The sequence below is a fragment of the Amblyomma maculatum genome, chromosome 10 (genome assembly GCF_055883805.1).
Source record: "Amblyomma maculatum isolate TAMU_Amacu chromosome 10, ASM5588380v1, whole genome shotgun sequence".
NCBI classification, from domain to species: Eukaryota; Metazoa; Arthropoda; class Arachnida; order Ixodida; family Ixodidae; genus Amblyomma; species Amblyomma maculatum.
The window spans coordinates 86,029,287-86,101,375 of NC_139353.1; the positions used below are offsets into that span (position 1 = coordinate 86,029,287).

At 45.9% G+C, this 72,089-nt stretch overlaps 1 protein-coding gene and 2 pseudogenes across 2 annotated transcripts; 2 read left to right on the plus strand and 1 right to left on the minus strand.

Annotated features, from left to right (window-relative positions):
* The first annotated feature begins 26,862 nt into the window (after positions 1–26,862).
* On the plus strand, positions 26,863–28,004 carry LOC146176941 (uncharacterized; annotated as a pseudogene).
* Positions 28,005–28,053: 49 nt separating this feature from the next.
* Positions 28,054–39,564, plus strand: LOC146176942 (uncharacterized; annotated as a pseudogene).
* Positions 39,565–39,833: 269 nt separating this feature from the next.
* LOC146176943 (uncharacterized) lies at positions 39,834–47,383 on the minus strand. Of its 2 annotated transcripts, XM_084583045.1 has the most exons (5): positions 47,065–47,383; positions 46,828–46,959; positions 45,736–45,870; positions 45,397–45,524; positions 43,122–43,260 (listed from the first exon to the last, which is right to left on the minus strand). In XM_084583045.1, the coding sequence occupies exons 1-4, from the start codon at positions 47,240–47,242 to the stop codon at positions 45,418–45,420; spliced, it is 552 nt and encodes a 183-aa protein (XP_084439171.1). In that variant the 5' UTR covers positions 47,243–47,383; the 3' UTR covers positions 43,122–43,260; positions 45,397–45,417. The 2 variants fall into 2 exon arrangements, with proteins under 2 accessions (XP_084439170.1, XP_084439171.1); XM_084583044.1 differs by lacking the exon at positions 45,397–45,524 and having other exon boundaries at positions 39,834–43,260.
* Positions 47,384–72,089: the final 24,706 nt, after the last annotated feature.

Genomic DNA, 72,089 nt, shown 5'->3' on the forward strand with positions numbered 1-72,089 from the left:
ATGGCAACCCACTCCAGTATTTCCTGCCAAGAAAACCCTATGGCCAGTCACAATACCATTATCGATATGGCGCCGGAAGATGAGCCCCCCAGGTTGGAAGGCGTCCCACATGTTACTGGGGATGAACAAAGGGCGATTCCTAGTAGCTCCAGGACGAATGAAGCGGCTGGGCTAAAGCCAAAAGGTCGCTCAGTTGTGGATGTGTCGGGAAGCGACCGGAAAGTCTGATGTTGCAAGGAGATATATCACATAGCAACATGGAATGTAAGATCTATGACGCAAGGTAAACTGGATATCGTCAAGCGAGAAATGGACAGATTGAACATTGATATTTTGGGTATCAGCGAGCTCAAGTGGACCGGAATGGGAGAATTTAACTCCGGCGACCATTATGTCTTTTATTGTGGGCACGAATCCAAGAGAAGGAATGGGGTCGCTCTCATAGTAAACAGAAGAATGGGCAAAGCAGTGCTAGGGTACAACCCCAAAAACGACCGAATGATTTCACTTCGGATCCAAGGTCACCCTTTCAACATAACAGTTATCGAAGTCTATGCACCGACCACTGCTGCTGAAGAAGCTGACGTTGAGAGATTTTATGCGGACCTACAATGCCTTTTAGACAGCACCCCATCATCAGACGTTGTTTTTCTCATAGGAGACTGGAATGCTAAGGTCGGGAGCGAAGAAATATCCGGAATTACAGGCAAGTTCGGTCTTGGTGAGCCAAATGAAGCTGGGCAGAGGCTAGTAGAGTTCTGTCAAGAAAACAACCTGACCATAGCGAATACTCATTTTCAACAGCACAAGAGGCGCCTGTACACATGGATTTCACCGGACGGTCTGTACAGGAATCAGATCGATTACATTATTTGCCGGCAGAGATGGAGAAGCGCTATACAAGCAGTAAAAACAAGGCCTGGGGCCGATTGTGGCACCGATCATCAGCTTCTTGTTGCCAAAATTAAGCTTCGATTGAGGAAAACGCAGAAAACTAGAAGGCCTTTCAGGTATGATCTGGACCAGATTCCATTAGAATATGCTGTGGAAGTGAGGAATCGATTTCAAGAATTAGATCTAGAAGACAAAGAGCCCGAAGAGATGTGGACTGATGTTCGTGATATAATACAAGAAGTTGCTACTAAGGTAGTTCCAAAGCAAAAGAAATGCAAAAAAGCAAACTGGCTATCTGAAGAGGCTTTGCAAATAGCTGAGGAAAGGAGGATGGCAAAAGGTATGGGGGAAAGAGAAAGATACAAGGTTCTCAATGCGGATTTTCAGAAAATAGCAAGGAGAGATAAGAATGCCTTCCTGAACATACAGTGTCAAGCAGTTGAGGACAACAGCCAATTAAGGAACACAAGAGCTCTGTATAAGACAATCAATGATATCAAAGGAAGCTTCTGTGCTAAGCTGGGCGTGATAAAGGACAAACGAGGCAAGGACCTCACTGAAGCCTCAGAGATAAAGAAGAGGTGGCAGGAATACACAGAAGAACTGTATAAGAAGGACCCGGATGTGCAAACCCAACATAGGGCGGTTGTGATTACTGGTCTCGAGCCGGGCATCCTGAAGAGTGAAGTTGAATGGGCCTTAGCCAGCCTTGCTAAGAACAAAGCTAGCGGAATTGATGGTATTCCAGCTGAGTTGCTTCAAAACCTCAACCACGACGCTGTTAACACACTGCATACATTATGTCAAAAGATTTGGACAACCCTGCAGTGGCCACAGGATTGGAGGAGGTCAGTTTATATCCGCATTCCAAAGAAAGGCAGTGCCAAAGATTGTTCCAACTACCGCACGATCGCGCTTATTTCGCATGCTAGCAAGGTGATGTTAAAAATCCTGCAAGGTAGGCTGCAGCAGTATGTGGATCGGGAGCTTCCGGACGTGCAAGTTGGGTTTCGCAAGGGCAGAGGAACTAGAGACCAAATTGCCAACCTTCGCTGGATCATGGAAAAAGCAAGAGAGTTCCAGAAACCCATTTACTTCTGCTTTATTGATTATGCGAAAGCGTTTGACTGCGTAGATCACAGCAGATTGTGGCAAGCTCTCCAAGAGATGGGAGTTCCAATTCACCTCATCTGCCTCCTCAGGAACCTTTATGAAGGGCAAGAGGCCACAGTCAGAACTGGGCATGGTCTTACTGATTGGTTTCCGATTGAGAAAGGGGTGAGGCAAGGCTGCATACTGTCGCCCTGCCTATTTAACCTATATGCAGAGTGCATCATGAGGAAGGCCGGTCTGGACGAGTCTTCAGCTGGGGTGAAGATTGCTGGAAAACGTATCAACAACCTTAGATATGCGGATGATACCACTTTAATGGCAGAAAGTGAAGTGGAACTCAAGAGACTTCTGATGCGCGTACAAGAAGAGAGTGAGAAGTTTGGGCTTAAACTGAACATTAAAAAGACGAAGGTCATGGCGTCTTGCCCTATCAAGTCCTGGAGCATCAATGGACAAGAAGTGGAAGCTGTGACAGATTTTCTGTTCTTGGGCGCCAAGATTACCTCGGAAGGAGACTGCAGCCATGAAATTAGGAGACGCCTGCTTCTGGGAAAGAGAGCAATGGTTAGCCTTGACCGAGTAGTAAAGAGCAGAGACATTAGTCTGCCAACCAAGATCCGTATAACCCGTGCTATGGTCTTTCCAGTTGTGATGTATGGATGCGAGAGTTGGACTGTGAAAAAGGCTGACCGCCGAAGAATTGACGCGTTTGAATTGTGGTGCTGGCGAAGACTCTTGAGAGTTCCTTGGACTGCCAGAAGATCAAATCAGTCGATATTGTCGACCATAAACCCTGACTGCTCATTGGAGGGTCAAATTCTAAAGTTAAAGCTCAGCTACTTTGGTCATCTGATGAGAAGAGAGGAGTCGCTGGAGAAAGATTTGGTGTTGGGAAAGGTTGAGGGTCGCCGGAGAAGGGGTAGGCAGCGTACGCGATGGTTAGATGGCATTCTCGAGGCATTGCAGATGAAGCTATGTGATGTTAAGAAGATAGTGAGAGACCGGAAAGCGTGGCGTGACATGGTCCATAGGGTCACGAAGAGTCGGACACGACTGAACGCCTGAACTGAACTGAAGTGTATGACACAGTCTCGACTATTGGAGGTGTGGCCAAAGTTGAGGTCACGAACACAATGATGCAAATGGTCCGCAGTGCCAATGCCCGATGGAAGAAAGACCTGCAAAGAAGCAAGAGAGGTTGGCCACATTGGATGCCGAAAGGAAGAAGAGAGTGGCTGCTCTTGTAAAAGAGCTTAAACAAAAGAGGCAAAAGGGCATCGACGATGCACAGTTGCAGGCTGCTTGTCTTGAGGAAGAAATTAATTCTCTAAAACAAGGTCCCTAAAACAGCTGACCAATGTTTTTTTTCTCTCTTTGACAGCAGATCAGTTGTTTTGTACATATGAATAAAATATTTTGCATTGTGCATAATGTCTACCTATGCAATATATTCGTTTTAATGGCATTAGTCGAAACTATTTTTCAGGACTTCGGTCAGGGAATTTAATGGAAATAGTCAGGGAAAACCTGGAAAAGTCAGGGAATTTAAAAAAAAAACACTTTGGTAGACACCATGCATGGGATTAAATGCCCCTTTTTGTGTTTATATGCTGCAATTTTTCTGACCTACAATTTGTTTAAAATATTTGCTCCTTTACAAAGTACATGACAAGTTGACAAAGGCCTTTTCACATAACACCTGCGCAGGATGAAAAGGAATGTGTTCATAATAAAGTGTGTAAAACGTCTGATTGCTTCGAGTTTTCTACACGAGTATGAGATGGCTCACAGTGAGGTCGTCTCCAAATGTCACACAGGGGATTGTTTTGTTCTGTTAGTATGAAGCTATGGGTAGGGCTTGTGTGTCATATGCAAAGATGGCATAAAGTTAACAATAGCCTACAGCACTAAACAGGAAGGAAAGTCAATGAAAGAGGTACATTTCTAGCAATGTTTGCAAATATTTGCAAAAAGCCTTAGGTGCGAGTGAGTGTGATACACACCTTTTCAATAATTGGTCGCTGGGTGTCGCCAGTGCTCGCTGGACTGCATTTTGCGCTAGTCGTTAGCACTGTGGAAGGAGCAGCGGAACGGGTTTTCCTGCAGTCCAGACCGGAGACTTTCCGACACCTCCCCACCCGATGAAAAGGTCTATAACAGCTCAACAAGTAACCACTAAAAAGCTGAGGGGCATTCAAAGTTGTACCCGACTAGCAACCCTCTCTAAGGTGCGATACGAGAAAACAGCTTGCATATGTACAGGGTCATCCACTTCTAGCTATAACACGGTCACTGCTTTCAAAGCAACACTGCGTCCGACGCAGCCACATATCGATGCAAACCGATGAAAGCATAGATGGATCCGGACGTGCTGATTTACATGGCATATCACTTAACTTTGTTGCATGGCTGGGTCAGACACATAGAGGCTTTGAAAGCAGTGACCGTGTTATAGATAGAAGTGGACGAGGCTGTACATTTAGTATACTGTACTAGTTTGCACGGTATCATTCATGTGGCCGACAACATCATGTTTGCTTGCGTGAATTACATAGAGGATAAACAGTGGGAAATTCTACCTGTGTCATTGATAAGAAATTTTAAACCAGCGAACAGTGAGGACATTGACAAGCCTCTCGCCGATGCCTTTGACAGAGTGGAAGGACATGAAGTAAACTATGCTGTTTTCTCTTCTGATGCTTCTTACACAACACAATAATTATTCTGAGTGACGCCTCCAAGAGTGTCATGACCATCGTTGTAAAGTGGAACAAAAAATCAGTCAATCAGTCTGCAACCAGGAGAATTCAGTCAGGGAAGACTCCAGACCCTTTGAACCTATTGAAGCCTGTTGCTGATGCAATTGACAGACTACAAGGGCATGACGTAAACTATGCTGTTTTCTTCCGATTCTGCTTACACAACACAATAATTTCTCAGAGTCACGCCTTCAACTGCGTCATGACAGTTGGAAAGTAGAGCAAAAATCAGTATGCCACCACCTGAGTTCAGTCAGGGAACACTACAGACCCTTTTGAACCTACTGAAGCCTCTCGCCAACACCATTGACAAAGTCCAAGGGCGTGAAGTAAACTACGCAGTTTTCTATTTTTCTGATGCTTCTTACACACAATTTTTCAGAGTGACGCCTTCGACTGTCATGACCATCATTGCAAAGTGGAACAAAAATCAGTCTGCTACGATGAGAACTCAGTCAGGGAAGATTGCAGACCCTTCTGAACCTATTGAAGCCTCTTGCCGACGCCACTGACAGACTGCAAAGAGATGACGTAAGATACGCTCAGTTTCCTCTCCCAATATTGCGTACACAATTTTCACAATTGTTTCATTTTTCAAAGTGACGCTTTAAACTGTCATGACCATAATTGTAATGTAGACGTCAGTCTGCCACCATGACAATTCCCTCTAGGAAGATTGCAGATCCAGCGAACCTATTGACGACTGTCGCCGAAGCCACTGGCAAATTGCAAGATAACGTAAACTACGCAGTTTTCTTTTTTCGGATGAATCTTCCACAACACAATTTATCATTTTTCAGAGTGATGCCTTGGGATGTGTCACGAGTCGTAAGGTAGAACCAAAATCAGTCTGCCACCACGTGAATTCAATCAGGGAAGAATGAAGACACTTCAATCTACTGAAGCCTGTCGCCGACACCACTGACAGACTGCAAGGACATGAAGTAAACTACACTGTTTTCTCTTCTAATAATTCTTACACAACACAATAATTTTTCAGAGTGATGCCTTCAACTGTGTCATGACAGCTGTAATATGGAACAAGAATAAGTCTGCCAACACAAGAATTCAATCAGGGAAGACTACAGATCCTTTTGAACCTAGTGAAGCCTCTTGCAGACTGCACTGACAGACTGCAAGGACATGAAGTAAACTACGCTGTTTTCTCTTCATCTGATGCTTCTTAAGCCGCATTCAGACTATGTGCACAATGTACGTATCGTTCGTAAGCATCATAAGCATAAGCGCAAAAAACGTAACGTGTTTTCTCACTACTGTCGCACCGAGCGTAATATGCGCAACGTCCACAACCAGCATGGTCGTAAATGTCGGAAGACCCGTGACTTTTACGACTAGCAGAGATGCATCTGTTACCGTGCGACCAATGAGCACAGCCGTTTCGTTTTTCCTTTCCCAGTCACAGGGCTTCCGATCCTCTCAGGCTTCGCGCGCGGACGGATAGCAGGCGGCACCATTTGACTTTCCAGCACTGCTGCTGTTTCGGCTCGCCAGCATTCGTGTTGTTTCTGCCCGCAGCTTGACAATATGCAGTGCAGAAGTGTCTTCGCTGTGCAATGACGAGCTGCTCATCGAAGAAGTACGGAAGAGGCCGGTTCTTTATGATCAGTGGCTGAAGTCGCACCGTGACAAGCAACTGCAAAATGATGCATGGATGCAAGTAGCCATTGCTTTAAATCAAACCAGTAAGTGGGTTTTTATTTTGAATCAAACCAGTAGGTGATTTTCGATTTTTCATCTGAGGACAAACTGCCAACAAAATGCTCCCCCTCGTCTAGAAAATTGAGGTTACGGCAAAGTGCGAGTGCTGATAGCGTTGACGGTAATGCGCTGCCCGTTTTGTTTCAGTGCATTTTCGCAGCCCATCGGATAAACCTGCGTACCATTAATTACTGACATGTCTGTAATACTGCTTTTATGTGGTAGGATAACGACCCCACCAAGGTGTTTTTCGGGCGTTGTTGTTGTGTCGCTATCACACTGTTAAGCGGTGATGTCTGGTGCAGAGGTGGGCTCCGGAAATCTCGCACGAGTGCATCACTGATTTGGTTTAATGAGCATGAGATCTAGCACACAAGTGCTATTCGCTACATGTGACAACCATCGATGTAGAGTCGAATTGTAAACCAACACATTCAAGGCTGTCTATGGGAACGGTTAGTAGTAAGAGTCTGCAGGAGTGTCTATGCATGAGGACCGACTATGTTATCACTTTGTCACACATATTCAGCCATTACCCTCCGATTCTGTCGTCACCCTTCAGAACTCAGACTGGCAGGCCGTAACAAACGTTCATATAGCTCGCTTCTATGTCGACGTACATAAACATCATGCTCGGCTAGAAATACTGCAGCAGCCAGCTTTCTTTAGGCGTACGCCGTATCCAATGCTTTATTTGCATTGTGTAAACACATTCTTTTTCTATGCTCAATGCAGCGGCAGTGTTACAGCACCACTGAAACTATCTGCGACAGCAGTTCCTCAGACTACGAAAGATGTACGTAAAGTCTGGAAGTGGCGCAGCGGACGTGGAGAAAGCATGATCCTTATGCCAAACCTTCTTGGTCGACGCTATACAATGCTGAAGATAAGAGCGAATTATTAGCTTTATTGCTACTCAGTAGCTGTGAAATTTTGCTGCTAAGCCTGGGTTGATAATTTTAGAAGCGGCTGCAGTGGCCGTATTTTGACGAAGAAATGCAAGCATTTAAGTGCTGGGCTGCTGCGCAGGAGGAAACCACATTGAAGCAACTGTCACACTTCCGCTGTTCCTTTTTGGTTTTAGATTTTTTTTTGCTGCTTTGCGACCGGACGCGTCCAGGTGTTTGTAGGACATTCTTCGTTGACAAGTGAGGGAACAGTATTGCCCTGCAGCAAAAGGCCGATGATTGGCAAGGTTGTGGTCAGGACGCAAAACCGAGTTGACGCGGACCCACTGGTGTTTGAAAGAAGACCGCCGTAAAAAAGGAAAAGAAAAGAGCATCTGCCGAAGGGGGGGGGGGGAGTTAATGGGACGCATTCCGCGGACGTTTGTGCCTATTGCGCACCCCGACTCATTGTTTGGAGACAGCTGCACGACCTTTTCAGTCGCCGCACCGAAACTTCTCGAAGATCCCTCTTCGACATTGGATCTCGTGGGAAGGGCTACTGAAGGACTGCGTGCCAGAAGTACGTGCGAACGGGGGTTGTGGAAAAAAAAAAGGGTGTACCGACTGAGACAGGACCTTAGCCTCGAAACAAAAAGACTCACCCCACGGACATCACGCACCACCTTGCTCCTTTGACCGAATGTTGGGGAACTCTTATGAGTGGCAGCATCAAACATTTGCCGACAGAGTATTGGGGAAGCGTGAGGACGGAAGCTGGCATGCAAGGCCACTGTCATACTGCCTGCAGTGGACAAGCATGCGCTCAAACCCAATTCCTTCATATTTCTAATTTCTTGCCCTGCTGTAGTTTACATTAGAATTTTATTGAAGAAAAAAAACTGTACAGTCACATGTAGAGCTGAAGAATTTTTCTTTGTTTCACTGGAGCCTAATTCATTCAAGAGATAATTGCTAGCATTTATGCTCAGTTGTACTGCAACAAGGGACGACCAGGAGTGGAATATTTACAAGCTAAAACCAGCCTGTACAATTGAGCACATTGGCTTATCAATGTTAACAGGAAGTTTAACGATAGCCCCATGCAATACAGATTTGTGTTGCACTGTTCTCTTGGTAATTTTAATCATCCCAGAGTGTGTGAATACAGGCGTCTAATGTGTTTTTGTTTTGGTTATTACTGTACGCAGCCTGACAAGAAAAGACGAAACTGTAGCTGCAGTTCCTCTCGCCGTTTTCCTAAAGTTTAGCGTCTGCAGAAAGCCCACCCACTCAGGAAGGTACCTCGACTTCAAATCGGTGCACCCATTAGCTCACAAACGCTCAGTAGTAGCATCACCCGTAAACCGGGCAGTACGCACGTGTTCCGATGAGCATATGCTCAAACAGGAATTGGAAGTTATAACAACGGACCTGCAAAAGAACGGATATCCGAAAAAGTTTATTCAAAGCATAACCAAACGACAGATCGAAAAGCATTCGCAGCCGGAGCCCATACAAAATTCCACGTCGTCATCTCGACCAAAACACGCACCCATCCCGTACATCCCAGGTATAAGTGAAGCCTTGGCACGTGTTTTCAAGAAGCACAATCTACATATTGCCCACGTGCCAACCAGCAAACTAAGCGGCGATCTTGTCAATGTAAAAGACGCTTTGCCCCGTTCAAAGTTCCCGGGTATCATATATAAGATACCGTGTGACGATTGCAGCTCTGTCTACAACGGCGAGACTGGAAATATGCCCAGGCGACTAAAAGAGCACCGCAATGATGTCGCCAAGAGCCGGACAGCGTCAGCCGCTGTGGCAGAGCATGTGCAAAAGGAAGGCCACGAAATTGCTTGGGATGACGTGGAAATCATCGTTACCGAAAGAAACCTGTCAGCACGACTGCACCTGGAATCTTTGATTATCCAGTCAACGGCAAACACTATCAACAGAACAAAGGGAAACCTTCCTCCGGCTTACGCAAAATCATTAAATCGCCTTTTTAAAGCTATTTAAACGCCTCTTCTATCGCCCGGTTCTTCATTGTGAACAAGGAACCCGTAGGGGTTCAGAAACGTCAACCATATACTTTGACAAGTGGTCAGTGACCCTACAGATTTTTCAATCCTCTGACTCAGCAGCCACTTGAGCTAGTCAATGACAAGTTGCATCTGTTGAAGGACTATGCCGCAAATTTTATGTTGACAGTACTCAGCAGGAGACTTCACTTCCCAACGATATTATGCAAGTGTCGTCCCCTCCAGAAGCGTCGAGAGAGCCAAGTAACGAGGGAGATAGTAGGTCTACCGCAAGTGTACCTTCTTGTTCAGGATAAACGGTTGCATCGGCTAAACACAAGCGTACAAAAAGAAAGAAGAGTGACTTGGATGATTTAATGTTGTCGACGCTCCACGCGGATCGCCACAGGCTAAATGACCTAAAAGCAGCTGCCGTGTCAGTAGATGAGGACGAACACTTCCTATTGAGATTGAAAGGCCTCCTCAGTAAGGTGGATGAGCGTACAAAAGAGCATCTAGAACTCAAAATCCACACACTATTGCTTGAAGAAGCATTCCAGCTGAACGATACAGATGCTTAAAGCAGTAGAAGCCCTAAAATTTTGGAATGTGTTCTTTTGCTCTGTGTGATGCAATAGACTCCGGCTCGGAGGCGGTTTGCAGCACTGCCAAAGGCAGGGGAAACCTGGCCCAATGAGGGTCATATGCACTACAAAAGATAATTACAGCTTCTGAGACAGACTCAATATGCTGGGAAGACTTCTTTTTTGCATATAGAGGTAATAGTTCCCATCGAACCTAGATTAAATGGGTGCATTTGTGTTAGTTTTTTTTTTTCAAGGTAGGGAGACAACAGAAAAATCAAGCACGTCGCCAGATAATGTATGAAATTGAAATTGTCGAACACCTCATGCCCCATCAATTAACTGCAACTTTTGCTTTATTTTCTGATTTACATGTTGTTATATCTTGTTTGCTATTATATCACTTAACTTTATCGCGCTGTAATTTTGCTATTGCCTGTTCGCGCTGTTTTTCGCTCTTTTTTCCTAGCACATCACACAAATGTCCCATATGTTAACTCTACCTCTCTATCTGTACAGAATGCCCTCGGGACCTTAAGATCAAGAAAATAATTGAAGTGAAAATTTTCTGTTTATTATTATTGCACCTAAATTACCGAACAATCTTGTTACAAATATTTTATGCAGTGCAAATGCCCTCTGCAAACGAAATAAACATTATCAAAATGACGCTAGTGTTCGCAAAGCATTTATTTCATTATTAGCGACACATCAACACTTACGCAATACAGTCACAGCAAAAGTACAGCGCACAATTAGGGCAAATCATGATGTTGTCAAACGTATGTCACTTGAACAGGATGCCACAGAAAAAAAGCAGCTCAACTTGCATTTAACCCCATTGCCAGCTCACGGAACCCTCACCATGAAAATAAGTAGTGAAGAAGTCACTCACTTGAGACGCTTTCTTAGAATAAGCATTACAGCTTTGTCTAGTTATTTGTGGCAGGGGTTCAGTGCTGCAGTATCTCCAAACTGCAGTGGACAATAGCCACCTGGCAGCCTCCCTTCCTGCATCAGGTCCTGCATCAGGTAATTGTGCAGACAACAGCAAGCAGCTGAGACTGCAACCGCATTCTTCGGCAGCAGACTCATGTGGTTCCGGAGCACCCTCCATCGTGTACACGAAATTCCGAAAGCATTTTCGATGCACCGCCGTGCTCAAGAAAGCCTGTAGTTGTACACCTTTTTTGATGTGTTTGGTGGTTGGACACCAGGGTACGGCTTCATTAGGTTGTGTTCTAAGGTTTTAAGGGATATGCGTTGTCTGCTACCATTACAAAAGGGAGCTCAGGGCCATTAATGGACAAAGCAGCGGGGGATGGGAACATTTGGGGCGCATTTTCAACGATTTCGCCAAGCTCGCACACTAGTCATAAAGAACGTATCTTACTGAACGGCCCAGTGTGAACATGCGCGGTCGTAAGCTATGTAAATGAAAGTTCCGGCGGCTACGTGCATTGTGATAAATACGACACTTACGGCAGATGCGACTGTAGTCTGAACGCGGCTTTACACAACAAAATATTTTTGAGAGCGACACCTTCAACTGTGTCATGGCCATCGTTGTAAAGTGGAACAAAAATCAGTCTGCCACCATATGAATTCAGTAAGGGCAGACTACAGACCCTTTTGAACCTATTGAAGCCTCAACGCCACTGACAGACTGCAAGGACATGAAGTAAACTACGCTGTTTTCACTTCTTCTGATGCTTTTTACACAATGCAATTTATCATTTTTCAGAGTGATGCCTTGGAATGTGTCATGACAGTTGTAAAGTAGAAAAAAATCAGTATGCCACCCCAAAATTCAGTCAGGGAAAACTGCGAACCCTTTTGAACCTTCTGAAGTCTGCCTCCCATGCCACTGATAGACTGCAAGGACAAAGTAAACTATGCTGTTTTCACTTCTGATGATTCTTACACAATGCAATTTAACATTTTTCAGGGTGATGCCTGAAACAAGGAAGTAGAATCAGTCTGCCACCACAAAATTCAATCAGGGAAAACTGTGACTTGGGAGACAAATGTGCCAGTATGCCATCAGTGGTTTCGTTGAAGAAGGAAGTAGAATTTTTGCGCAAACCGGCAGAGTGGTGCTTTGGAATGTGTCAAGACAGCTGTAAAGTAGAAAAAAGTCAGACTGCCACCACGGGAATTCAATAAGAGCAGACCCTTTTGAACCTATTGAAGCCTCAACGCCACTGACAGACTGCAAGGACATGAAGTAAACTACACTGTTTTCGCATCCTCTGATGCTTCTTACACAATGCATTTTATCATTTTTCAGAGCGATGCCTTGGAATGTGTCATGACAGTCTAAAGTAGAACAAAAATCAGTCTGCCACCCCAAAATTCAGTCAGGAAAAACTGCGAAACCTTTTGAGCCTTCTGAAGTCTGCCTCCGATGCCACTGACAGACTGCAAGAATATGACGTAAACTGATGCAAATTTTTTCTTCTGATGCTTCTTACATAACACAATGTAACCTTTTTCAGAGTGACACCTTCAACTGTGTCATGATCATCATTGTCAACTAGAATGAAAATCAGTCTACCACGAAGTAAATTCAGTCAAGGAAGTATGCAGGCACTTTTAAGTTACTGAAGCCTGCCACCAACCCCACTGACAGACTGCAGAGATAAACTTAAGCTCAGTTTTTTTATGATGCTTCTTACACAACACAATTTATCATTTTTTAGAGTGATGCCTTCAACTGTGTCATGACCATTGTTGTCAAGTAGAATGAAAATCAGTCTGCCACCATGTGAATTCAGTCAGAGAACACTACAGACTCTTCTGAACTTGCTGAAGCCTGCCGCCGAATCCACTGACAGACTGCAAGGAGATGGTATGACGTCATGAGTGCTGCATCTATGCCTGAGCACCTGCTATGCTCAAGCGAGAGGCTGGTCTGCTGTCAATAAATTTATATCCCGTTAACATTTGTGGGGGCCGCGCCAGCCACATTCAAAGTTCCCACGGCTACCGATGTGGCACCGCTTTTCCCTTCCCTTTCCCCGCTCGTTCCCCGTAACCGGTCCCACGCGAGGGCTATAAAGGAAGGCACGCGCTATCGCCTCACTCTCTTCACTCCCTAGTCGACCCGCGGATCGCTGCCTGCCCGTCGAGACGACGACCCCGATGACCTCACGCACCACCATGGACTTCCGGACATGACATTAAAGATGTTTATTACACGGCCCGCTGTGTATTTGTCTTGCGTATCCCTCGGGCAGCGGAATCGCCCACAACTGGCGCCCAACGTGGGGCTGAATTAACACCCATGTGGACGATTTCTCTGCCGATGTGGGAGCGCACGGCAAGGCTCACGACGGGCCGGTCTTTTGTACGATAGGCGCGACGCCATTTTGAATTTAGGGTTAGCGTGTGTGTTGTGGGGCCCCACAGCCCCTTTTAGCATTTCGAACCGCGCGCGCTTTTTTCTGTTTGTGTTGGTGTCAGTCCGGGCAGCGCGAGTACGCATGAGCGAGCTGCCCGGAACGGGGGCGGCATGTTATCGGCGCGAGACAGAGGGTAGATAAGCACGTCGGAAGCAGGGCTCGGGGCTTTTTCGCCGGGAGGCCGGCCACAGAAGGGCGGCGTGGCAGCGTCCCAAGCCGGCGGGATGTACATGGACGACGGAGTGGAGTCCTGCGAGGCAAAGACGGAAGCGGCGCCTACAAGAAAGCCTTAGGAGTGTTAGCGTGAGTGCTGCCACCCGAGTAGCAATGCTTTTGTACCGTAATCAACGCTTTGTACTCGCCCTATCCGTGCCGCAGTGTATTTTGTGTTGTCGCGGTGAAGCCCTGACCAATGTTCCGTTTTATTCTGCATAGTCCATTGTCGCGCACTTCGACGGCATGTTTCCAGCGCAGTTTTGACCAATGCTGTTTCTTTTCTACTTTATACTTTTCTGTTGATCCGGAGCAAACCGGTGTTTTTAAGAAAGACTTGGTTTTCACTCGTCGGGCGAGATCATCGCTCGCGGACCCGTATTCTAGAAGGCGGAGCCTTCAGTGTATATGAGGCGGAGTGTAGTGTAGTGGTATTTGTGCAGAGTTTTAATTTTGTTTTGGGTTATGTGTGTGTTTTTTAGTGTCGGCAGGTTTGTGTTTGAATTTTTACTTTTTGCATATGTTAGTTTTACGAAGTGCTGTTGCCGCAATCAGCCTTTGTGACTAGCCTCCTGATGCGGGCTAGGTGGTAGTCATGCGTGTGCAGTTGTTTTGCGGCTCCTGCACTGACCAGCTGAGATGGCATCTCGCCAGAGCCAGGCGAAAAGCCTCCATATTGCACGCCGACCCGGGCTTGGACATGGACATAACCCGGCTGTTGCTGGACCCCGGGTCGGACGCTGACGGGAGATGCGGGGACCTCACCAGCCACAATCAAAGTTAGTTCCTGCGGCTACTGATGCGCCGCCGCTTTATCCCTTCCCTCTCCCCGCTCTTTCCCGAAGTAACCGGTCCCGCGCGAAGGCTATAAAGGAAGGCACGCTCCATCGCCTCGCTCTCTTCACTCCCGAGTCGACCTGCGGATCGCTGCCCGGCCATCCAGACGACGACCCTGATGACCTCCCGCACCACCATGGACTTCCGGACGTGAGATTAAAGATGTTACAAGGTCCGCTGTGTATTTGTCTTGCGTATCCCTCGGGCAGAGGAATTGCCCACGCATTTCAATAAAATCTATGGCAAATGATTGGTATACTCTTAAGTTATGACAGGAGCATATTAGCAAGCAATTTTAATTTCAGCAGCGCACTAGGAAGAGATGCTTACGTTCAACTACTTAAATTAGTATGTAGACTACTTTCATATGCAATGGAAAGAACATTTTTGCATACTAATGACGCCGTGCCTGCGTCTACTGACTCGTAAATCTTGTAGTGCATGCATATGATGTATGCAAGGAAGCTCAGGATGCCTTTCTTCCCTCTTTTTACCACTGGTAGCATACCTAAAATGATGTTTTCAAACTGGTTTCAGCTTCTCCAAACTGAAGCAGGCGCTCCTCAAATAGAAGAATAAACATGTGCAAGATGTTCTTGCCGATGACCTGTTCATAGCAGCCAGCATCCTTCAACCCCGAAAAAAGTTGTGGGTCTTTCATCAATTTAGGACTGGGGCCCTTGCCCCAGGCCTAAAGAAGCCTACAGCACAGGAGGCACTGGAGGCGACGAAAAGACTCGTCGAAAGGCAGGCACAGGTATTCTATCCAATTGACTTACTGTAAACCAGGGAAGGAATGTTGTTTCAAGTTATTCGCTTCAGGTGATGTCCGCTAAATCTCTTCTCTTGCTTTACTTTACCTTCAGCTATATAGAAATGATCCCATCAGCCTCATTTTCTTGCAATTCCCGCACAATGACATTGAACCTAATTCTGCCTTGAAGATACATGCAAGCCCCGCATTAAGTAATGACTCGCACACATCTGCTAGCATGCCCCGCCTCAAAAAACACCTTATAGGAGACCTAGCCTAGTCATCCCATCTGGTGTGTTTAGCTACCTGCGATGTCCGACTAGGTGGTGAATAGTGATGTTATCGAACACAGGTGGATACAGGTGGCTGCATTCAGTTGGAGCCTTCAGCAACTGATCGCATTCAGCCAATGGGGGAAACGAGCATTGAGTGCACACAAGATCCATATTTGGTTCTGGACCTTTTGTGTTCACTTCGAAAGGAAAACATTCCCAAATTGGAGTCTCATTTATCCAGTTTTGCTACAGCAGAAACTGTGCTGCGATCCTGCAAGCAGAATGAGAGCGTGCAGCCCTATATAGGAAATATTTCCCACATATGCTACGGAATGCCATCATCAGGTGCTGTTGTGAGGCTATTTTCTACTGCAGGGGCTCTGCAGAGAACACGTAGAGCCTTTTTTGCCTTCAACTGTACAAAAACTCATTCTCGTTAGAAATATTAAGACTATAGAGCTGATAAACTTTCTCTCACTAGACTTTATAGTAGGTTTATGGATGCCTGACGTCACAAAGCAACTCGGTATGAGTGACGACGTTGCAGATGGCTTCGATTTCTGTGAGTCGATAAAATGTCGAAGTTGCCACCAATTATAAATCAAGTTGCTTTCACTTCAAGGTACGGCAACCATCATCACCCAAGCGGAAAGGAGAAAGAATGCATTGCAGTGGTCTTCTGCATCGCACAGAGTTCACCGTCGATGATTTTGAAAAGTAAGGACAGCGTAAGCAAGGCACTTGTGTCGGGAATGCCGGCCAGACATAAAAAAGTGAGGAACCCAACATATGATGAGCTAGATAAGGCTGTACACACGTGGTTTGCCCACACTCAAGCAAAAATATCCCGTTCATTTCAAGGCCAGTGCAGGGTGGCTAAATCGCTTTGAAGCTAGGCACAATGTCGTCAGAAAGGGTTTATGCGGTAAATCTGCTTCAGTGAACACGGAAGCTGCTTCAGCATGGGCTGCGAACCTTCCTGACATCATGAGTCGCTACACTCCAATTGTTCGGCCCACCGTACTGACAATGTGAAATTATCAGTTATGTAGTTGAGCTATTTCCCGCCCAACTGCACTTCTGCAATTCAACTGCTGGACCAGGGAATTATACGATGTGTAAAGTGTGTCTACTGTGAGAGGCTTGCGGCTTCTCATCGACGGGAAGGGAAACGGAAGTCGACCTGTTCATGGCACTGCAGACGATAGCTGCTTCGTGGAGCGTCACACGAAGTACAGTTATCAGCGACTGCTTCAAGCACGCCAGTTTTCTTTTTTCAGCACGGCAACCAGCACCACCGCAGCACCAGAAGACGGCTACCATAGACATTGACCCCAGTGATTGATGCAGCATGGAGTTTGCTTCAAAAGACCGGGAGCATCTGATGACATACAGCTGGAAGGTTTCCTTAGTGTTAGCGTGGAAATGGTTGTCCAGAAGAAACTGAAGGATTAGTGCATTACAAAACGTGTCCGTGAAGTAGGACTGTCCGATGATGACGACTCTGTCTAGGATAATTGCTCAGCGACCAAGTGCCAGGTAATGGACGCCTTAAATGTGATCCAACAGTTCCTTGGCACTCAGGATGATGACATTGCATTGGCTGTTATTGGTGCGAAACTCGCGTGATGCTGCTGCTGCTACTGCTGGTGGAACCAAAGCAAAAAGTGCTAAGAGATTTCTGGAAGTAAAATAGTGCGGTGTCCCGAGTCACTTTTTGTCCTTTTAGATTTCTCGACAACGAAATTCTTAGCGCGCCCCATGAATTTCGTTATGGCAGGAGTCAAATGTCAACATTCTCAATAAAGCAATGCAAAGAGAGAGAGTTGACACTGCTAAAGAAAGCATCAAATTCAGCAATACACACACATACAAGCATAGCATAAAACATCCAGAAAGCTTCCTTACCTCTGTAAATATCAGACTTGTTGTACTGGTGTCTTTCCTAGGAAATGTATTTAACAGTTAAGAATCATAAAGCATAGCCTATGTTTTCCATGATTTTTCCTACTGAAAGGTACAGCCCAGTATTCCGTGCCTCTTGTGTCGTAAGCATGTACATGTTTACTAAAATTAGCCAAAGTATGCAATTTTGTTATACAGTTGACTCCTGGCATTAGATATTGCTCAACAAAATACTTGCCACAACAAAGTACTTTCTGTTTCCCACAAAACCCGCACAGGACTCGATATATTGAAATTCTCTCAACATCGAAATAATTTGTAGTCCCACATTCACTTTTACAGATTTTTCGCAAGTGTGTAATGGTCAGTGACCCGTCCTCTATAAGTTGAATACCGTGCTGGCAATTGTTCTCTGAATGCACCTGCTAAGGAGTGGCTTGCAGCAGCTAAATAACTCACGGCATAGGTATTAATTATGTTTTTGTGTATTTCTTGCAAAATAAATTTGATTGGAAAACATTTATTCTGTCAAAGGGAAGTGATGAGGCCATGAAGGGGCTTGTTGGCACAGCACACAAGAGCAGACAAATATGTATTCACAGCCGTTCTCTTGCTTGTATGCTCTCAAATCCAGAAATGCTTCGACACAGACATACTATCCTAGGGTAGGTACAGATTTCTCATGTCACGAGTGTGGATACTCTTTCAGCCAGTTGCAAAGTATACTGCCACCACAAAGAAGCGCAAGTTCCCTTTGCTGGATAAAAAAGCACGGATTTACAGCCAAAGTGACAAGAAGGCAATTATTTAGTTTAGCATCGTGCCAGGTTCACTGCCAATGATATTTGAAGACAAAAAAATAGGAAAAGCTCCTTCATCGAGCACTTGGTGCAACATGGGAACATGACGCAGAAAAATTATGAATGCTTGACAATACAGTCTATGCCTGGTTCACCAATATGACCGTCAAAAATGTTCACCTGAATGGCAATATGCACAAAAAGCCCCTGAATTTCTGTGCTTGCCTGATGGGACTTGGCGACTTTAAGGTCCACACAGACTGGCTCAATCACTTAAGCACAGCCCAATATCACGGACCACATGCTATAATAAAAAGCAATCAGGGGAACAAGTTGATCAAAAAAAAAAATCTTGAAAAAGTAAAACTAACAAGCTAACAAAGTTACGGCTGTGATAGAAAAGTGGTTTGCGTGAGACAAAGGTGAAGAGCAAAGAAAGCCCTGCCTTGCTCGGCCAAAGTGCACCCATGTAAACTCAGCGCAGACACCAGAGAGGTACGAAAAAAAAGGACATTCAGAAAATGCTAAAACACCTAGGTTATACCAAGATGTCTCAAAGGCATTTTTTTCTCCATGTCCTGTGGACATTTCAGTGAAGGCATGGAGAACACGTCTCGAGAACATCTAGCCTATTGGCAACAGTATGCAAAACATTACCCAAACGTGGAAGGGCCATTCGGATCCATCGTTCGTCTCTGTGGGCACATGGAAGAAAGCCTTAGAAAATTTCAAGCTACATAAAAAATCAGTCATTTAAATAGCATCGCATACTGGAACTCCAAAGGAACATCTAAATAAGTAGCTGAACTCCTCGATGAGGAATATCAGCAGCAGGTTGCTTTAACCGAAGAAAAACAAAAAAAGAATCTGGAAGTCCTACAGTGCACTTGCATGCAGGGCTAGTTAGTTAGATGACTCTGAAGACCTCTGGCACTGCACAGTTACACACAAACACAACACACACACAAGAGATTAGAGTAAGATGTTCAGACCGATCAGCAGCACCAGAGGTCTTCAGAGTCCTGCAGTATATTGTGGACATGGTAATTCCGGCAAAGGGTGGCAGGCCCTTAGAGGCCATAATGAAAGCAAAGAAAAAGGTCTGTTCTTAGAGATCGTTTATCTTCTGAACCAATACTTCGCCCAATACAGAGTCCTTCAACGCATCGAACAGCTTGACTACGAGATCATTCACAGCAGCCAGCATCCTTCACCCACGGCAAAAATTGCAGGTCTTCCATACCGCCCCCGCCCCAAGTCTAAGAAGCGACAAAAAGACTCAATAAGAAGACACAGGTACGCATGCATTTTACATACTTATACAGTACAAGGAATCTTGTTTCAAGTTACTGGCTTAGAATAATCTTGTGGAGCATGTGTGCGATGCATGTGGGGAAGCTCAGAATAAGTCTTTCTTGCCTCCTAAAGTGATCTTTGAAAACTAATTACAGTTTCTCCAAACTCAAGTGGTCACTCCTCGAACACGTTCATAGTAGACAGGATCCTTCACCACCGGCAAAAATGCACGTCTTCCACAACGCCCCTGCCCCAAGTCTAAGAAGCCCACAGCGCAGGAGGCACTCGAGGCGATGAAATCGCGATGAAAAGGCTCGTCGAAAAGCAGACACAGGCATGCCATTCACTGGAATTATTTTAAACTGCAACAGGAATTATATTTCAAGTTGTTTGCATCAGCTGATGTCAGTTAAATCTCTTGGCTAGCATTACATTACCTTTTGCTATACAAAAATTATCCTATTGCTTCATTTTGTTGCAATTCCTGCACAATGGCATCAGACCTAATTCCACTTAGAAGATGCATGCAAGCCCTGCATTTAAGCAACGACTCACACACATCTGCTAGTATGCCCCTGCCTCAATATATGGCCCCTAGGAGACCTAGTTGATTGTCATTTCGTACGGTGCTCGAGCCACCTGCTATGTCTCATTAGTTGGTGAATAGTGATGTTATTGACTAGATCATTTTAAGATGAAAAGGTCTACACTCAGACAAGTGCTTTAAATTCACAAGTGGATACACATGGCTGCATTCATTTGGAGCCTTGAGCGACTGACCGCATTCAGCCAATGGAGGAAACAAGCATCGAGTGCACACAAGATCCATACTCTGTTCTGGATCTTTTGTGTCCAGCTCAAGAGGAAGACGAGCAGGTCTAAATTCTAACAAGTGCTTTAAATTCCTAATCCTGGTATCACTCTCTCATATGAAAGGAGTGACCGTAGTTGGAAGCTCCTGCCCATGGCATAGCAAGACCCCGGATGGTGGTAGCTACGTCGCGAGGAGGCGTAGCTATGGTCTTCTCATAAAAAATCAGCCGACTATGACATTTGATTTCGCGTTACCCCTATGCCACGGGCAGGAGCTGCCAACTCGGGTTGCTCCTTTCATTGGGAGGGTGATATCAGAATCAGCTTGCCAGAGCCGTTTGCATTCTCGGTACCCCTTCGACACGCAGGAACATCGATACGGCTTGGTTGAAGCGTGACTTTATATGTGGGCTGGTAGGCTTACACTCTCGCGTCATACCCTTAAAGGATGAGCTTCAGCGTCCCCAATAATGTAGCACCTTACACTGATAGGGCGTGATAAGGGAAAAATCAAGCAGGCAAAAGAAGCTTACGCCGTTGCTTTTGCAATTCAACAAGCGTTAACCAGAGCTAAACCACAACTAATTTTTTATTGGTTGCTTTGAAAGGCAAAATTAATGTGTGCAAAGACATTCCTGCAGTAGCCAAGCTTGTTGCACAATGTGGCACAACAGTAATGAAAAAGAGGCAAAAGGAACTCTAGCAATCCTGATGGGGTGAATCATGCCTTCCTTGAAAGAATAGGCTATGAGCATATTTTATTTTTCACTTAAGCAAAATCATGGCATGCTGAAAGAATTATCTGTACATGAATTGTTGAAGCTTGGTAAAAATAATGAATGAGTGATGTGAAAAGCTCTATGGTGTTAACCTACTTAGTCTTATTTTTGTTTGTGCATATATATGTGGATTAAGTTACAGGCAAGCAGAATGTGGTTTTTCTTATGTTAAAAATCATTACGATGCCACTTACGTAAATAAAAACTGAGGAATAATTATTGTGTAAGCACTTCATTTGTTTCTCATTGCATATTTTGTATGTAGATGGGCCCCGTTTGTTGTCATTATTTGCTGCATCTTGATTGGATGTTCAGGCCATCTCTGTTTCAAGGGTATGTTCATTTTTATCATGCAGGAGAGATGCAAGAATACTTGAAAGAGAATGTGCAGCTACAGCAATCAGCAGCAGGTACAAAACCTTTGTCAAGTTAGGCTTAGTATTGGTATATATCAAGTTGATTTGATTGAATTTATTTGCAGGGTGCCACTAAAGCCTCCCTACTGCCCACGGAGAAAACAACGTCATTAGCCAGAGGGACTTCCTATCTTCGGGGGACAACAACGTATTTGCAGCACCAACAGAGCATGACACCCCCTCCCCTTCCATGAGCGAACTGGCCATTGGTCTAAATGCAGCCTCAGAGTCACAAGCCGTCCTAGAAACGAGGCCCAGCTGCCGCAAACCCAGTGGAGCCTCTTGCAGCTGACATACGTCCAGCAGAGCAAGAGGTGAAAGTTCCACAAGTCAGTGGCACACATAAAGCTGGTAGATTTAATCTGTTCGGAATTATGCTCTTGTTGCAGCTATCAGTTATATAATAAGCTCAAACTGCCTGACCATTTAAGAGAAAGGTTACAGTGATATCTGGAGCTTAGCTCTCGCTATATTTTCTTTCATATATAGCAGTCAACGCAGCCAAGGCTGCGGTACCCGTCGTGCACCTTGTCTGCTTCGTGACGTGGTGCGTCAAAAACAAAAATAGTAATGACTTGAAAACAAAAGTGCTTGTTGGTAGATATTGTAGTGGAATGATGCAAGTGTTTTATTTTGCAAATAGAGTGATTTTACTTTTATGTTCTCTAAAACAGAGCGACTTAGCTTTCTGGTTTTCTCCAGCTGCTCCTGTATCAAGTTTTTGCAGCTAGGCCGGCCGAAGTTCGCAGCTTGGCCAGCGAGTTTCGTCAACCTCTTCGTTCACCTCTCTTCATAAAATACAGTAGCTTGTCGTATTTTCAGGATAAAAATATAAATTACAGCGGCAAGAGCACTAATATGCTGCACCACTTGCTGCGTTCGATGGCCCGTAAACCAAACACATCACCAATGTCGCGTAGCCTCCAGACAACGCTGCTCCGAATAATCGGCCCCACACTTAATTCTATAATCAAACAATTAATGATTAATTATGTGCAGCATGCAAACAAATGTCAGTGAATGGCAAAAAAAAGCCCCACTCATCACATCCATAACCAGCCTGCACTGTTTTCCCATTAGGAAAGGTAAACAGCGCAACATTTTTAAAACTAGGCATTTTAGTTTAATGAAAAATGAGCAGTTCTTTAGAGCTTGCATCCTGACTTTGTACCTAGTGATTCTTTGAAACACTATGGGGGGGGGGAGGAAATTAGACAAGAAAAAAAAAGAAAACCCTACACTGAGGCTGCAGTTAAAAACTCCATGATGCCATTTTATTTTCAAATGATTGATAAAATGTTTTCAATCAATGAATTAAACGTTAAGAACTGACCACGTCTGAGAAAGTGCATAAAAATAGCATGTGGCATTGGTCCTACATGGTAACAACAAAACCAGTTAACAATTTTGTTATCAGGAAAATGATCACATGATCATGGACACAGGAAAGTGAAGATTACTTCAGCTATCACACTCAGCTGTTTTGTGTGCCCCTTTCTTAGTGCCTTATTCTGGCAATTTGAAATGCAGTCACCTTGTTCTCAGTATTAAAAAAAAAGTCGATTAGCAGCCACACAGCACTGCCCATTGATGTAAGCATATCTGAAGCTGCTGCCTCTCACACAAAAGAGCACTAGGCTACTGGAAACTGTATGATCATCAAATGTTACTGTGCTTCTGATTTTATTAGTATTTAGCATGATTACGTTGCTTTTTACCCTACAGTCTCAGTGGGAGTGTATAAACAGTCGTTTCTCCAAGGGTTATGTGCTTGCAAAAGATTAAAACGAACAAGAATTTCCATTTAATGTACTAACAAACAATTCACAGTGCCTTAGCTGTAGTTAAGCCTAGGAGATTGCGAAAGCAAGAGAGGCAAAATGTCTCCAATGGAAGACGACACCACCTGAATGCGCGCGCCCTCGCGTCCTCGAAGGGTGGAGACAACTTCGCCATACTTTGGCCCACCCTTCTCATAGCACTTCAGGAGTGTTCCTGTTATCTGCAATCCCAACCTTGAATGTGCGCCAAAGAACGCCACACGACAGAAGCGATAGCGTACCATCCAAACGCACACTTGTCGGAGAAAGTGACAGATACGACGCCCTTCCTCCAGAAGTCTCAACTTGTCTAGCGTTCCTGCCATCTGCAATCCCAAACTTGAATGCGCACCAAGGAACGCCATGCGACAGCCTCCGCAAAAGCGGGACACACTTGCGTGGGCTCAAATATGAAGGCGTAGAGGCGGCACTGACCCTTTCAAAGAATGTCCCCACCCTCCAGAGCGGCGGAGGGGAGGCACCCTACCACCTGCTAGACCACAGTGCACCTAGTGGGAGAAGCGCGAAATGCCCAGCGTGGCTACAAGAGACGCTACGCTGAAGAGCCGACTTGATAGCCCATCTTCGCCTCGCATTTATGACGTCACACCACCTGTTAGACTACAGCACACCTAGTGGGAGAAACGCGAAACGCCCGGCGTGACTACAAGCCACGCAACGCTGAAGAGCCGACTTGGTAGCCCAGCTCTCGCGATGGTATGACGTCAGTAGTCACGTGGTGTAAAGTGTAACTACCAGACCACGCTACGCTGAAGTCTCGAAACCTGGCGTAGCATTGCTTTCGAAATAAAACTTCTTGTGTGGTTGTTTGCACTGAATGTGTGCTGTACATGATGCTGTAGACGATGTGCATTGGGCATTTAAAGCTCTGCATGACCAGTCACAAATGAAGTGAAAAAAAAAATGATAAAATGCCTATTGAACTGAGCAAACTCACAAGTAGGGAAGCTTTAAATTTATGTTAGAGAAAAAGTGCATCAGACATGTTCCATTCTAAAACTGGGTGGCATGTAATCTGTTATGCAGTTGCTAATTAAGGGGATTTTTGTTGCGAAAGCAACACTGACAGCCAAAGCAGGAGCTCGGGCGGCCGCAGCTACATAATAGGTTTGTGGGGTTTAACGTCCCAAATCGACTTAGGCTATAAGAGGCACCGCAGTGGAGAATTCCGGAACCTGCCATGACATTTCAATTCACGTTACCCCTATGCCACGGGCAGGAGCTGCCAACTCGGGTTGCTGATATCGGGTCGCTCATATGGGAGGGTGATATCAGAATCAGCCTGCCAGAACAGTTTGCATTCTCGTTACCCCTATGACATGCATGCATGCATGCATGTCCATACTACTTTGTTAATGCGAGACTTTATATGTGGGCTGGTAGCTTACATTCTCACGTCATACCCTTAAAGGATGAGCTTAAGTGTCCCCAATAATGTAGCACCTTACACTGACAGGCCGTTATAGGGGAATAATGTAGCAGGCAACAGAAGCTTCCGCCGTTGCTTTCAGAATTCAATTCGGGTTAACCAGAGCTAAGCCACGACTAATATCTGGTATTTTTGGAATTTTGTTCTGAGGTGACTTTCTGTACTGCGGGCTTCCTAGCAATACATTTAGGCAGAAAAATAGACATTTGTGCAAGGTTGTGACCGTTGTCGGTAAAAGTTTGGATGAATCGAACCAAGAGCATCTGTCCATCACTTAATGTTCAAATCTCTTTTAGGCGGACTTGACATGCGGGGTCGCCATCCCAAAAGAGAAGTGGCTCTACCTACAAAAGCAGCCGAAGGACTCCCTCTTTGTGCGGGAGACGGCCAAAGCCCTTTGGAATATGAAGGATCTGTTTAATAGAAGCAAAACGGGCAAACAATGCCACCGAGGGGGTTCTTACGATGTCAGAGAGACGAGCTCTCACACTAGCTCTCCGAAGTAAGGTTTGTCGGGCCTTCGGTCCTCGGCCGCGGCAATACAGTCATGCACTTAAAACTAGCGGCAAATGCAGGCGCGGCAGCACATGCGCGTGAGAGCGAATCCGCGTATTGGAAGCCGGGATAGTGGTTTCCCGATAAGAAGGCCGTGCGACAGGGGGGGAGGGCTTTTTTTGATTCGTCCGCCGTGGACGTTTGGCGGGGCGTACCTGGACGGAGTGTTCTTCCGTCGTGTCGTGTTTGGACGGGGATTCCGGACGTTCGGCGTGAGTGCCTGATTGTGCTGTTGTTCCTTTCAATTTTTCTGTTCCGTGAAGATTGTTACCTTCACACTGTCGCGGTTTTCCTTGTTTCTGTTTATTGCAAAAGTAGCGACTTCGTTATTCTCCTTGTGTTTGCCCAAAGTAAAAGCGGTTCGCCAAATTTGGTCTGTGGTTGTCCGTTGTACGGATTATTGCGCCTCGCGGACCCTCCCCCTTTCCGGGGCGAAGGCAGTGGCCTTCATCTGGCGCCCAACTGGTGACTTTTTCTTTCTTTTTCTTTTCTCACTGCCTTGCCGTTGTGCTTGCTTTAGCTTTTTTTTCATTTTTTTCGAGACGCCTCCGCACGTCGTGACTACTAGCACTGGGAACTGCCCCCCTGCCAGAGCCGGTCGTGGACACTTCTGCAGCGCTCCGATAAACATACAGTAAACCTCATACATAGATAACTTCCTCTACTTAAGCAGTTATTGCAGTGACCTTTAAAAGTGTATGTGATGCAACAAATCATTTAGAGCATTTGTTATTTCATATGCTGCAGTTGAAAATAGTTATGAAACAGGAAGTTCAATTGTTGGAACTTTTCCATCAAATAATGATCATTTTGCATATTTATTGCTTTCAACTGCTTTTGAAATGCACATCCAGTGGCACCACAGCAGCAAGTCGAGAGAGGAGCGCCTGCGTACGGTGAACAGATCACTGGCTGACATGTTGAAAGTAATGAAGACATAGTACTGATATTTATAAAGATTTGAAGGTACTTTGTACAGCCGCTGTATGCTTCAATGGCACTGACTGGCAGTGCATGAACTGGTTTTACTCCGAAACAGACATATTTGAATCTTACTGCATGCTTTCAAATCAGCACATGTTAAGCTCTGCATAGTTCCAAAAGTGCTGCTTCATACATACTCTTGCTGGCTAAAAGCAATCAATATAACCAACCTGCAGAATCTGGCCATATGGTTAGTTTTGCAGAGTCTGCACAAATAAAATTTATGGAGTCTGCAGCATACAGATGTGCGGAGTCCGTAGAGTTCATTCTGCGGAGTCTGTGCCTTTTGAATATTCATAACCTGCAGAGTCCATAGCACTCATTCTGCGCAGTCCATAGCTTGTGGATATCAATAACTTGCGAAGTCCGGAATTCCGCAAAAGTGAATCCGTACACTCCATAATCCGGACCTCTTCAGCACGGCTATCTGGTTGTACTTATCGTCTTCACTTCAAAAGCATCAAGAAACCTCTCGCATGCACTTCTATCATTGGTTGTGTATTGTGTTTTGTTGTGTATGGTAATTTCTGTTGGCTTACTCATATCCACCATTCTGTTTTCAGCATCGGAAGAATGTACTCATGAAGCATATGCTGAAAGCTGGCCATGAGGAGCAAAGCCTGGCTGCTGAACCTGAGGACTTCTGCGAGCATGACACCACTCCACACATCATGGTAGTGGTTGAATGCGGCTGGACACACTGAAGTCACAGTCACAGGTATTAAACAAATTCTGGAGTTGCAGTAATAATTGCAGAACGCACGCAGAAGCTTTTTACCTGGGTGTGAGGAACAAACTGTGACGTACCTGGAGTACTACACAAGAGAACAGAAAGAGGTCAAAGAGCACATCTGCTACAAAAATTGGAGTGCAAGCTCTGGTACATTGGAGGCTATTATTATGGATGGTTTCAAAATGAGTCGAAATATGCATGGCCTGGAATGCCATACCTTTATGGGGGATGGTGATTCATCTGTCCACAATCAAATCAGCACGAAGATAGACTACAGTCGTTTCATCAAGAAGAGTGAGTGTGCCAATCATGCAGTCAAACGTTATACCACTCATCTCCATGGTGTGTGGTGAAAGAGTGCAAAGGGAGTGCCAGCATCCTAAGAGGGCCTAGAATAAAGCGCATAAAAAATGGTGCTCGCAAAGCAATCAGCCACTATGCTCACACCCTGCAAGGGTTTCAGGGCTCCTCAGAGGACAGGCAAGAGCTGATAAAGCAAAGCACGCAAAACCTGACTGCTGACCTCTTGAATGGGCCAAGTTATATTTTGGTGGCCATGAGAAATGCAACAAGCATGAAACAATGCATGGAACAAGGGGTGAAAATGCCTGGGAGGGCATTCCTCAAATGCTGGAAGTCAGGATAATGACTGCAGCCAATATTATTGCTGATAAGGCTGCCTGCCTCGTGACAGGTGATACAAGCAACCTTGCAGAGAACTACATGTCTCTCGCTGCCAAGTTTTCATGTGGCAAACAGATCAACAGGTGCCAAAAAGGCTCTTATGAGCATCGGTGCCGGGGAGCTGGACTAAGCTTTTAGCTTGGGCCTCAGTGGCATGTTATAGCTGCTAAGGCTGCAACTAGAGTCCAGCACATGTCCCGAAAAAAGTATGCAGAAAAAAAAAAAGTGACGAAAGAGTGCAAAAAGGGTTACACAGGAAACGGCTATGGGCCTAACTATGAGCAGCCAGATATGCCACCTGAATAGTTCTCTGAAAAGGACAGAGATATGCTTCAGAGCTTGCAGATTGATTACAATGTGTGGAAATAAAAGAGGCAAGCGGAGCCATGCTGACAATCCAGCTTGGCATACTGAGCAACAGCATCTCCTTACAGCATCATACATCCATGCTGTTTGTAAAAGGAAGGACTCTACGCCATGTGATGCATTTGCCAAGGGCCTCGTGCACAGACAGAGCTTCACACCTGCAGCTCTGGAACATGGCAAACACCACGAAAAAGAAGCCTTATGCTTGTACAAGGTAGAAATGCAAACTGAGGTGCAATGTGGACTTTTTGTCGACCTTGATCATGGTTTTCTGGCCACTTCACCAGATGGTCTCGTTGGCAATGATGGCATTGTGGAGGTAAAACGTCCAGAGACAACATAAAATCAGGACCCACTTAAAGCTGCTCGCAAGATCTGTGGGAAAACCGAAATCACTAATCCTCCTCTTTCGCAGTCTCACCAATATTTTTATCAAATTCAGGGTCAGCTTCACATTACAAGACGGTTATTATGTGATTTTGTTGTGTACACTACAAAAGGAATCTATGTGCAGCGGCTGCAGCAAGATGATGAGTTTTGGAGAAAGTTCTGATTCGATTCTACAGGGACTGCATTCTTCCAGAAATCATTGCCCCGCAAGCCACTCGCTCCATGGAAATTTGCCGGCCAGATGGAATAGGCTTGCCATTGAGAAAAGGCAGGTCAAAAAGACACTTCTAAAAGAGAGAAGGCAGTGCCTGCACAGGAGTTAACCTTGCTATTCAGAGCAGGAAAACTGTCAATGCGGAAAACAAGGCATTCACTGTGTAATAATGAGTAGTTGGTTCAACCAGTGAGAACTGTGTAAACACTACAATGACTGTCAAAATGCTCCTCCTCATGGCATGCCCTGCGTGATAACGAGTAGTTGGTTCAACCAGTGAGATCTGTATAAACACTACAATGACTGTCAAAATGCTCCTCCTCATGGCATGCCCTGCGTGACACTGAGTAGTTGGCTCAACCAGTGAGAACTGCGTAACCACTATAATGACTCAAAATGCTCCGCCTCATGAGATGCCCTGCGTAACATTGAGAAGTTGGTTCAACCAGTAAGAACTGTGTACAGTTGAATCCCGCCACAACGAATACCGCCACAACGAAATTTCCGCGACAACGAATAATTTTTTATTCCCCGCGAGTATCCTATAAGAATTCATGGCCTAAATTTCTCTGCACAACGAACCATTTTTGCAGAGCGTTTCCGCTTCAACGAAATTTTCGCGTTCAAAATCGAAACCGAAACTAGTTTTATTGGCGAGAAGTCCAAGTCAAATCCAAAGCCACATTAAGCATGAAATCACGTGATTGCAGTTCCGCCATTTTGGCTTTGTGTCGTGGTCGCGTTGTTCACTCGCTGCCTTTCTCTTCGACAACGACGAGTTTTCATTCGCAGGACACGATGGCAACGCAAGTGAAAAAACGCAAAACTCTTTCCCTTGAGCAAAAAGCTCAAATAATCGCCCAAGCAGAAAGCGGAAGGAAGAAAGTGGCAATTGCTGAAGACTTCGGAATTCCTGCAAGTTCGCTGTCAACGATTCTAGGCAATAAGGACAGCGTGAGAATGGCACTTGCTTCAGGCACATCCTCGAAGCACAAAAAGATGACGCGGCCCCTCCATGAAGAGTTGGACAAAGCAGTGCATGCGTGGTTCGTGGAAGCACGAGCCAGCAACGTCCCCCTGTCCGGAAGCATCGTCCAGCAGAAAGCCTTGAACTATGCATGCCTACTTGGCATTGATGATTTTAAAGCCAGCATTGGCTGGCTAAACCGTTTCAAGGCCCGCCATAACATCGTTGGAAAAGTGTTGTGCGGCGAGTCAATGTCAGCAGACGTGGACGGAGCAGCTGCTTGGAAGGCGAGTAACATGGCCGGAATTTTAAGCAACTTCGCGCCTGCAGACATTTACAACGCCGACGAGACCGGGCTATTCTACGAGATGTTGCCGGCTAGGACGCTCGACTTCAAGGGGCAGCGCTGTCACGGCGGCAAACACAGCAAAAAACGCATCACAGTGCTGCTTTGCACAAACATGGATGGCTCGGACAAGCGTCCGCCGTTAGTCATAGGCAAAAGTGCCAAGCCGCGCTGTTTTAAGGGAACTCGTAGCCTACCTGTGCAGTACAAGGCGAACAACAAGTCATGGATGACCCGTGCTATTTTCACCGAGTGGATGATGGCATTCGACCGCGACATGAAGCGGCAGGGCCGTAAAGTTTGCTTGCTTTTGGACAATTGTTCAGCGCATCACTCCGACGAAGTCAAGCTCACTAACACGGAGCTGAGGTTTTTCCCTCCCAATTGCACGTCCGTCTTACAGCCTCTCGATCAGGGCGTGATTCTTAGCCTGAAGCGCGCTTACCGCAGGAGGTTAATTCAGCGGCTGCTTTTTAACACTGAAACCGGCCGAGACACGAAGGTGGACTTGTACGTGGCACTGCAGATTATGTCTGCTGCCTGGAGCACACTGGGGCGCTCAGTAATTGTGAACTGTTTTAGGCACGCCGGATTTGCCGAAGGTCGACCCGTACACTCTGCTGGCCTAACACCAGGCGTTACAGACGACGACGAAGAGGCGTCACCGGCTCCGGGGATCGCGGCCGCCTGGAAAACGCTGGGAGAAATAGGAACCGTGCCGCCTAATCTCGAGCTCGACGAATGCATCGGCGCTGACGCTTGTGTTGTTGTTCACGAAGATGTGAGTGATGAGCAGATCATAAAAGCTGCCCGGAATGATAAGGACTCTTCCGATGAAGAAGACGACGACGTACAGGAAGCGCCGGCTGCGGCAACCGCCGTACAGGTGATGGACGCTTTTGATGTCATCAGGAATTTCGTTGCTGTCCGAGACGACGATGTTGCAATGGGTTTGCTGACCGAGTGCGAAAATCGCGTGACGGCGTTGCTCGCCGTGAAGCGTAAGCAAACCAAGCTTACAGATTTTTGGCATTAAACGCCTTTGCTGCTGCTTGGGCAATTCTTTCTGCGTTTCACGTCAAATTTTTGCGATAACGAAGTTCCGCGAGAACGAATTTTTTTTCGTGCACCGTGGATTTCGTTATAGCGGGATTCAACTGTAACTACTATAGTGACTGTCAAAATGCTCCTCCTCAAGGCGTACCAATGCATAACATTGAGTAGTTGGTTTAACCAGTGAGAACTGTGTAACCACTACATTGACTGTGAAAATGCTCCTCCTCATGGCATGCCCTGCATGACAATGAGTAGTCGGTTCAACCAGCGAGTACTGTGTAACCACTACATCGACTGTGAAAATGCTCCTCCTCATGGCATGCCCTGCATGACAATGAGTAGTCGGTTCAACCAGCAAGTACTGTGTAACCACTAAAATGACAATATGCTCCTCCTCATGACATACCCTCTGTAACATTGAGTACAGTGAAAGCTCGTTAATTCGAACCTCGATAATTCGAATTTTCGGATAATTCGAACTACACTACTTGGTCCGGCCAAGCTCCATAGAGATCTGTGTATAAAAAAGCCTGTTAATTCGAACGCGAGTCGGTTCCGCTACGGATAATTCGAACTACGCGCCGCCGCGTCTGGGCGGCTTGGCGCACATCACGCGAAAAAAAAAAAAGGGTAAAGAAACACTTCCGCGATCGGTAGGCATAATTAGAGGCTGTGCACGTCCAAAACGGGGACAGAATAAGGAACCAGGTAAAACCATGGAAGAGTGGGTAAAACTTAAATGGCGCCATGACCGGCGTGGCGGCCGGCGGCGTTGAAGGGAGGAGACGCGGCCGCGGCAAGGTAAGTGCATGGCCGCGCGGCGGCGGCTGCCTGCTCTCTCTTCTGCGCAACCTCCGTAGTTTGCAACAAAATGCTCGTTAATTCCAACCCTGTTAATTTGTGAAATAGGGATAAATACTGTCGGCGCGGTCCCAGTCAATGCCCATAAAAGGCTATGATCTCGGACGGGCACTATGGGTTACACTTTTTTTTTTTTGCGATAGCCATCCATCCTTTCACCTATCAGTCGTCAACGGAAGCACGCGAGTCAGCCGCGATCATGACGCCGGCTTTTAGCACCGTTCGCTCCGATGATTGGAGTGGCAGTAGACTGGCAGTAGACGGCGCCGCCCGCCCAAGTCGCTCATAGCACGATAAAGCGAACATACTGAAAAGGAGGCTTGCACAACCGGATAAGCGCTGGCACTTTGCCAAGTTCGTTTTCCTCCCCCCTGACCGAGCTAAAGTCAAAAGATAAACACGCCGTTATCGTCGCGCAGCATCTTGGCGCACTGCCAAGAAATGTGTTGTGGACCGTGAAGGTGCGAAACAGAGGGACGCGCTAACGACTGACGCCTTTATTATTATTATTTTTTTTTTCAGATTTGTAGGCACAAATCGGGGCTGGGGGGGGGGGGGGGAGGGGGGGTTCGTTATGCGAGTGAGTTCGTTACGCGACTAAATACGGTACATTTACCGTAGTACAAACGGTTTTGGTCAGTTTTTTTCAAGGCCATTCGATAATTCGAACATCGGATAATTCGAACTTTTTTCCCGGTCCCGTGAAGTTCGAATTAACGAGCTTTTAGAAAGCTTGTTAATTCAGAACTCGTTAATTCGAAATTTTGGATAATTCGAAATAGTCATCGTGGTCCGGTCCGCAGTGCATAGAAGTCTATGTGCGTAACAGCTCGTTCACTCAAAAATTGGCGCCGCCACCCATAATTCGAACTGCGCGCCGCCAAGCGGCGCTGTTAAAAACCATCGTTGGAAGCTTTCACGGCAGAACGATAGATGGCACAACCATCGGGGCGCCGCTAAAGTCCCTCGATAAAGAGAAAGTACCGCCACGCTTTGTACTTTGCCGCCGCCGCATCACCTCCTCTCCTCACCTCCTCGCCACCTACTCGGATTCAGATCTCCGCGCGACGGGCACCTCTGCGCGACGCAGTGTTGCCATTTTAGCGGATTTCCCGCTAAATTTAGCGGTTTTTTTGAAGCCTTGGCGGGAAAATTTTGAATTTAGCGGCTAGCGGTTTTTTTAGCGGATTATGAATCTATTTGGCGGGTCTCGTTGTTTTGGTGGATTTCAAGCTTTTTCAGCAGATTTTTAGTGGATCTGAACGAAATGTTAAGTTCTGTTATTCTTCTCGGTTTAAAAGATGCCTGCAGGTTATGGGCGAGAAATTACGGCGGTGATCTGAAACAGCGGCAGCCGCGCCTGGTCTTTCGCGCGATGCAGTTTGGTTGGCGTGGGCAGTTATATGATACGCCTGGGGTAGTGCCCCCTGCGTATATATTCGCTTCTGTTGCCTCTCTGCGCGCGACTGCTCTAAGGTGTCAAACGATCCCATGCATTGCCCCGAGCGCGCCGAGTGCGTCGACCCTGCGAGGCGCGCGGATATAAACACGTCGACGCCGATCGGTCCGCAGTTACTTGACACGCGTACCAGCTTCGCCTGCCGTAATGGTTCTCAAACACTCCACTTTCAACGCTATCTCTCACTGTGTTTTCCCCTTCCCTTGCTCTCAATGTTATATATGTGATCGATGCAAAATAAAAAGCAGTCCATGCATTGTCTGTGGTTCTTGGCCAGAAGTCCCAGTTTGGCTACCCGGTGAACACGTGCAAGGGACATCATGCCAAAAACGCCGAAAGTGAAGTATGCTCAAAAGTTTCGAGACGAATGGCTTAAAGACCCCGACCTACGCAGCTGGCTTCTCTGCAAGGTAACATCCGATGGACTGAAGGTTGCCGAATGTAAGTTCTGCCGTTGCCAACTTGGATGCAAATACAACGATTTGAAGGCGCACAAGGACGCAAAAAAGCACCAGAATGCTGCTAAAATATTTGGCCCGTCTCAAAAGCAGATTACTTTCTCCAAAAGAGCTGAAAGCGATGCAGCGAGCACAGCAGAAGGCAAGGCGGCGTTGTTCATAGCTGAACATTGCAGCATCATCACTGCTGACCATCTCGCAGAATTCATCAAGCAATCATTCCCAGACAGTGCGGCTGCCCAAGGCTACCGAATGAAGAGAACTAAATGTGCTGCAGTGCTCAAAAATGTTCTCTACCCCCCCTTTAAAGAAGACCTTGCATGTGATATTGGCAACAGCAAGTACAGCATCATTGTTGATGAATCAACCGATATTTCGGTGACAAAGTATTTGTCAGTTTGTGTGATTTACCACAGTGAAGAAACGTCATCAATAGTGACAACGTTTCTGTCCCTTTGCGTGCTAGAAACATGCGATGCGCGCGGCATTGTTGAGGCCATAAAATGTGCTCTGAAGGACCACAATATGAAACTAGAAAATTTGGTTGGAATCGGAACAGACAACGCAAGTGTGATGACAGGTGTGAACAACGGCGTTCATCAGCTGCTGAAAGCTGATGTGCCACACCTAGTTTTGATTCGCTGCGTCTGCCATTCGCTTCAACTGGCGACATCAGCCGCCGTGGCAGAAGGGCTCCCAAGAAGCTTAGACTACCTTGTTAGTGAGACTTACAATTGGTTTGCTAGGTCTTCGTCCCGGCAGCAAGCTTACAAGAAACTTTACGGCCTGCTAAATAGCGGGGAAGCGCCTTTAAAGATCGTGCAAGCTTGTTCGACCAGATGGCTTTCGATCGCGACAGCAGTGGAGCGAGTGTTGGACCAATGGGATGAGCTGAAGGTGCACTTCCAAACTGTTAGGCTGACGGAAAAATGCTACAACGCGGAAGTGCTGCACTCTATGTACTCTGACAACGCCAACAAAGCTTATTTGCTCTTCCTGAAGCCAATACTTCAGGATATCCAAAGAGTGAACAAGTCCTTTGAAGCTAAGAATGCAGACCAGACAAAGCTTCTGGACGACCTCGTACGACTTCTGTCTGCCCTCATCAAAAAAGTGGTGCTTCCAACTGTAAACATCGACATAATCACGACCAAAGTAGAGGACCATCTTGATCCAAAGCCGTACTTGGGCTATTTGTTTGAAAAACACATGCAGGAAATGAAGGAAGCGGGGTTTAATTCCGAAGATGAAGACATATTGCGAAAGCGATGCATCAAATTCCTGGTTTCTCTCATCGAGCAGATACGCCAGAGGCTTCCTAAGAACATTGAAACGTTAAAAAACGTGGGACAGTTGGCGGTTGAGAAAGCCTTGTCTGTGTTGAAGCCTTCACTAGTACCACTCATGGAAGCAGTAGGTGTACCGCCAGCCAAGATAGATGCGGCCGAAAGCCAATGGAAGAGCATCACAACTGTCCCTTGGACGAATACATCATCGACTGAGAACTTCTGGTGTGAAGTAAAAAATTATAGAGACTCTTCTGGCGAAAACCCGTTCAGTCAATTAGCGGACTTCGCTATATCAATGCTGGTGCTACCCTACTCCAACGCGGAAGTGGAAAGATCATTCAGCCAATTGAGCTTGCTGAAAACAAAACTACGAAACAGGCTCGCGCCAGCTACTGTGAACGCCATTATGGTGATCAGAGCGGGGCTGAAGAGGAAGAACAAAGGATGTTTTGATTATCAGCTGCCAGAAAGGGTTACCCGACTCATTGGGACTGATACCACTTACAGCGGACTGAGCGAGCCGTCTACATCAGGAAGTGCTGTGTGTCAGCCAGTTCTCCAGGTGGATGACGAGGATTCCGATGATGATACCGATTCGTTTGTGTTTTGACTGGTTTTGACTCTGCTTCAAGGCTTGCATAGCGTTGCTTTTGGCTAATGTTCTCTGGACACACCCTCATGTTCTGTTTGTAATTACGAGCAGTGTGATATGATATACGTACCCGTCTGGTGTAATCCTCATTTATATTTCAAGATGTTCATAATAAACCGGTGAAAAAATGCACATCTCCCTTCCAGCAATTTACTGCGCACTACGCTTAAAAATGGTACAATTGCCGGCCTATTTAGTTTCTCTTGCATATGAGAAAAAAAATTGAGGAAAGAACGCTCGCTGAAAGGCATGAACAGTACTGTGTAGTGAGCTGCATTGGACGCTGGCCGGGAACTATATGCGCTACAATTAGTCCAAATATACGCTCGAAAAAAACCTTTTTTCTTTATTAGCCACATTTATGCGATACAATTTGCCAGCTCTTCGGCTCGGGGCTGCTTGAATGCACGCACAAGCAGACGCTACTTCCGACGGCGCTGCGTATTCTGGTTTCGCTTTTGCTTAGCGTGTTCTGCTGAAGGCTGTGGCACAGAATCATTACATTTCCTTCCATTTGTAAGCCATGCAGGAGGTCCAGTGCAAGTATTTTTACATCCAGCACCGCAGTACATATTAGCGGTTATTTTGGTGGTTTTTCGAAAATATTTAGCGGGTTTTTAGCGGATTTTTGGGTCCTTTTGGCGGAATGCTGGCCACCAGAGGTGGCAACACTGGCGCGACGCGCAGACGCGCGGCGCGTTCCGCTTCGCGCTAATAGACCTCTCCCTGTTTGCAAACAATGTGACGTCAGAGGGCGTGGTGGGCGTGGCCTGGTGGGCAAAACATATCTTTCCCGGTCAGGCCTACAGCGGTGTGGGCGCTATGGAGGTGTCGGATTATGTGCGCTCACTGCCGGAAAATGCTCGCCAACGCTACTTAGAGAAATTACAGGTGCGTGGCACACAGTATCCGGACCCCTACGCATTAGGGAACTGGAAGAACGATCCAAAGTGCTGGCCAAACGTGCGCTTCGGAGACGTTTATGTATACCTTGTTAGCACTCCCGGCCCGTACAGTGTGGATGCGTTGAAGTCGTACAAGTCTCTCAAAGCCTACGGCCTTGCGATGGAAGGACATGTTCGCACGGTTCTCATTTCTGACCTGGACACCGAGTGCTGCTTCGTAAAGGCCATGGTGACACCGTCCCAAAGGACCACCGCCGAGCCCTACGAGGCATGGGCGCTTGTGGACCAAGACTGCAGCGTTCGCACGGCGCACTGCACCTGCATGGCGGGGTGAGTTCATATTTACATATCAAGTGCAGCAATGAGCAGCTGTTGTTACCGAAGCGGGCTCGTTCATTTTTTTTTCTCTTTAGTTCGTGTCCCACTTCTGCGATGAATGCGTGCGTCCAGGACCAAGAGAAAGCATCGCTTTGAGACGCGTTGTGTCCTCTTCTCTCCAATGTCGACGCGCTTCTTTCTTGTGTTCTAGAATTTGCACTAGTACACACTGTTGTCAGATAAGGCCAGATGTTGGCGCAGTAGAATGGGTTACCGATACGGGCAACGTTTGTCGCAGAAGCGAAGCATACTGCGATTCCGTTCTGGAGCGTTAGTGCACTTGAGCAAAGGTGTTGCTTGAGTGCATTTTCACGGTGTTGCGTGACGTAGGCCACCTCGTTGAATGCGATTGTTTGACCATAGGGCTGGAGGGTACTTCGAGGAATCAGTGTCGTCCTAGCACGTGAACGCGCAGAATTACGAATAATGTAACCACGCGTAACGAAATGCCCAAACCCGCCCTGTCTGTAGTGAAAAAAAAAACGAGTCTTCAATGTTCGTCGCATAAAGTTCCTGTTGTTTGTTCTTATGTACTAGTAAGTGCCTCTGTAGCGCGAGTATCTAACAAATGCTGTTGTGCCATTTATATAAACTTGTAGCACTTGCCATCGCTGTAAAACTGTACTGGCGAGCGGAGTAGTCGCTTTCTGTACTTAACATTTAAGATGGATATCAAATATTAACAAGTTCTACTTGGCTTTTGAGTGATTTTGCTACCATTCCTTTTTGCAGGCTTGGTGAAGTGTGCTGTCACGTGGCTGCCCTCCTTTTCAAAGTTGAGCTGCTTGTGTCTTCAGGACATGCAAGGTCATCTACGTCCCAGCTTTGTGCCTGGAACAACAAGTTCCGAGAAAGTGTAATGCATTTTTTTCTGTGCTTCTTAGTCTCGTGAAATTGTACATAATTACTTTGTATGAACAGGTGTTAGTAGGAGCATAAGCAGCAGCTTAGTGAATGAATGCTAGAATGATTCCTTTCTTAGCACACAGATAGGTTATTGAAGAAAGGTAGGAAACGATCCTCATCCTCATTAATGTCAGCTGACTGAAAGTGCCTTACAGGGTATGTATCACAACAACACTATGCAAGTAATGTATTTTGCTCTATCCTAAAGGTTCAGCCTACCCGCCTGAAGGACCTGGTCATCGTCAAACACAAGCCCGGAAGGCCATCAAAGGGCGTCAAAAGACTGCGGTCGGTTGTTCACCAGACAAAAGCCAAGTACCCTGCGTCGCTGGATTCACTGCATGCCATTATTCCTGATGCTGCAATATTTACGGCATTTGCCAAGTATGTCGTCCCTGATGAAGACACAGACACTGCTGATGAGTGCCAGGGAAGTGCTGACCTTCCGGAAAGCTTGTATGCACTATTTGACCCGCACTGGGAAGAGCTTGATGATGATGAGAAAGCCAAAAGAATTGATTTTTTATTGAACAGAAGGATAAGTGAGCTAGAAGTTGTCGAGATTGAAGCACAGACCAGGCAGCAGAGAAACTGTATTCAGTGGTTTGAGCAGAGATGTGGCAGAATTACTGGGTCAGTCATCGCAAAAGTGCTGAAATGCAAGAGTGCTACGAGTGCAGCACGCCTCGCGGTAAATATTGCACAGTCTCCACTGGTTCAGTATCAGTCGCGCCAGAGGAAGCCGCAAGCAATCAGATACGGCATAGACCATGAACATATTGCAAGGCAGCAATATATTGATTACCAAGTGCAGCACCATCAGGGCTTTAAATGTAAAGATGCAGGGCTCTGCATCTTTCCACAATGGCAGTATGTTGCGGCCAGCCCAGATGGGTTCATTGAGTGCAGTTGTTGTGGGCGTGGGGTGCTGGAGATAAAATGCCCCTACAAGTATAGGGACAGAGTAATAAGTGATATCAGGGACAAAGCCTTTTACCTTGATGAGAACCTGAACCTCAAGGAGAACCATGAGTACATGTTTCAAGTGCAGACAGAGTTGGCATGTGCCAATGTTGACTATTGTGATTTTGTTTGCTGGGCAAAGGCAGGCTTTCTGATTGTCCGTATTCAAAGGGACCACGATTTTTTTGATAAGCACATGCCAGCTTTGCAGGCATTTTGTAGGAGTGCAGTGCTTCCACAGCTACTGTCAAGAAAGAGCAACCTCGAGCATTAAGCAGCAGTGACCAAAGGGGAAATCGCCTATGCAGAATGAAAAAATAAGGGGACACACAAGCTCTACTTTTAAGGGTATGATGCGATGTTGTTATTGGCTGCCATCTGCGGCTTCTCTTGCGGATCCTCGTTCGATTATATGCAATTTGCTACTAACTTAATCTCTGATCCTTTAATTTTTGTGTTTATGTCGCATATTCATTAATATAGTTGCAAGCTGCCGAGTAATTTGAAAAAGGCCACTCTACGTAGATATCTATAAAGCCCCACTTTAATAAAGCCCTATGAACGTGCCTATGTGACCCAAGAGTAGCATGTCTTACTCATAACCCCAGGGTCCTCGAAGGTTTGATTTCCAATTTCCATCTTTCCCACCCATCTGAAAGCAGAAGTCCCAGTTGGCAGCTCCCGTCATGTAATATAGTCTCATGACCTCGTATAAAACCTGCCGGCCAGTCAGTATGCGGCCATGTCACCTGCCAAATACCATCTGCCATAGCCATGCCTGTGATCTTTTGCTGAAATGCCCGCAGTAGAGATTTTCTGCAAAATGGGGCCTTTCGTTCGGTGCTTCCTCAGGTGTTTACTTCTTAAATGGCTTGCTCGAAAGCTTTATCATCGCTGCTCTGTAGGGGACGCACGTGAAGCTAAAAATACGCGTTGTGGCATAAACTGATGCGCCAGATGATGGTGTGTGTACTGATATGACAGTACAGCGAACATTCAGGAAGTAACATATTCAGATATACCTCCACAAAATCCGAAAAGTCTATCGCTGCAAGTCATGGCACTTGTACTTGCAAGAATGGGCTGTGGCAGCAATACCTGTATTTGTTATCTGTGTTTTCTACGTTACAAGAGCATTGTTTGCAGTAAGAGTGGTATTTTTGAAATTAGGAGCTGGTATTCTGTCGACAAAAGCAGACTTCGTTTTTCTCTTCAGTGTCCAATTAATGGTTCGCATTTGCGGGCTGCTCTTGTTGATCTTGGTTCGCCTCCTTTAACACCTTTGCATTAAATAAGTGACGCAACACAGTGCATTTGACGAACCACATATTATTTCAATGACATGTCATATATTGCTGCTGTGTACAGAAACGGAAATAAACAGATTACACACACAAAAAAGGAGTCATTATTGGCCAGATGAGAAAGTTCCTTCACCATTTTCAAACTAGGAATGGGCGTTCTCGTAGGGGTGCAGCATGGGTGCTGCTTTGGCTTCTGTGCTTTAACTGAGGGTGAAAACTGTCGCTTTCGTTCAAAAGAGGCACTCTATGAAATGTTCGTTGCAGCTCACACAGCAGCTTTTGGCAGGAGATGTGTCCCAAGGAGGCGTTATCAGTAGAGTTGGCAGACCAGAATTAGTTATGGATTTGAATACCTTCTTTCGTTAACAGGAGAAATGAGTGTGGAAGAGCCCCAGTAGGGAGACTAAAAATGAAATAAGCTTTACATTGTGCGCTCATCTGAGCATCATGCAGCATATAGAGGTGCTTATCAAGATGAGATATAATGACAAACAGGATGGCGAGTCAGAATATGAAGAGAAAATGGAAGAAAGGTAAGGAATGACCCTATCAACAAGTTAGCAGTAAAGGGATTCGGGATCTTGCCGCAAGGCAGATGTTCTACTTTAACCGCAGACGATGGCCTTGGTGTTAAAATACAGGTAAGAACAGAACTGGTAGAGCTGTTAAACCTGACATATGGGACAATAACATGAAGCAAACTGAGCATGCTCTAAGCAATGCAGGTAGCCTGAACTCTCCAAGAGAAAGCTTGGCGTAGGCAAAAATCAGATGTATCCGAAAAGAGACGAGGAAGGCACGGTGATCACCACTATGACTCTAGGTAATCGTTCATAAAATAGGGGACTACGTTTCGAAGGATGCGGAACCTCTTCATGCGTCCTATGGCTTGTTCCACTCTGATGCGGCGGCGGGAAATCTCTCGGGATTCGTTTACCTCTTTTTGCGGCAACTGTCTTTTTCCCTTGATGAAGGCTGGTACAATCAGCTTTACACCTAGTGTTGCTAGCTCTTCAGCCACAGTGAACCCTCGGTCGGCCATCACCTCATCTCCGTGTTCGAGCTTCTCGGCGAAGTCCGTGAACAAGACAAGCTGCTTGTCGCTGATTTTTCCTCCCCAGCACGACACATACGATACTAACCCGTACGGGGTTATTCCTACCAAGAACTTGAGGCTGGTCGCATTTTTATAGCTTGAGAATGTTGTGCTTTGTGCTGTTGATGCACTTGCTCTTTCAAGCCGGACTTCAGTGCTGTCGATGATGACCCTTACATTCCTATATTTCCCTCTAAATAGTTTTGGTTTGCATGTGTGGAAGGCCACATCGTCTGGCCACACAACAAGCCCCTTCAGCTCAGCCACCAACACAGTGATTGTTTCCTCAAACAGCTTGGAGATCGAGTTTTTCCCTAGACCAAACAGGTCTGCGAGGAAACATAAGTGCACGTCAAGTCTCAGCCTCATGAGTACAAGTAGCACCTTGTCCTCTGGGTCAAGCACCTCGTTCCAGGGCTCTTCGATGGCATTTTTGTATAGGCTCACTACCCAGAGAAATGCTTGTTCATTTGGCAACCCGGTATAATAAGCCACCTTTCCTGTCGCACCTGTGATGGCAAAGTATCCCCACCTTCTAGGGGCCTTCATTCCTTTCTCCTTCCCGCAGAATTTTAAGTTCATTTACGAGACTCTCAACATGCTCCTTGAGTTCGTTGAAATCTTTGCACTTAGCAAGGTATTTTTCTTGCATGCACTCCGGTGGTTGTTCGGGCTCATTCAGGCTTGGCGTTGAAAGCAGTGGTGGTGCACTCATGTGAGTTGGTCTCCCTCCTGTTACTGACACACGGTGAGTTACGAAAAATGTTAAGGTAAACGCTACAAGAGAAGAAAAGAGCCGACTGGGTCATGGTTCAAATGAGAGCTGTTTCAATATGTATTATGGAGTGTTGAATCTAGCCATTAATCAAACCGTGGCAGGAGGTTCGTTAAAGCGGCAACCAGCAGAACAATGTCGTCTAGGTAATCTTTCATAAAATAGGGGACTACGTTTCGAAGGATGCGGAACCTCTTCATGCGTCCTATGGCTTGTTCCACTCTGATGCGGCGGCGGGAAATCTCTCGGGATTCGTTTACCTCTTTTTGCGGCAACTGTTTTTTTCCCTTGGTGAAGGCTGGTACAATCAGCTTTACACCTAGTGTTGCTAGCTCTTCAGCCACAGTGAACCCTCGGTTGGCCATCACATCATCTCCGTGTTCGAGCTTCTCGGTGAAGTCCGTGAACAAGACAAGCTGCTTGTCGCTGATTTTTCCTCCCCAGCACTCTGACACATACGATACTAACCCGTACGGGGTTATTCCTACCAAGAACTTGAGGGTGGTCACATTTTTATAGCTTGAGAATGTTGTGCTTTGTGCTGTTGATGCACTTGCTCTTTCAAGGCGGACTTCAGTGCTGTCGATGATGACCCTTACATTCCTATATTTCCCTCTAAATAGTTTTGGTTTGCATGTGTGGAAGGCCACATCGTCTGGCCACACAACAAGCCCCTTCAGCTCAGCCACCAACACAGTGATTGTTTCCTCAAACAGCTTGGAGATCGAGTTTTTCCCTAGACCAAACAGGTCTGCGAGGAAACATAAGTGCACGTCAAGTCTCAGCCTCATGAGTACAAGTAGCACCTTGTCCTCTGGGTCAAGCACCTCGTTCCGGGGCTCTTCGATGGCATTTTTGTATAGGCTCACTACCCAGAGAAATGCTTGTTCATTTGGCAACCCGGTATAATAAGCCACCTTTCCTGTCACACCTGTGATGGCAAAGTATCCCCACCTCCTAGGGCCTTCATTCCTTTCTCCTTCCCGCAGAATTTTAAGTTCATTTACGAGACTCTCAACATGCTCCTTGAGTTCGTTGAACTCTTTGCACTTAGCAAGGTATTTTTCTTGCATGCACTCTTGTAGCTGACGCCACTGCTGGTACCATTCTTGTTCGGGCTCATTCAGGCTTGGCGTTGAATGCAGTGGTGGTGCACTCATGTGAGTGGGTCTCCCTCCTGTTAGTGAAACAAAAAAGGTCATAAGTTGCGAACCTGCACATGCTTTAAGGGGGAGCTGCAAGAGGTTTTGAAGCAAATCTGTTTATGCATCAGATGCATTTACAACATCGTGCTGGTAGACCCAAGGACTACAGACACTGCACATAAATGCATGCCATTCAAGAAACAAATTATACAGTAATGCAGGCAGAGCATATAATGCTTTATTCCATGCTCATAGCATTATAGCTTTATTATATGATCATAGCATCATTATAGAATTGTAAGCTAAAATGCTTTTACGTTGAGAACAAAGTACTACTATCTAAAGGAAAGAAAGCAGCTAAAGACTACAACTGGAAGTTTGTTCGGTTGTCACAAGGCAAAATTTTGATGCGTAGGGCAGACAACTCCACTTTTCTGCACATCACAAGTGAAGATGACTTGGCCAACGTCGTGTGACTGTTCTTTTTTTTCTGTCGTTCTTAGCATGACATTTTTTCTGTTTCTTTTGACATGGCTTTTACGTTTCAACAAGTTGACGATTTGATGCGTAATAAAGGTTTTCAATTTTCCATTGTAACATGCGAAGCAACCTAAATAACTTGATTGTAATCTGGTTTTGATGTCATAGCCGTGAGTGAAACTTGGCTCAAGCGTGGTGAAGCAGTCTCTTTCCCGGGTTATAAATTTTTATCCCAGCCACGGAATACATGGGCAAGGGGAGGTGGGGTAGGGATGTTTGTCAAGGATAGTGTCTCCTACAAGGTAATGTGAGTGGCGTCTATTAGTTTTGAATGCATTGAAACCCTATTCATAAAACTTCAGGATGGTTTGATAGTTGGTGTGGGGTATCGGCCACCAAACACATCAATAACGCAGTTCCTTGAGAAGTTTGAAATGATCCTAACAGAATGTTTTCATGGGCGGCGCTCTAATATTGTCATAATATTGTAAGCTCTAATACTGTAAGAACTTTTTAGACATCCTTAAAAGTGCCATTGAACAGAGCTCTTGCATAACTCTTGCATTGTATAACAACGGGCAGCTTCCCGCCGCTCCTTGCAGCAGGGAGAACCGGCTGAAAGGAGCACTTTTGTCCACCAAGCCCGGCGCGCCCCCATCGTCACGTGCCTCCCTGATGTCACATAGTTTGCAAACAGGGAGAGGTCTATTAGATTGTTTGTGTTAATTTTGAAGTTTTCCTTTACAAGGTCTGCAGTAACATTGCACTTGTTTTGTATTTGGACCCATCACTAGCCGTAAAAGCTATGGGTCCAACCAACTGTTCGTGTACATTTCTTAGAACAAATAAAGAAAAAATAGAAAAAAAAGTATAAATGCTCTGTGTTGAGTCAACACAAAGCAGCAAATAAATTTGCAGTTATGCTTAATGGTGCTGTCATTACCACAACCTGTTAGCTTATTGTTTGCCCCCTTTTTGCACAGTAGAACATGGCTACAAACTTCACAGGAGCCAAATCATTCCTTCTGCTTCATATCTTGTTCATACTCTTTCACGCCATTAAATATCTTGCATACTGCTGCCAGCAAACATGGCACAAATGCTTGAGCAGTAGCATGGTCTCAGGACCATCAGCCAGTGCTCAGCAGAGCTAAAGTAATGCCAAGCCACGGATTCAAGCATTCACGTTAACTTTGCGGGCGGCAGTGTATGGGATGACAGCCACTTTATCGTCTTTTCAGAACACCACCTGAAGGTTTCTGTGGACCAATACTGGCATTTCCAATGAGTCTTTCAGAAACACAAAAATGGGGCTATCAGGAAACTCAAAACCCCTGGGACTATCAACATGCACCTAAAAATGGAATGAGATACATCAGAATTTATAGCTCAAGCAACCGGCCTGTGTTGCTAAGTTGATTAGGAGAAAAAGCTGGGCAAGTGGTTACACGTACATGGCAAGAAACAGCACAGTGGACAAGCACTGAAAAAGGAAAGAGGCTAGGTAAGTGCTTGCTCCAACTGAACTTAATTTCGAGAAGTTCAAAATTTTTTGATGAGTACAGTATGCCAGAAAGCCAAAAGACAGAACCAAAAATAAAGACTAATAGACACTCAAAATTCCCAGTTGTCAACGGTGTGCACATGCATTTATGCTTATATAATATGACAGTTTTCAGGCTTCTCACCAGCTTCCTCCATTCTGCACTTCATGCAGTCACGGTGTATAATAGTGAAACAGACAGGAAACGGAAGAAGCAGCAGGCTGGCCACTGCCATCCAAAGCTGGCCACTGCCATCCAAAGAGGCACATTGCCTAAAAGGTCCAGAAAAAAAAAACAGGGCAGGGAAGTAGAAAAAAAGAGAGAAACAAGTGGAGTATGATGACCAGCACAAAAAGTAAGCCACAAAGAATTAACACACCAAAATGAACAAGGCATGCAGCATGAAGTGTAGTACTGGCGCAAAGACTGCAACTGTTGTCCACTCTGTAATGGAGTACAGTAAAGAACATTTGCACGCCATACCAGTTGGGGCTTCACGTGTTCGGCTGAGCTCCAGGAGCGCCTCGACAGCATCTGCTGTTTCCGACTGATCTTCTTCACCTCCACTGTGAGCGAGTGCAATGGGCTGCTGCCCATCACTAGCCGGATCAGTGTACGCTGCAAGGATAGACATCTGATTATCTAGGCTGATCAGGAGTGCCACGTTCAATCTGATCTTGCCAGTAGTGAGCAGATGGCATTAAACAGTTGCGAGAACTGCTATCTGCCGACAACAAAACTGGTGCAGTTTCTTGAAATTGAAGTTATTTCCCACATTCTTATTGAGCAGGAGTCGCAGCAAGTGAGAGAAGTCGACTAAGTGGGGCAAAAAATGGAAGAGTGCAATTCTGCAATTCTTTCTGTGAAATGCACATTTTTAAAGAGGTACAAGATGCACATTGCTCAGGCGGGTGCATATTTTAAGAATGTAATGGAAAGGATATAAATGGATTAAAATTTAGGATAAACAAACTAAAATCTCTGGCGCGTGCATACGTACACAGCAAGATGCATTGCATGTTTAGCTTCGCAAATACTAAAACGCATGCCAATCTCCAATATCATGGGTGTCAAACTTGCAACCGGACACTGTCACTGCAATGGCCTAACATAGGCGCACGCAAGCGACTAATCGCGGGCAGCTGTGGCCATACAGTGGAAGGAAGCTGAGGGCGCCAGCTTTCACCAGCATGCTGTTTGCATACGTTCGCGAGCGAGATACAGGCATGTAAAGGCTGGTTTACGTGCAAGCGATTGAGCGAACTGAGCGGCGATGTGCATGCGACAAGTGCGAAAAATTTCCAACGAGTTGAAACTACGCCGCTCTTGCCGTTCATGCCACCACGACAGATAGCGACAGCTCAGAACAGGTTTTTGCGCCGCCGCGGCAGAAATCGCTATCGTTTCCGCTTGCATGTGAACCAGGCTTAAGCAGGCGGCGCGTCACGTCCACTGCATGCCACTGCACAGTCATGGAAACCTGTCTGCGACTACAGCTGCCAGGAAACGTAATAAAAACCGCGTGAACGTCCTTGCGTACAGAACAGCGACATTATAGATTAAACCGAGGCGTACCTGGGCTTCGTTTCCGCTTCAAACTTCGCTCGAAACGATCACACTTTTTTTTGTCGCCGTCTGGATTAGGCTTCGTGAAAACAAAGCGGCTCGGCACCCAGTCCGGATGGTCCGGGTGCAACGATGGTGAACCTGCGTTCGGGACAAAGCAAACCCATGATTGACCGCCCGTGCTTCGTGTTCACTCATCAAACATGCGTGTCAATGCTTGTATATGCGCATACGCGCTGTGCTTACCAGCAATGAAGTGCGCGCCACAGATCCGGTCATCCTTTCCGGGCGCCCAATTCGCTCTCCGCATGGCTTGTACCCACTGTTTGCACCGCTTTTCATCCTTCGGAAATCGGAAAAAACCTATGCCATTGCCCTTCTTCACGCGATTAGCGCATCCGACCGCGCAGCAACTCAGCGGCATGGCGAAAAACAAGCGAAATCTGCCGCTATTCCTTTGTTAACATACTCCCAACGTAGCGACGCGGCCGCACGCAGGCGAATGTTTTGCCCACCAGGCTGAAAGCACGTGCTCCGAATACGTCATCGGTGACGTAGGCCGGGAGAGGTCTAGTGGTCACTCTGGCTGTCCCCGGGGTCGCCATGGTTACACGCGCGCTTTTTGCATTCTTTGTGAAGCTTTTCGTTCTTCGCGCGCCATTTTTCACCCACTCAAGCAAAGGAGACCTTGCGCACGTTGTTTTTCTTTGCGGCGCGCTCGCCAAATGCCACAGTGTTGCGCATATAACTGTTCAAACCGGCCTGAGGATGGCTATGCAGTTTTCATGGTACCTCAAGGAAAGCGGGATCGCTTGAAGACGAAGCGATGGCTTCATTATATCGGGAGAAAAAACTTTGTGCCGACAAGAAGCAGCGTTGTGTGCGAGGTAAGGCACCTCTCTCACTTTCCCGCTTTTCCCAAGTTTACTAGACGAGGTGTAATCCATGCAGAAATATTCTTTTAGTAAATTTACGGAAGGAGTGTTCCTTAATTTGGAATCACGAGATATGAGCTGAAGTAGCCAGTGAACTACGTTCGGGTGTTGTATAATCACCTTAATTAGGTACAACGAAAGGAGGGAGCAGTCTACGATTCCAAGGTGGACGCATGGGGATGTTTTGTTTGTAATGTTTATAGTAGTTTACAGTGAGCTGAATCAGTCTTGTAATGATTTGATTGAGAAAGAAATTAAAGTAAAGCTGAAGAAAAAACAACGGGCCGATGGCGCCATCCCGCCATCGGCCCGTTGTCTTTCTTTCTCTACATTACGCGCCAAAAACCCCATCCCGAGACTATATGAGTTTAAATGTAGCTTAAGGAACGCAACACTAGGTCAATTTTTGAAGCCTAGCAAATCAGGAAGCTACTCCGAGGAGGAAGGTTATTTACTATTACATTTACGCGACACAAGTGAAGCAAGAAGCGACACAGATGCTATTCAAGCGCCCGATGATATTCTTGACCTGAGCCCTGAAATAGAGCAGTCATTAACGTACCTAGCAGGCTACGTTGCTTCAAAACTTGTGAAGCGAGTACAGTGTGAGAATTGCTATAATTCTCTGATTGAACGAGACAGCTCTATGACACTGATAGAGCTCAAAAACTTTTCAAAGCACCAGCAGTCTTTGACCACTCCATAGCAAGGGGTGATTGAAGTGATAAAAATAGCAGAGAACTACTTCCGCACTAATAAGAAAAAGCTAATCCGTAATTCTGTACATGAGTCGGAGGTGCAAAAAGCCATTACCCAAAGCGTAACCTCGCAGACATGCTTTCCTTCTTGCCATGACTTACTTGATGACATTGTTAAAATATTCGGCAAACTGCGCATGGAAATTTTAGTGAAAAGTGAAGCGGCTAAAAGATCTTCTATTGAGAGTTCCAAATGTGCCAGTAAAAGCATTGGCATGCGCGTTGCTGTTTCAAGCATTAAATGGTGTGTAGACGCTTCATTGCTTGCGAAGCAAAGGACCTTTATGTGATACTTTTAAAACAAATATCTTTCATAAGCAGCAAGCCACTGCCTGGGATAAATTTTAAAATTTTACAGCCACTGTGTAGTTAATATCTAACGTGAGGATTTCGCTTTTCATGTCGAAATAAATTTTGTTCACAACAGAAAAGACTTTTTTTTATTTCAATCCGCTTTCAATTTACTGTAACATAAAACTGAAGGGGCTCAATGGTAAAGTGCACCAAGAAAAAAAAAACTTCAGAACGTCCACAAAGGGTGAAGGAGAGACAATAAACGTTAAAGAAAACTGCGTTCCGTGCGTTGAACTTCCTTTTACTGGAGAGTTTCGGCTCCAAATAATGTGCAGGCCCTTGCACCACGTAGCATCGGCTTCATTACATGTCTGGAAATCGTAAGCAGTTCATGCTTGGTACTGTGTTGGTCATTTTTCAGCCGCACTAAAACCGATTCATTCATAGCGTGATATTGCTTTTGTACAATTGTGCTTGCTTTTTGTGTTGTGTTTTGAACTGTCAGTTTTGTAAGTTTTTTTAAGTCCATCACTTCTGCGCCGCACATCTCACTGCATGCACCTGCGTTCACATCAGGAAACTAAACACATCGTCTTGCACAGCACTTACAACTAATTTATTGTATGCCGCCATAAACACTAGCAAACCGTTAGATGTCTTGCACTGATAAGCTTAATACGCATTAACTTACGCCTGGAGCACTACTTAGTTGATTATACGCCGCAAAACATCACATCTCCTTTCAGAGACGGTTTTCGTAAATGACACCCGCAGAAGAATGTCTTCTTCTGGGAAATATTTAGAAATTAAGTGCCTTAAAAAAAGGAAAAAAATCCACAGAATTTTTTCTCAGCATTCTAATCGCTTGGGTAACCGTTTATGAGAATTACTTTCACTACCGAAGCTGTAAACGGTGCTTAAAAAGCACGCCAGCTTTCAAAGGCGCGGCTGGCCGGCGGGCGCTTGGGTGAAAAAGAGTGCCGTGTGCAGCGCGGGCGGCTGGCGGGCGAGGAGAAACAAGGAGGAATGCGCCGCGAAGGAGGAGAGTGTCGCTACTTTCAAAACATCAAGAGGCTTTAGGCGCCGCTAGGGTGCTGGAACAAGTACTAAACAGTCTTTCCTGCCGCGACTCCATCGTGGAACGACGTTTTAGTGTTATCGACCACGGTTTCGTGTTGCATTTCGTGAGCCCTCGTTTTGCACGCCGCTTGTTGTGAGCTTGTGTCCGCGAAATGTGTTCGCGTGGGAAATACTGTGCCAAGACGGTGAAGGAGAAAGTGGCTATTTTACGCGAGGTGGATGAACGGAAGGCCAGCAAAGTGGAAATCGCGAAAAAGCACGAGATTCCACCAAGCACGTTGTCGACGTACGTCCGAAATAGGAAGGCCATCGAGGATGCCTATGAAGCCGAAGATTTCGCCAGCAACAGAAAAAGGCTTCGGTTAGCCAAGTATCCGGAAATTGAGACCGCTGTGATCACGTGGGTGAAAGAAATGAGAAGCGCTGACATTCCACTGAGCGGCCCAATTATCATGGCGAAGGCGGCTGATTTCGCCCTGCGCTTGAATGTGGAAGATTTTTTCGCCTCCGAAGGATGGTTTCACCGCTTTAGAGACAGACATAATCTTGTCTTCCGGGTGTTGTCTGGAGAAGCCAAAGAAGTGGATGCAGAAACTTGTGCCACGTGGCGAAGCGGTGCTCTGCAGCAGTACTTAGAAAGCTACTCGGCACATGATATATTCAATGCTGATGAGACGGCTTTGTTTTATAAGCTCCAGCCCGACAGAACAGTAACATTTAAAGGGGACAGCTGCGCTGGCGGCAAGCGAAGCAAAGAGCGGATTACTGTTCTGGTCGCCGCTAATATGACCGGGACGGAGAAGGTCCCTCTTTTTGTTGTCGGCAAGGCACATAAGCCTAGATGTTTCAAGAACATTAGGACGCTGCCGACGGAATACTCCGCCAACAGCAAGGCGTGGATGACGGGCGAATTGTTTAAAAAATGGCTCTTGAAATTCGATCGGAGGATGGAGCTAGGGAAGCGTCAAGTTCTCCTCATTGTGGATAACTGCTCGGCACACAAAGTCGACGCCGAGCTGAAAGCCACAAGGCTCGTCTTTTTGCCCGCCAACACGACTGCGGCCTTGCAGCCGATGGATCAGGGGGTGATCAGAAACATCAAATGTTTCTATAGGCGCCACATGATCGAGCGCATGACTTTGTGCACTGGAAACCAGAAGACCAGCACCATCACATTGCTCACAGCAATGCACATGTTGGTGCGTGCATGGGAGCAGGTCACGCCGTCCACAATTGCAAACTGCTTCCACCACTGTGGCTTTGCTGCCGGAAGTATGAAAGAAAGTGGCGACGATGGGAGTCCGGAGCTCTGCCTGCGGCTGTGCGTGCTGTGCTGCAGGACGTCAGTTCTGATGATTACGTTGGAGTAGACAGCGATGCAGCAGTGTGCGGTGCCCTAAGTGATGAGGACATTGTCGCTGAAATTGTTGGGGAGCAGTCTGTCCCAGAAGAGGCAGAAGACGAGGACGACGACGAGGAGCAAGAGCCTGTGCGTCCATCCGCGGCAGAAGTTATGGGAGCGCTGAATGTCGCGCGCCTTTTCTTCAGCTTTGAAGAGGGGGAAGAATCGCATTCGCATGCTAGAAGACCGAGTGAGTACGGTAGCCCTCAGAGAGAAGAAGCAGAAGATGATAACAGACTTTTTTGCTAAATAAATGTTTTTCGTGCCCTCCGGGCATCAAACGCCTTCATTTTTGCTCACTTTCATTAGTTCGAATTTTGGTTAATTCGAACTGGCCTGGCGGCCCCGTGGAATTTGAATTAACGAGCTTTTACTGTAATAAGGAAACTTCTCAGCAAATTTGGTTGTCATCTGTTAAGTGGAAAAATTAAAATTAATTTTTTTGCGAGATGGGGTGCACTCACCACCAAAAGCGCCTATGAACGCTGATTTCAAAACGCAGTCATATAGCGGCCAAGAAGCTGAATGCAGAGTGCATTCCCAAGTTAGAATGCTTGTTTTTCGCGCTCTCTAGCCAAAAAAAGACCTGCTATTATGAGTACAGACCACAGCTAAGGAAAAAGCAGAAAAAAGAGTCAAATTTTGGGCCATGGCAACACCAGACTGCTGGAAAACCGAAATAGAAGCTTTATCTTTTTTTACTGAAATAGAGAATGTAACCCTCGAACACTGTTCTTGTACCACTAGGAGCCTGTCTAACCAAAGTGGTCAGCAAGCAGGGGATAGAATACGGAACCTAGAGGATGATGCACGTTCAGCAACCAACAAAGGGGGCTGGACAGCTAAAGCTGAGAAAAAAAAAGGCAACTCAAAGCGATCGCCACAGAGCAGGGTCCAATTGAAAAGGACTGCCCAACGTATGCACCAGGCCACTTTGATATGTTAATTTAGGCCCTAAACTTGAAGAGTGTGTTCTGAAATCTTTGAGCTCGTTTTTCTCAGTTTGTACTTTTCGCAAGATCGCTACCATTACGGAAGCTACCATTTCTAAGCTATTCAACAAAAGGCTGCTTTCAGGCTGGTTTCTGAATTAAATTTTTGTTCGGGTCAAGGTGAGGGACTTATTGCATTCCGAACTTTTCATTAAAAAAATATCCAATATGTGACATGCAGTGGCAACAGAAAAATAGAAGTCTATTTTTAATGTGCTCAGATTTGTTCAAGAATGTCATAAAGAACCGGCAAATTGCCTTATCCTGCCCAATAAACTACCTATTATCTAAGCACAAACGGTTAGTACATCCTCATGATTTTTAAATGACAGTTTTCCTAAGCTAACACACTTAATTTCTCCTTATGAGAGCTGCAACTCTTTCGATTTGAGCTAAAGTGATGAAACTTAGAATACATTCTAATAAGAGATAGACCTGACCTGAAAATTTCACTGAAATTGGTCCAACAGTTCAAAAGTTGGCCCTTTACCCCGCATTCCCCCTTAAAATGTTTCTGTTTGTGTGTAATGCTACATCATTTTATTTCATGAGATCAGGCACTGACGCCTTTGGAAAATTAGAATCCATTAACGAGAACAATCGCTTGCATATGGACATCAAGCAGGTATCATCATACGGCCAAACATCGAGCTTGGAGTAATTCCATTCACTCCTAAACAGATTTGTCATTTTCCTTCCATGGAATGTTGGCAAGGTATGAATATATCAGTGTCTTCACATGGCCATAGCAGCGTACTCCAGTGTATATTGCCTAACAGATACAGCTATCATGATAGATTGTATCCTCAATCATGGACTTCAGCGGCTGGCATGATCTAGCATGCCTGCTCAATCAGCAAGTAATGGTCACTCGTGTCAGAGCTAGGCAGGGCAACCTCCCAGGAGGAAGGGTTTGAGTTAATTAGCCATGTAATTAGAAGCTCTGCAGTAGATTGTCTGCCACAGTTAAAAGTTCATGCAAATATTTTTTGTTCAAGCTCTCTCTACATTATTTTTATTTATTGATTGATACCTCAGGGGTCCTGATATGAGACTTTACACGTGGGGTGGACTTGTCTATGGCGATAAATGGTGACAGGCTAGTGTTATACATGGCTATTATTAGATAGCTTCTTCAATGGCTGCCATTGAAGAAGCTGTCTCATCACAGCCTTGAAGTGTACAGGATCACCAACGAGTGGCAGACGGTTAGGAAGGCCATTCCAGTCATAAGCGATGCGGACAAGAATGGCTTACGAAAAGTAGTTGTGCGGGCACATGGTGGAATGACTATGCTAGGATGACCTGAGTGAGGTGCTCAATGCACTGGTTGGATGAGTTGATTGTCATGAGGTGATGCATAAAAACTTATGATAAAGGCAGAAACGTGAAGTCTGGCAACGAGAAGTGAGAGTAGGAAGTTGCAACTGAGATTTCATGGCGGTGATGCTCGAAGTGTACGAGAGTTCGAAAGAACGAAACAGGTGGCACGGTTTTGAATGAATTCAAGAGCTTCAGTAAGGTTAGAATGGTGTGGATGGAAGATAACACTGGCATATTCGAGTTGGTCACACAAGTGTTTTTTAAACTAATAGTTTTACATGAGAAGGTGCCATTGGCAGGTTACGACCGAGGTATTTAACAATTCGATTAGAGGAATTATTTACGTGGTTTACATAGCAAGACAATGTTAAATCATTAGTGAAGTGAACACCAAGGTACTTAAACAAATTGGCTGAAGCAGCAGTAATATTGTTAATTTGGTAAGTAGGGGGAGTGTAGTTTCGACAGTGGTGGAAAGAAATCAGTAAAGTTTTAGAAGTATTCAGCAACATCAGCCACGTAGCACACCAATGTTGTATGCGAATTAGATCATTCTGGAGGGCAGAAGCGTCAGACGAGTTAGTTACAGGGTGGTAAAGTACACAGTCGTCAACGAAAAGGTGGTTGGTAGAAGTTTATGACGAATGGAGACAATTAATGCAAATTAGAAAGAGTAAGGGGCCAAGGATAGTGCCTTGGGGCCCACCTGAAAGGACAATAAAAAGGAAGAGGACTGGGTATTTGCAAAGACAAACTGCATGCAGTCAGTGCCTTCGATCTAGTTAAAAACTAGTGGATGAAGGTTTAATCGAGATACTTTAAGTAGAAGATGAGATTGAGGTACTTTGTCAAATGCTTTATCGACATCTAGAAATATGGAATCAGTAGGGATGTTGCTATCAAGATTAGAATAAATGTCATGAAGGAAGCGAATGAGTTATGTTTCACACGAATGTCCCTTACGGAAGCTATGCTGGTTTGGGTGAAAGAAGCCAACAGATGACAGAAAGGAAGTGACATGGGAGTAAATGATGTGTTCCATGATTTTAGAGCACACACTAGTTAATGAAATTGGTCCCTAATTACCTGTGGATGATCGGTCACCTTTCTGGAATGACCTTCCAAATACGCCAGTCAAGAGGGATGAAGCCGGAATCAAATAACTGCTGAAAAATTAGGGATAAGGCTGCAAGTATGTTTGAAAAAGGGTTTGTTGTTTGATTCAATTTAGCTGGGACACCTCATGCATATATCAAACTTTGCCTTTGCAACCTTGCATAAACAACTCCTGATTAATGAGCACATCCAACTCCTGTATTATGGTAACAGGACCTATTCACAACTCCGATAACTCCTAATATATATCCCACATGCATTATACAGGAGTCAAAGGAGTCTGTAAAGAAGAAACAGGACCTATATGCAATAGTCCTGCATGCTTGTCTATGGGTCCTTTATGCCCCACTTCGGCTCCTACATACTCCCATATTATTTCATACAGGCACTATTAAAATCGTTTCACAACTGCTTTTTAAGTGCAATTCTGTCTAGCACGTATCACTGGAGCGACAGTATTATCAAGCTTATTTACCCTATGCGGCAGCATATCAAACTGTAAACAAAACTGCGCGATCCGCTACACCCAGCTTGCGTTTTGGCGGTGTCTGGATTCATAATACAGGTTATTCGGAGAGTTTTAAAAGTAGACTGCCTCCGTAATGACGCACCCATACTTCACCACACACTTCTTCAAAGCGCTGGTCAACGTTTAACAACCGGCCACCACTTCTGATACTCTGCGAAATGAGAAAAATGCTCCGGTAAGTTGTGTTTACATGTATTTCTACGAGTCGCCCTCCCAACTCGCACCCCAACATGTTTCGCGGCATTTTAAAAATACTTCGCCTCGGTAATGAGATTTCATATTTTGACGATCTGTTCTAGGATGTTCATAGTTGCTTTGTACCGAATAACGACATCACAGGTGCCCCGTGAAATGAGAAAACTGCTTAGAAATATTTCGGTGTTGTCAACCGAGGGTTACGCAATGGGAACCATTTAGGGAAAAGCGAGAGAAGGCTGCCGAAAGGAAGATTACAAACATAGAAAAATGGACGAAGACCCTCACGCGTCCCGTTGGAAAGGCAACAAAGAATCTTGAAAGGGACGATGCCCCGGAGATAACTGATAGCAAACTGCTTCACATGTGGGAGGCAAAACGTGGTATGGAGCGCAGAGTAAAGATGCAAAAGTGGAACCGTAATCTTAGAAGGAGGATAGCTAGACATAATAAAGAAATGGAAAATTTCGCGGTTAAATTATGCGAACAGGATTGGTGCAGCAGATGCGACGAGATGGAAGGGGGCATGAGCCTTTCCAGAACGTGGGGTCTGCTGAGACACCTATTAGATCCGACCAACTCAAAATCCCAGTCAGGAATTAGATTATCAAAAGCCAGGCACGCGTTTAAGGGTACAGACGCGGAATTTATAGATGCACTAGTCAACATGTACATTGGCCATACTCATAGTGCCCCCCTCCCAGAGTATGACGGAGCTCCCAACAAGGAACTGGACGCACCCATCACGGAGGCGGAGGTCAGGGCAGAAATATTGGGACTTAAAACAAAATCGGCCCCGGGCGCGGACGGGATAACTAACAAAATTTAAAAAAATCTGGATGATGACTCCATCAGCGCTTTTACTGAGTATATGCAAGAAATTTGGACTAAAGGGCACCTGCCTCGGCAGTGGAAGTCGGCAAACGTAATTCTAATCCCAAAACCGGGCAAACCCCCGAAACTAGAAAATCTAAGACATATTTCTCTAACCTTATGCATAGGAAAATTGATGGAGCATGTAGTCCAGACACAACTGACGATCGAGCTTTATGGAGGAACACGACCTGTGGCCGCACGAGATGGTCGGCTTTCGACCGGGTTTGAGCACGCAGGACGTGATGCTCCGACTCAAATACGACATAATCGACTCGCGTTCTAGAGACGCCAAAGTGATTCTCGGCCTGGACTTGACAAAGGCTTTTGACAAAGTTAAACACGAAGCGATCCTCCACGGTCTCCAAGAAATCGGAGTAGGTGAACGAACATATCAGTACATCAAGGACTTCTTGTCAAACAGAACTGCCTGCATAAAGTTTAAGACATTCAGTCCCCCACAGTAAAGTTAGGGAGCAGGGGGACGCCGCAGGGCTCGGTTCTCTCCCCGTTCCTTTTCAACGTGGCGATGAGGGGCCTCCCAGAAGCTCTGAGGAGCATAAAGTGGCTAAATTTCAGTATTTATGCAGATGACATCAATCTCTGGGTTAACCAGGGTAGTGATGCGAGCATTGAGGAGCGCCTGCAGGCGGCGGCGGACACTGTCGTAGACTACGCTGCCAGTAGGGGTCTATCAGGCTCGCCGCAAAAATCAGAATTGTTCGTCTATAACCCAAAGTCACTCCGATGCAAGCACAGCTGGGAATTTGACATTAAAGTAGAAGAAAAACCAGTTCTAATCAGAATCTTAGGACTATTCATTCGGGAAAACGGATATAATGATGGAACAATCAGAAATCTAGAGGGATTCGCCACACAAGCCATTGGAATATTTAGAAGAATCGCGTTGAAAGGACGAGGCCTGAAGGAAAGAAGCTTGCTTAAACTCATCCAAGCTTACGTAATAAGTCGCGTGAGCTATGCCACGCCGTTCCTAAATATCTGGTCAGAGGAGAAGCAGAGGTTAGACTATCTCATTCGACGGTGCATAAAGAGGGCCCTGGGCTTACCAATTACCACATCCACAGAGAAGCTCCTTTCTATGGGAGTGCACAATAGCTGGGACGAAATAGCGGAGGCTGTCAGAGTTTCGCAGCTGGAAAGATTAAGTCGAACGACCACGGGCAGAACTATACTCGAAATGGTAGGCCTGCAGACAGATAGGGGACTACGAGAAACATCAAGTATCCCACAGGACTGCCGAGAAAATCTAATCATTCCCCCCCTCCCTCGTAACATGCATCCCATATTCAACACAGAGAGGAGGAAGAAGAGAGCAGAAGCACTAATCAGACGCTTCGATTCGATGGACAGCAAGTCGGTTGCGTACGTGGATGCGGCAAGTGGCAAAACGGGGGCGGTGGTCGCCTCGGTGGTCGACGGCCGAGGTGCCCCGGTATCAGCCGCCACCATTAGAAGCCGCAACGCCTAAACGGCTGAAGAAGTTGCAATAGCGCTCGCTTGCGTCGGAACACAAGCCAATTTCATAATCAGCGATAGCAAAACGGCTATTTGGAATTTTGGAAAGGGTAGGGTCTCGCCGGAAGCGGCAAGGATTCTGGCCAGTAGACGACTAACTAGGAAAATTGGCCTAATTTGGACCCCTGCACACACGTCAGTTCCTGGCAACGAAGCGGCCCATGAGTTAGCCCGAGCTCTCTACTGCAAGGTAACTGTGGAGCCGCCCGATTGGCGGAACATGGACGAGCGTCTGCAAAATTATACGGAGATTCTTCAAAATTACAGGTTAAGCAGGAGACTGGTGCCACCACCGGATAAAAGTCTAAACAATAGGGAGACAGTCGCATGGCGGCGCCTGCAAGCTGGACTATTCATTCAGGAAAACGGATTTAATGATGGAACAATCAGAAAGCTAGAGGGATTCGCCACACAAACCCGGTCTGGGCATATTATGTCCAAATGGAAGATAGGAGAAACGATAAATGCAAGCACTGTGAGGAGAGAGGGACCCTCGACCATATAATCGGGAAATGTACTAGCTCCCCAGGGGCTAAACAAATATAAATTGTAGAGAAGCCTGGGAAGCCCTGCTGCGGAGCGAGGTCTCTGCTCCACAGCTACAAGCTATCCGCATGGCGGAAGAAGCCGCGAAGAGCCAAGGCCTATTTGCCTGCTTCTGATCGCGGAGGTCTCTGCTTCCGTCCCTTAGGCCTGCATGCCGGGGCGGGAATTGGTGGCCTCCTAATCTGGTGGAAAATAAAGTTGTTATCATCATCACCATCATCTCGGAGGCCAAGCCCTGTCTAGAGCACTATACCTTGCCCATGGCCTCCGAGATCACCCTCGCGCGCGTGTTTCTCTCCGGCCGTTCCAATCGGCGCGCGCCCCAGCCAAATGTTGTAAGTTCGTCAGTTCCTCCACGCGCCACCAGGCGGCAGTGCGCGCCTATGCGTCGATGGAAAGAGGAAGCCACGGAGCTGGCGGAATAAGGAAATCAGGGAAGCTATTGAACAACGACGGGCTGCTTCAAGGGAACACCGAATGGCAAAGAAAGCACAGGTTTCTCAGGAGGAAATCGACCAAAAATGGGAATCATATCGACAAAAGAAACTTCAAGTGCAGGCCCTCGTCCAAAGTAAAATAAGACAGTCCACTGATCGCTGGATGGCTGATATACATGATGCCTCTTGAGGCGGAGCAAGAAAATTCTGGAACCATATAAGCTGGCTAGGGAAGAAGAATCAAAGAAAGCAAGATCGGATTCAAGATAACGAGGGTAATTGTTTAAAGGGAGACAACGCAGTGAACTACATTACATCAGTTATAGCGGAGTCATTTAAGAGCGACGATAGGGTAATCTCCGCAAATCAAGAAGCAACACAAGGTAGCAAAATACAAAGCACCTTAGAACTGACCAATCTAAACTGGAAAAAGGCAGAAAAAAATATTCCTAAAAACACATCTACAGGAATAGATGGAATTCCGATCAAGCTGATTAATGAACTCGGTCCAAAAAGTAAGGAAACGTTGTTAAAAGCTCTGGAAACAGTCATAACGAATAAGCAAATTCCGGACAGCTGGCGGCAGAGTAAAATGAATTTGATTTATAGAGGGAAAGGAGACAGGATGCACATAAAATCCTACAGGCCGATTACCATAACATCTGTAATGTACAGGTTAGCCATGCAGGCTGTGAAATTAAAGGTGCAAGCATGGGTTGAAAGTAACAAGATACTCGGAGAACTTCAGAACGGCTTTAGAAATGGTAGGCGTTTAGATGATAGCCTGTTCGTGCTAACCCAATGCATCGAAATATCTAGAGTGGAAAATAGACCTTTGTATTTGGCCTTCCTGGACATAAACGGGGCGTACGACAACGTAAGCAGGGAACTCCAGTGGAACATATTAAAAGAAGAAGGTATCGGTTATGAGATAATAGAGTTCCTACAGGAAATATACCGGGGTAACAAAGTAGAAATTACGTGGGAAGGGATAAGAAGTACGGAGGATGTCAAAGTATGCCAAGGATTAAGACAAGGCTGTCCTCTATCACCGGTGCTGTTCATGCTTTATGTGATAAACCTGGAACGGAGGATACAAGACAGTAACCTAGGTTTTAACCTGTCATATAGATTAGGTGGAAAGGCGCAGCGCCTCCCCGGTTTGATGTATGCAGACGATATTGTGCTGCTAGCTGAGAGTCGGGAAGAATTGCAAACTCTAGTTAAGTATTGCGGAGACGAAGGGGACGCGCTAGGCTTCAGTTTCAGCGCAGTTAAGTCGAGTCTGATGATTTTCAACGGCTCAACTGATCAGGGTCTTAAAATACAAGGCCTTGAAATGCCTAGAGTAGCAGAATATAAATATTTGGGGGTATGGGTAAGCGAAGGATTGGCATACATTGGAAAGCATGAGCAATCACTTAAGGCCAACGGGCGAAGGAATGTCGGGATAATGAAGCATAAGGCACTGTGGGGATACAATAGGTATGAGGTTTTGAGGGGTATTTGGAAAGGAATTATGGTGCCCGGGCCTACTTTCGGAAACGCGGTTTTGTGCCTAAAATCAGAGGTACAGTCGACATTAGAAATAAATCAGAGATCCGTTGGACGATTAGCACTAGGAGCTCACGGCAAAACTAGAAATGAGGCGGTACAGGGAGATATGGGCTGGGCATCTTTCGAAGTACGGGAAGCTCAGAGTAAAATATTATATGAGGAACGCCTGAGGAAATTGGAATGTAACAGATGGGCAGCTAAAGTATTTAAATACCTGTACCTAAAAAGCGTTGACTCACAATGGAGGAACAGAACTGGGAAACTAACTAGTAAGTATGCTAGTAACAAGGACGGAGAAATAAAGAGTATTAAGCAACAGGTGAAAAACACAGAAGGTAAAACTTGGATAAATTCGATGGAAAAGAAACAGAGTGTGGAATTATACCGAAAGTGGAAAATGCAGATCAGGAAAGAAGATTTCTTTGACAACTCAAGAGGCAGTGCCCTACTTTTTGAAGCTAGATCAGGGTGCCTTAGAACACGCAGCTACAAAAAGAAATTTAACAATGGAGATGACGCATGTGCTGTATGTGGAACCTCCAGTGAAACAATTGACCATATTATACTCGAATGCAATGGTATCCATCCGGAAGCTGATGCAGGCGCAATCACTGTTCCTGAAGCTCTGGAGTTTAGAGATAACAGTCGCCGGGTGAATAAACCGGCGGTGGAAACTAGCAAAAAACGGCTGGAAGATTGGTGGCTTAAAAGCAGAGAAGTGACATAATGGTAGTAATGTAGGAGCAAAATTTAATAAAGGGAATGATGGTTTAGTTAACCATTCTAAATTAATAATTAAGATATATGAAGAAAAATGAGCATGATAGCTGCTGCTACCACCCCGTTTCAAAGGGGACGCTCCTATATTCCATCCATCCATCCCGATGCCTCGTCCAGCCCGCTCGCGGCGTATCTCCGCTGGCGGTTCTCTCGATTTTTGCGCGTGTACATTGACGAAAAATTTGTTACGAGCGTTCCACGTAGCCTTTCATTTTTAGCTGGTTTTTCAGCAAAGACTGACCGCAAGGTGTGTCCGAAATGTTTCACAATTTAAGTGTTGTGTTTGGTACCGAAGCGGAGTGTTGATGTTCTTGCTGTGTTCACATAATGCGTTCCGTTCTACTTAGAAATGATGCATTGTGCTCGAGTAGATAGTTTTCTTTGCTTGTGAAACAGTTACTCGTCAAGACTGCCTCGTGTAGGTAGTAGTCTTTGAGTGCCTAACGGTCACTCGTGAAGCCGGCAGTCAACGTTACGAGCGTATGCTCGAGTGGTCAAAGGAATGCATGTTTCTCAGCAGCAAGGTCTTGTTGCAGTTTGATGAACTGATATGATGAGACATTCGTTTTCCTCCGCATTTTTAATCCTGAGGCTTCTGCGCTTGCTTGCAAATATAAGAAATTCCAGTGGAGCGTAGATCGCTACATTCCAAGTGTAGCGTACATGTCGCTAGCTTATGTTGCTTACTTCGAGAGGTGCACTCTTCTAGCTTTGTGCACCAAGAAAGGACCACGCCACTGAAGCAACGGAGATAATCAAAGAAGGGTTGCTTAGGCCACAGCTAATCAACGCAGGAAAAATAGTAATTGATCAAGCAGCTTACCGGAAATAAAAAACTGCTGAGCAAGATAGGAGCTGCGTGTTTAGTCTGGCGAGTTTTATCTTTGCGAATAGAAAACTACGCAAGTAGTCATCATGTGGTGATTGAACTTGGTAAATAACGAAATGTTTGTGTGTACTTCTTGATTGTGCTTGCCCACATTGTTCTTCTCTTTGTCCACCTCATGAGTTTTGCAAATAAAGGAACATGTAGGTCTTTTTTAAATTGCTCACAGTGTTTGCCTTGTAATTTTGTTCAGAAAGTGGCTAGTATCATTACAACCGGCGGATGTTTAGTGTCAAAAATGTTCTGATAAGTTTCGCATATCATTGAAAGGTAATGAAAAATTGCTAACTAGTGTGGCAGGCGTGTATGATAGTGCCATTTTATAGTCATCATAATTTGTTTGAACTAACCCATTTGCTCTGCTTGGCCCTCAGCATGTATAGGCATAGGAGTAAAAATAAAAAATAAAAGCACTGCACCCAGTCTGTAGCATATGCAAACAAGTGAAAACAAGAAATAAGCTGAAACTCGCGTGATTATCTTCTCCTCACTTTCGATAGTATAAGCTGATCCGTTTTTAACGGGATCACTTCCGAAAACTTCGCATATGCTCATATGACGGCAGAGGTGCCTGAACGGACCCCGATTACCCTTCACCTTTATCGAACTTTTTTTTACTACGCAAGCTTTCCATAAGGCACATTATAAAAGGACACGTAAATTGTTTTCCGCAAGGACTCTATCGAACTTGCGTGCTTACGATCTTCCAAGGCTGCTTTAAAACCGTGCGAGAAAAAAAAAAAAGACAGCTATCGTGACATGCATAAAAGCAATAATCATGTGGCTGTGGCGGAACCATTTAGAGAATTGCATTCGTGCGATGGATGTTTATGCAAGTCGCCGCACTCATAAATACTGTATTTAGCGAGTTAATGAATTCGCAAATGTACGGCGTGTATATACACACTGACAAAAAAAAAACAGAAAAGACGCAGGACCGCAGCAGAGAGCGCCAGAGCACGCATGCATGCTTCGGGCAGGCATACAGCTTCGGGTAGTCACTGCCTAACTTTGCGCATGTTGGCCTTATATTATTAGTATTTTAACGATAGCGCAATTGTTGGCTGCCGTCTTGCCCGTGGCATTTTAAAACTGGCAGCTCGACTGTGGTACGAGCGCAAGCTGAGAAAACTCGTGTTTCATAGTTTGCGCCAAGCTGCGGCGCAACACTTGTTGCATAGGTGGCGAGCGCCGCGGTGCGGCGAAAGACGCTGCCACGTCCTTTTTCCAACTTACGCTTTCTCCGGCCGATTGGAACGGCCGGAGAGAAACGTGCGCGCGGAGGTGATCTCGGAGGCCATGCCTTGCCTATCTTATTCCGCGCGCCACACGCATGATGGCGCTACGTGCCCGACAAGCGAAGAGGAAGTACAGCCAGCGGAAAAGTAATTTGCCACTCGCTTAACTGCGTGTTCTGTAATTCTGGAATTTACATGCTCATAATTATTATTATTCGTCACAATACACTTCTCTAAGGGACATTTCTGAGAAAAACACCGCAATCAATAGACGCGCCTTTGTCCATTTCAAAGCACCTAGCTGGCGTGGCCGAGTGGATAGCGTGCCCGTCTCGCACCCCGGAGGCCCGCTTTCGATTCCTCAGGTCGGCGATTTTTCCTACTCGTTTTTATTTACTAATGCTTCTGGGATTTTTCGCTCACGGCCAACGCCGGACGACGCGGGACCATAGAGAAAGAGATTGATAAAGAGCGGTCACTCGGCGAAAACTGGCCCCAGGAAATGACGCGAAACTTTTTGCGCTGCCGCCGATTGATGGATGGCGGCACCAACGTGCGCATGCGCGGACGCGCGCGCGACGGCACTCGCTGCAGCGGTAGCCCGCCTGAGCAGACGACAAGAAGTTGTCGACGGGAGCGGCTGTGAGCTCGTGCCTCGCCGCTCTTGTGCGGCGCAGACCTCTCGTGGGCTGCTGCGCGGAACGACAGCGGTTTGGAACGGCGGCAAGGTGAGCAACGGTTTTTGCTTAACTACGCTTCATTTCAAGCAGTTTACGCTTACCATGCCAGCCGGTGCCAAGAAGTTTCGCAGCTCGTGAACAGGCGCGCCGGCTGTTCAGGCGCAGTTCGTTACGCCGTAACTCTGGCCCTTCCCAACCACGGCGAGGTGTAATATGTTGTGTTCCCGGGAAACAGCTTCATTTCCAACAGTTTAGCTCGTCACGCTTGACAAAGTGGCATGTGAAGACACCAAGGCACGCCGTTGCGCCAAAATGGCGTGTTCGCCGGCCGGTGCGGCCATGCTGACGCAGTTTGCCGAACGGCTAGTTTTGCTAAGTGTCGCGTTTAGCAGAGCAACGGTAAATTGCGAAACGTTTCATTCTTGACTTCTTGTCAAACTGTGCAGTATTTCAGGCAGTTTGGCTCAGTACGGCGGCGACTGCGCTTCACAAAGTCGCGCGTGAAGGGCAAGCTAACAGGCATGACAAGGCGTGCTGACCGCCGCGGTGACGTGACATGGCGATTTTGCGAATGGCTAGTTTTGTGTGGTGTCGCGTTTAACAGGGCAACCTGTTCTTGTCAAACTGCGGGGCATTTCGGGCAGTTTAGCTCAGCACGGTGGTCCGCGCTTCACAAAGTCGCGTATGAAGGGCAAGCCAACATGGTGTGCCCGCCGGCCGCGGTTTTGCGAGCGGCTAGTTTTGCGTGGTGTCGCGTTGCATTTAACGGGACAACGTTAAAAGGAGAAATGTTTTATTATGCAGCAAGCTTCATTGATTCAGCTGTTCAGTGTTCTTGAGGATTATTGTTAGTTTAGTGGCTGTTATTTCACTCACTGTAGAAATGCATTTTCAGATAGGTTCGGTTAGCCTGCATTTCTTGACCTCTACGTTGCAAGAGTAGCTTTTGTATCAATTTTACGAATCACAGCTTTTCTGTTCTGGACCATAACTGCTGCTCACAAAGTCTTCAGTACGCACCGACATGCACAGAGGTGTGCGCGGTGCAGTGGCCTTACATTTCATTGCAACCTTCTGCATCATGTTCATTCCTTTTCCAACAGCACCGAATGAACCCACGGACTACAGCCGAAGCACGGCAGATGCGACGAGTGAACGGTGTGGCTTTCCCCCTAGCGTCAGTACTTCATTCTGCCCTGAACAATACAAGTTACCCTTGCTAAGGTAGCCGCGACTGGGACTGTGTAGTTTATGTATACTGCCTGTTTTGCTACATATCATTTGCCATCATTCGGAAATCAACGTTATGCTATTTTTGTGTCTACCTAAGTGCTGTTTCTCTACTTGTGTATTTTTATTTTACTGTATTTTGCACATCGCCTAATGTGTGCCAAGTTTTGTCAATGCATCCGTCTACATCTGTTGCGTCTCTAGTGTGTTTTATATGCAGCAAAATAAATGTCCATTTCACAAAGCACTTGGCGTCTTTTCTGCAATACTGTTTTGCAAAGGCTGTGGCGCAGCTGCGTTGATGGCCAGTTTAGAGAACTGGGAATTATTTTTCATGTTGTTATGCATGCTGAACATAAATAGAAACACTAGCAGACCGTGTAAAACCAAAATAATGCGCCAAAAGGGAAGGGCGCAGCGCATGCTAGCATTCAAATCGCGCGCCTTTCAGCAAGGCCGGAAGTAGTTGCCGCCGGCCGCTTGGCGCACTACAGTCAAATGGGCCGCTGGGCCTTATGGGAGTGTCCGCTCTTTACCAATCTCTTTCTCTATGGCGGGACGGCGGCTGACGACGACGACACCGACTTTTCTGCGTCACGGGGCCCTTAACGCTACCGCGTTAAAGAGCACACGGCGCCGGACAGCTCAAAATTAGAGCACAACGTTGACGGGCACTGTTTCGGGATGAGAATATGCCTTTAAATCGCATTGCGGCACGTACATATGCTCCGCTGACAGTATGAAAATTTTCTGTCGAAATGAGCGTCATTCGTTGCCTGCTTTACTAACGCTGAATGAACTAAGTCTGTTACCTTAATGATATTAATAGCATTTGAAAATTATATTCACACCGCGACTTCTAGAACTAGTGCGACATCTTTCAAACTCAGAAGTGCTTGAGATTGAGCTAGTTGGAACATCTCACAAATGCTGCGCTGCTTAGTTTTACACGGACAAAGGAACTGGACAAACATAAGCAGCGCAAAATTTGTGAGATGTTCCAACTAGCTCAATCTCAAGCACTTCTTAACTTTATTTCGAGTTCAGCGGGCTTCTTTGTTCCCTCCATTCCGCTTAACCTCAGCGTTTGTCCAGTTCCTTTGTCCGTGTAAAACTAAGCAGCGCAGCATTTATGAAAAGCTTTCAAACTTTTTTGGATAACACTGTGAGAAAAAATGACAGCCTTTTAATAAAAATGTTTTAAGCTGCAAAAGTGTTATGATGATGCTACAGAAATGATGAAGTGCAAGAAAGAAATGAATGATCGTGTCTTCTTTCAGATGTTTCTGCCAATAGCTAACCGAGGGGACGCACTGGCCAACGCCAGATGTTAGTTTCTTTCAAGCGGTCAAAAAAAAAAATATATCGGGAGCCCTTAGCATTACTTACGTGCTGTGAATCTGTAAACATTGAGACAGTTTCGCTTCTATTACGCGTTTATTTTAACCGCGTTAGTTCGGTTTTACATCGTTTTGCGTAGTTTACCATGTGATTTTGAATTCTACTCGTAGGGACCTTTTAAACGATATATGACTTGATTTTGTAGCCTAAAGTTCAGTTGTTAATGAAATCACCTAATTAAAGCTCATTAGCTAATACCAGCAAATCATATAGTGCAATATGTCGTTCTCGATACAAGCTATTTAAGGATATATGACTTGCTGCTGTAGCGGAAAGTTTAATTTAATACAAAGAGCTAATTTATTTCTTTTTATTTATTTTATTTCATTATTGATAGCAATTATTACTTATGCAGTGTGGTAATCTTCGTCTTCATAGCCACTGCCATGCATCGCGTGCTGGCGCGCTCGACGACGAAGAAGTTGGTCGCTGCCTTGCTGATTCGCCACGCCTGACGCTTCACTGCGAGTTCCTCCTGAACGGCTGAATCCATCTGGGTTTACTGAATAAATACACCCCTACAATTGGTGCAGGTGCTGCTCGGTACGTTCCCATCCACCCTGGAACTCAGAAGCCGCACATTGCCCTCTGCTTCCACCATGCCGGACGAGACCACCTCGACATCGCCGCCCATACCAACCACGGTACTGTGTTCTGGCGTTCTACGGCAGCGTGATCCATGCCTCTTCAGTGGCATGGCCGACCAAGACGTCGACGAATGGTTGTCGGCGTATGAGTGTGTCAGCAGTTATAAGAGATGGGACGACACTATCAAGCTAAGTAACGTTATTTTTTTACCTGACCGACGTGGCGAACCTCTGGTTTCGCAACCATGAGGCAGAACTGCAATCTTGGTCTGCATTTAAGAAGAATTTTGCGGAAGTGTTCGGCCGTCCTGCAGTTCGCAAGCTCCGAGCTGAACAACGCTTGCGTGAGCGCACTCAGCATGCCGAAGAGTCGTTCACAAGTTACATAGAAGACATCGTTGACCTGTGCAAACGTGTCGACCCACTAATGTCCAAAGCGGCTAAGATAGGAAACATCCTGAAAGGTATTTCCGAGGACGCATGTCAGATGCTCTGGGTGAAAAATCCTGCACCGTCAGTGACGTGATTAAGCTTTGCCAGAGCTACGACGAGCTTCGAAAGCAGCGCGCTTCTACCCGGAGGTACGGTATTAGAGACGACACCCTCTCTACACTAGCACTGGGCGGTTCATCATCATCATCATCAGCCTGACTATACCCACTGCAGGGCGATGGCCTCTCCCATATTTCTCCATTTAACCCGGTTCTGTGCTAGCTGCATCCACTTGACCCCTGCGAACTTCTTTAGCTCATCCGCCTACCTAACATTCTGCTGCCCCCTGCTACGCTTTCTCTCTCTTGGAATCCAGTTTGTTACCCTAAGCGACCATCGGTTATCCTATCTTCGCACTACATGTCTTGCCCATGCCCATTTCTTCTTAATTTCCACTAGAATGTCGGTAAATTGAATTATTTCTCTGACCCCCTCTGCACGCTTCCTATCTCTTAATGTTACCCCTACCATTTTTCATTCCATAGTCCTCTGGGTTGTTCTCAACTTAAGTAGAACTCTCTTGGTTAGCCCCCACGTTTCAGCCCCATAGGTGAGTACAGGCAAGATGCAACTGTTATATACATTCCCCTTTAGCGATACCGGTAAGCTGCTAGTCATAATCTGAGTGCTTGCCAAATGCGCTCCATCCCAATCTTATTCTTCTTGTTATTTCCTTTTCATGGTCTGGATCTGCGGTTACTACCTGTCCTAAGCAGACATATTCGTCTACTACTTCCAGTACTTCACTATCTGATGTAAACTGCTGTTCCTTCCCGAGGCTGTTGAACATTACCTTAGTCTTCTGCATATTGATTTTCAAGCCTACCTTTCTACTCTTCCTGTCAAGGTCACCAATCATTATTTGCAGTTCATCCCCCGAGTTGCTTAGCAAGGCAATGCCATCAGCAAATCGCAGATTACTGAGGTATTCTTCATCTACCCTTATCCCTAACTGCTCCCGTTCCAATTCTCTGAATACTTCCTCTAAGCAAGCTGTGAATAGTGCTGGGGAGATTGTGTCTCCTTGCCTAACACCTTTCTTAATGGGAATTTTGTTACTTTCTTTATGCAGAACTATGGTTGCTGTGCAGCCACTATATATATCTTCCAGCACTTTCACGTACGGCTCGTCTGCCCCCTGATTTCGCAATGCCTGCATCACCGCCGAGATTTCAACTGAGTCAAACGCTTTTTCGTAATCAATGAATGCTATTTATAAGGGCTGGTTATATTCCGAGCTTTTTTCTATCACCTGATTGATGGTATGGATATGATCGATAGTAGAGTACCGTTTCCGAAAACCTGCTTGATCCTTTGCTTGATTGCAGTTTAAGGTTCTCCTGATTCTATTAGCGATTACCTTAGTAAATACCTTATACGTAACAGACAGTAAGCTGATTGGTCTAATTTTTAGGGTCCTTATAGTCCTCTTTCTTATGAATGAGGATAACATTGGCATTTTTCCATGGTTCCGGTACCGTCGAAGACACCAGGCATTGCGTATACAGGGTAGCCAGATTTTCTAACACGATATCCCCCCCCCCCCCGTCCTTCAGCAAATCTGTAGTTATCTGATCCTCTCCAGCTGATTTCCCCCTTTTCATAGTTTCTAATGCTTTCTTGTCCTCATCCTTCGTCACTGGTGGAACGTCTGACTTTTTCCCTACCGCCCACCTCGTTACGGTCCTGACTTCTTTGGCTACTGTAGAGATCAGTATAGAACTGCTCGGCTACTTTGACAATCTTGTCCATATTTGTTATGACGTTGTTCGTTTTGTCCCTTATCACATACAACTGGTTTTTGCCTATGCCCTGTTTCTTCTTTATCGCTTTAAGGCTTCCCGCGTTCCTTACAGCATGCTCAATTTTCTCCATGTTACACTTCCTTATATCGGCCACCTTACGCTTATTGATTAGCTTTGATATATCGGCCAATTCAATCTGGTCTGTTGGATTGGAAGCTTCCATACCCTGGCGTTTCTTAATCAATTCTTTCGTTTCCTTAGACAGCTTACCGGTATCCTCTCTAATTATCCTACCGCCTACTTCTACCGCACATCCAGTAATGATAACTCTGAAATTATTGTTCATTGCTTCTAGGGTAGTGTCGCCATCCTCGTTTAAAGCTAAATATCTATTCTGTAGCGAGATCCTGAACTCTTCTGCCCTGCTCCTCACCGCTAATTCGTTGATGGGTTTCTTTATTAATAATCTGTTGCGTTCCTTCTTCAGATTTAGGCTAATTCGGGACCTCACCATCCTGTGGTCGATTACCTCTACATCTCGCATAATGGTGGGGGTTGAACACATTATGAAGTCAATTTCATTTTTAGTCTCCCCGTTAGGACGTTTCCATTTCCAGTTCTTCCGTTTGCTGAAGAAGGTATTCATGATTCTTAATTTATTGCGCTCTGCAAACTCAACTAGTAACTCCCCCTGCTATTCCTAGAACCAATGCCATAGTCACCTACTGCCTGACGTCCTGCCTGCTTTTTCCCTGCCTTGACATTGAAGTCGCCTATGTCGACTGCGTCTTTACGTTTCGCATTGCCGATTCTACATCTTCGTAGAAGCTTTCAACTGCCTGGTCATCATAGCTACATGTAGGTGCATAGACCTGTACAACCTTCTGTTTATATCGCTTATTAAGCCTAATTACAATGCCTGCCACCCTCTCATTAATACTATAGAATTCATCTATATTACCCGCTATATACTAATGGACAAGGAAACCTACTCCTAGTTGTCGCCTCTCTGGTAAACCTCGATAACACAGTACATGCCCCTCCTTCAGTACAGTATATGCCTCATTCGGCCTCCTAGCCAGACTAAGCCCTATGATATCAAATTTTCATACCCTCTAGTTCCTCAAAAAGCACTGCTAAACTAGCTTCACTAGCTGGGGTTCTAGCGTTAAACGTTGCCAGAGTCAGTTTCCAGGCGGCCTGTCCAGCGGAGCCAGGAATTCTTAGCACCCCCTGCTGCGTCACAGGTCTGACCGCCGCCGTGATCGCAAGATCCGAGCAGAACAATGCTTGCGCAAGCGCACTCAGCATGTCGAATAGTCGTTCACAAGTTATATAGAAGACATCGTTGACCGGTGCTAACGTGTCGACACACTAATGTCCGAAGCGGCTAAGATCGGAAAAATCCTGAAAGGTATCTCCGAGGACGCGTATCAGATTCTCTGGGTGAAAAATTCTGCCACAGTCAGTGACGTGATTAAGCTTTGCCAGAGCTACGACGAGCTTCGAAAGCAGCGCGCTTCTACCCGGAGGTCCGGTTAGAGACGACACCATCTCTACACTAGCACTGGGCGGCTCTACTTCATCATCATTATAATCATCATCATCATCAGCCTGACTATACCCACTGCAGGGCGAAGACCTCTCCCATACTTCTCCATTTAACCCGGTTCTGTGCTAGCTGCATCCACTTCACCCCTGCGAACTTAACCTCATCCGCCTAACTAACTTTCTGCCGCCCCCTGCTCCCTTGGAATCCAGTTTGTTACCCTAAGCGACCATTATCCTCTCTTCGCACTACATGTCCTGCCCATGCCCATTTCTTCTTCTTAATTTCCACTAGAATGTCGGTAACTTGAGTTATTTCTCTGACCAACTCTGCACGCTTCCTATCTCTTAATGTTACTCCTACCATTTTTCGTTCCATAGCGCTCTGGGTTGTCCTCAACTTAAGTAGAACTCTCTTGGTTAGCCCCCACGTTTCAGCCCCATAGGTGAGTACAGGCAAGATGCAACTGTTATATACATTCCCCTTTAGCGATACCGGTAAGCTGCTAGTCATAATCTGTGAGTGCTTGCCAAATGCGCTCCATCCCAATAATATTCTTCTTGTTATTTCCTTTTCGTGGTCCGGAACTGCGGTTACTACCTGTCCTAAGTAGACATATTCGCCTACTACTTCGAGTACTTCGCTACCTAATGTAAACTGCTGTTCCTTTTCGAGGCTGTTGAACATTACCTTAGTCTTCTGCATATTGATTTTCAAGCCTACCTTTCTACTTTTCATGTCTAGGTCACCAATCATTATTTGCAGTTCATCCCCCGAGGTGCTTAGCAAGGCAATGTCATCAGCAAATCGCAGATTACTGAGGTATTCTCCATCTACTCTTATGCCTAACTGCTCCCATTCCAAGTATCTGAATACTTCCTCTAAGCAAGCTGTGAATAGTACTGGGGATGTGTCTAATTGCCTAACACCTTTCTTTATGGGAGTTTTGTTACTTTCTTTATGCAGAACTATGGTTGCTGTGCAGCCACTATATATATCTTCCAGCACTTTCACGTACGGCTCGTCTACCCCCTGATTTCGCAATGCCTGCATCAACGCCGAGCCTTCAACTGAGTCAAATGCTTTTTCGTAATCAATGAATGCTAT

What these genes read in the sequence shown, in the direction of transcription:
- LOC146176943 (XM_084583044.1), bottom strand. Translation starts at nt 47,242, where the DNA reads ATGCCGCTGAGTTGCTGCGCGGTCGGATGCGCTAATCGCGTGAAGAAG. An exon ending in GAAGCGGAAACGAAGCCCAG is followed by an intron (nt 45,871 to 46,827) that starts GTACGCCTCGGT and finishes CTATCCTTGCAG; the next exon opens with CGTACACTGATCCGGCTAGT. An exon ending in AACACGTGAAGCCCCAACTG is followed by an intron (nt 43,261 to 45,735) that starts GTATGGCGTGCA and finishes TTTCACTAACAG; the next exon opens with GAGGGAGACCCACTCACATG.